The 72,089-nt window shown below is 38.5% G+C and overlaps 1 protein-coding gene and 1 pseudogene across 1 annotated transcript; one reads left to right on the top strand and one right to left on the bottom strand.

The window, feature by feature from the left end:
- Window positions 1-35,456: 35,456 nt before the first annotated feature.
- LOC103004499 (craniofacial development protein 1-like) lies at window positions 35,457-36,378 on the bottom strand (annotated as a pseudogene).
- A 20,753-nt stretch (window positions 36,379-57,131) lies between these two features.
- Window positions 57,132-71,141, top strand: CLDN1 (claudin 1). Its single transcript, XM_007195214.2, has 4 exons — window positions 57,132-57,563; window positions 66,388-66,552; window positions 68,776-68,860; window positions 70,572-71,141. The coding sequence occupies exons 1-4, from the start codon at window positions 57,341-57,343 to the stop codon at window positions 70,732-70,734; spliced, it is 636 nt and encodes a 211-aa protein (XP_007195276.1). The 5' UTR covers window positions 57,132-57,340; the 3' UTR covers window positions 70,735-71,141.
- Window positions 71,142-72,089: the final 948 nt, after the last annotated feature.

Raw genomic sequence — 72,089 nt, 5'->3', positions numbered from 1 at the left:
TCCCTTTCAGATTTTTCATCATTAGTGTATAGGAATGCAAGAGATTTCTGTGCATTAATTTTGTATCCTGCTACTTTACCAGATTCATTGATTAGCTCTATGAGTTTTCTAGTAGCATCTTTAGAATACTCTATGTATACTATCATGTCATCTGCAAACAGTAACAGTTTTACTTCTTCTTTACGAATTTGGATTCCTTTTACTTCTTTTTCTTCTCTGATTGCTGTGGCTAAAACTTCCAAAACTATGTTCAATAATAGTGGTGAGGGTGAGCAACCTTGTCTTGTTCCTGATCTTAGTGGAAATGGTTTCATTTTTCACCATTAAGAGCAATGTTGGCTGTGGGTTTGTCATATATGGCCTTTATTATGTTGAGGTAAGTTCCCTCTATGCCTACTTTCTGGAGGGTCTTTATCATAAATGGGTGTTGAATTTTGTCGAAAGCTTTTTCTGCATCTATTGAAATGATCATATGGTTTTTATCCTTCAATTTGTTAATATGGTTTATCACATTGATTGATTTGCATATATTGAGGAATCCTTGCATTCCTGGGATAAACCCCACTTGATCATGGTGTATGATCCTTTTAATATGCTGTTGGATTCTGTTTGCTAGGATTTTGTTGAGGATTTTTGCATGTATGTTCATCAGTGTACTGGCCTGTAGTTTTCTTTTTCTGTGACATCTTTGTATTGTTTTCGTATCAGGGTGATGGTGACCTCGTAGAATGATTTTGAGAGAGTTTCTCCCTCTGCTGTATTTTGGAAGAGTTTGAGAGGGATAGGTGTTAGCTCTTCTCTAAATGTTTGATAGAATTTGCCTGTGAAGCCATCTAGTCCTGGGCTTTTGTTTGTTGGAAGATTTTTAATCACAGTTTCAATTTCAGTGCATGTGATTGGTCTGTTTATATTTTCTATTTCTTCCTGGTTCAGTCTTTGAAGGTTGTGCTTTTCTAAGAATTTGTCTATTTTTTCCAGGTTGTCCATTTTATTGGCATATAGTTGCTTGTAGCAATCTCTCATGATCCTTTGTATTTCTGGAGTGTCAGCTGTTACTTTTCCTTTTTTATTTCTAATTCTGTTGATCTGAGTCTTCTCCCTTTTTTTCTTGATGAGTCTGGCTAAGTGTTTATCAGTTTTGTTTATCTTCTCAAAGAACCAGCTTTTAGTTTTATTGATGTTTGTTATCATTTCCTTCAGTTATTATTCACTTATTTCTGATCTGATCTTTATGATTTCTTTCCTTCTGCTAACTTTAGGGATTTTTTTGCTCTTCTTTCTCTAATAGCTTTAAGTGTAAGGTTAGGTTGTTTATTTGAGATTTTTCTTGTTTCTTGAGGTAAGATTGTATTGCTATAAACTTCCCTCTTAGAACTGCTTTTGCTGCATCTCATAGTTTTTGGGTCATTGTGTTTTCATTGTCATTTGTTTCTAGGTATTTTTTGATTTCCTCTATGATTTCTTCAGTGATCTCTTGGTTACTTAGCTGTGTATTGTTTAGCCTCCATGTGTTTGTATTTCTTACATTTTTTTCCTGTAATTTATATCTAATCACATAGCATTGTGGTCGGAAAAGATAATTGATACTATTTCAATTTTCTTAAATTTACCAAGGCTTGATTTGTGACCCAAGATATGATCTATCCTGGAGAATGTTCCATGAGCACTTGAGAACAAAGTGTATCCTGTTATTTTTGGATGGAATGTCCTATAAATGTCAGTTAAGTCCTTCTTGTTTAATGTATCATTTAAAGCTTGTGTTTCCTTATTTATTTTCATTTTGGATGATCTGTCCATTGGTGAAAGTGGGGCATTAAACTCCCCTACAATGACTGTGTTACTGTCTATTTCCCCTTTGTTTGCTGTTAGCATTTCCCTAATTGAGGCAATTAGGTGCTAATTGAGGTATTGAGGTGCTCCTATGTTGGGTGCATACATTTTTACAATTTTTATATCTTCTTCTAGGATTGATCCCTTGATCATTATGCAGTGCCCTTCTTTGTCTCTTGAAATAGTCTTTATTTTAAAGTTTATTTTGTGTGATATGAGAATTGCTACTCCAGCTTTCTTTTGATTCCCATTTGCATGGAATATGTTTTTTCCATCCCCTCACTTTCAGTCTGTATGTGTTCCTAGGTCTGAAGTGGGTCTCTTGTAGACAGCATATATATGGGTCTTGTTTTTGTAGCCATTCAGCCAGTTTAGGTCTTTTGGTTGGAGCATTTAATCCTTTTACATTTAAGGTAATTATCAACATGTATGTTCCTTTTCATATTTTCTTAATTGTTTTTTTTTTTGTTATTGTAGGTCTTTTCCTTCTCTTGTGTTTCCTGCCTAGAAAAGTTCCTTTAGGATTTGTTGTAAAGCTGGTTTGGTGGTGCTGAATTCTCTTAGCTTTTGCTTGTCTGTAAAGGTTTTCATTTCTCCATCAAATCTGAATGAGATCCTTGGTGGGTAGAGTAATCTTGGTTGTAGGTTTTTCCCTTTCATCACTTTAAATATGTCCTGCCACACCCTTCTGGCTTGCAGAGTTTCTGCTGAAAGATCAGCTAGTAACCTTATGGGGATTCACTTTTATGTTATTTGTTGTTTTTCCCTTGCTGCTTTTAATATTTTTTCTTTGTCTTTAATTTTTGTTAGTTTGATTAATGCATGCCTTGGCATGTTTCTCCTTGGATTTACCCTTTATGGGACTCTCTGCACTTCCTGGACTTGTTTGATTATTTCCTTTCCCATATTAGGGAAGTTTTCAACTATATTCTCTTCAAATATTTTCTTAGTTCCTTTCTTTTTCTCCTCTTCTGCTGGGACCCCTATAAGTCGAATGTTGGTGCATTTAATGTTGTCTCAGAGGTCTCTGAGTCTGTCCTCAATTCTTTTCATTCTTTTTTCTTTATTCTGCTCTGCAGTAGTTATTTACACTATTTTATCTTCCAGGTCACTTATCCGTTCTTCTGCCTCAGTTATTCTGATATTGATTTCTTCTAGAGAATTTTTTATTTCATTTATTGTGTTGTTCATCATTGTTTGTTTGTTCTTTAGTTCTTGTAAGTCCTTGTTAAACGTTTCTTGTATTTTCTCCATTCTATTTCCAAGATTTTGGATCATCTTTACTATCATTACTCTCAATTCTTTTTCAGGTAGACTGCCTATTTCCTCTTCATTTGTTTGGTCTGGTGGTTTTTTACTTTGTTCTTTCATCTGCTGCATATTTCTCTGTCTTCTCATTTTGCTTAACTTATTGTCTTGGGGTCTCCTTTTTGCAGGCTGCAGGTTCGTAGTTCCTGTTTTCCTGTTGTTTTTGGTGTCTGCCCCCAGTTGGTAAGGTTGGTTCAGTGGGTTGTGTAGGCTTCCTGGTGGAGGAGACTGGTGCCTGTGTTCTGGTGAATGAGGCTGGATCTTGTCTTTCTGATGTGTGGCAGGTGGTGTGTACTGGGCTGTTTGTGATTTTATTTTGATTTTAGGCAGCCTCTCTGCTAATGGATGGGGTTGTGTTCCTGTCTTGGTTGTTGTTTGGCATGGGGTGTCCAGCACTGGAGCTTCTTGGTCTCTAAGTGGAGCTGGGTCTTTTAGTGTTGAGACGGAGATCTCTGGGAGAGCTCTCACCAATTGATATTATGTGGGACTGGGATGTCTCTGGTGGTCCAATGTCCTGAACTCTGCTCTCCACCTCAGAGGCTCAGGCCTGACACCTGGCCAGAGCACCAAGACCCTGTCAGCCACATGGCTCAGAAGAAAAGCAAGAAAAAATAAAAGAAACAAAGAAAATAAATAAAATAAAATAAAATAATTAAAAAATTACTAAACTATATTATTAAAATAAAAAAATTAAAAATTAATTTAAAAATTAAAAGGAATAGACCAACCAAACCAATAAACAAATCCACCAATGATAACAAGTGCTAAAAACTATACTAAGATAAACATAAAAATCAGAAAGTAGTCTGTTGCATACAGCAAACCCCAAGTCTACCCTTGCTTCCAAAGTCCACCGCCTGAATTTTGAGATGATTCATTGTCTATTCAGGTATTCCACAGATGCACATCAAGTTGATTGTGGGGATTTCATCCGCTGCTCCTGAGGCTGCTGGGAGAAATTTCCCTTTCTCTTCTTTGTTCTCACAGCTCCCGGGGTTCAGCTTTGGAGTTGGCCCCGCCTCTGCATGTAGGTTGCCTGAGGGCGTCTGTTCTTTGCTCACACAGGATGGGGTTAAAGGAGCAGCTGCTTTGGGGGCTCTGGCTCACTCAGGCCGGGGGGAGGGAGGGGTACGGATGCGGGGCGAGCCTGTGGCGGCAGAGGCCAACATGACGTTGTACCTGCCTGAGGTGTACCCTGTGTTCTCCCTCGGAAGTTGTCCCCGGATCACGGGACCCTGACAGCGGCGGGCTGCACAGGCTCCCGGGAGGGGAGGTGTGGATAGTGACCTGTGCTCGCACACAGGCTTCTTGGCAGCAGCAGCCTTAGCATCTTATGCCTGTCTCTGGGGTCCACGCTGATAGCCGTGGCTCGCGCCCATCTCTGGAGCTCTTTTAGGTGGTGCTCTGAATCCCCTCTCCTCACGCACCCCAAAACAATGGTCTCTTGCCTCTTAGGCAGTTCCAGACCTTTTCCCAGACTCCCTCCCGGCTAGCGGTGGCACACTAGCCACCTCAGGCTGTGTTCACACCACCAACCCCAGGCTTCTCCCTGCGATCTGACAGCCGAAGCCCGAGCCTCAGCTCCCAGCCCCCGCCTGCCCCGGCGGGGGAACAGACAAGCCTCTCGGGCTGGTGAGTGCTGGTCAGTACCCTTCCTCTGTGTGGGAATCTCTCCATTTTGCCCTCTGCACCCCTGTTGCTGGGCTCTCCTCTGTGGCTCCAAAGCTTCCCCCCCACCTACCCCCCCATTTCTACCAGTGAAGTGGTTCCTTAGTGTGTGGAAATTTTTCCTCCTTCACAGCTCCCTCCCAGAGGTGCAGGTCCCATCCCTATTCTTTTGTCTCTGTTTTTTCTTTTTCTTTTGCCCTAGCCAGGTACGTGGGTAGTTTCTTGCCTTTTGGGAAGTCTGAGGTCTTCTGTCAGCGTTCAGTAGGTGTTCTGTAGGAGTTGTTCCACATGTAGATGTATTTTTGATGTATTTGTGAGGAGGAAGGTGATCTCCGTGTCTTACTCCTCCACCATCTTGAAGCTCTTCCAAAGATACAAGATTCTTAATAATAAATAAATCTGTAATAGATGGTTTTGGAAAAATTTATTCTGAAGGCCGTGTGGATTAGTTTGCAAATTGTGCCTCAACCAGCCAACACCAGTGTTCCTTCAGTTCCAAGCTTTGCCAAGCAGGACCTGTCAGTAAAACAGTAAGTGAGAATGGTTGTGATGCTTGACAAAGTGAAGGAGGTGGTTACCGGACTTACTGTTCCAGATGTGAAAATCTGAAATCAAGATACTGAGACAACAGAGACATAATTTTGGAACTAGGTAACTAATCAAGTATTTTTTAAATGAAAGAGCTAAGCTAAGGAAAGAGTGAAGAATGGACAAAGTTTAGAGAAGGAACATGACCAGGGGAAGGTAACATTTGAGTTGGAGAAGCTGAATCGTCTAAAAATAGAAAACCCATGAATCACTTACTTTGGATTAACTCACAAATATCTTGTTGGGTAGAGGGTAGACTCTTGAAGGGAATCAACTGCAAATGTTGAATAAACAGATAAATAATTAATGAATGAATGCATGAAAGAATATCTGGCTCAATTTATGTCCATAATTTCAAGTAGTACCATTACACTCTGTTCTTTGAAACTTCTGCCATCCTCTTTAAGCAGACATGTCTAAATCTCTCAACTGTAACTGGGTTACAACACAAAACAAACTGGTTTCTTCCTTAATGAGCCACATCCATGTCTGAAGCATTTTCTCTTACTCCCATCATGTGGTCTCCCTTCAGCTGAGGTCCTGCATGGCTAAAGGTTTTCTCCGGTCTGACCCAACTCAGACCTATAATGAGGCTATGCTCATAAGCCTGACATTCCAAAGAGCCCAGAAGTTGAAGCAAAATTACATGCTAAGTCTTCAAAACAAAATAAAATAGCCTAAATTCCCTTGGTCAGTTAACATTTGCAAAAATGCTGTCAGTAAGTTTTTAAGCAAACACCATTTATTTGATCTTCCAGAATTATATGTGAAAGGAAAAGGTAGGACTGCTTACCATTTATCCTAAAGTGTAATTCACTAAACTGGAGTTTGGACATTCCTTCTGAATATATAAAAATAAGAGGGGTAGGTGTAGGGAGGAGAAAAACAGAAATATAGTACTTCACAATAACACACAAGAGATCTTTGAAAGATTTGCAAACATATACCCCTTTTTATAAAGAAACATGGTTCAGATATAAATCCATAGACCTATAAATCTAATGCCATTTAAACTTATTTAACTGTTCCCTACTCTGCTACTTTGAATTTGAAGATGCCACATACAATGATAGATGTAATTACTCTTTGGTTATATTCTTATTAAATAGGCTTAAAATTAGAGCAAATATAGATTAAAACTCAGCATATAGTATGTATAAACTTTTTAGAATCTTCTTTTAGGTATTGTAGCCTTCAGAGTTTTTTTTAAACAACAAAAAAGACTCTTTTCTGTTTAATAACTGGTATTGTTGATTTTTTTTTAAATAGGTGTCAACTGAAAAATTAATTCTAACAAATGATGTGCCTGGATCTAGATAGATAAGTTGGTGTCTGGATGTGGGCGAGAACTCATGAATCTTACATGCTGAACTGCATATGCTGCATGTACTAGGTTCAACCACAAGAAGATTGTTTTCCAAACAGATGGCCAATTGTGAGTCCAGTCCTGCAGAGTGTTAGGGAATTGAGTGTTTCATGGTATTAGAAAGGGAAGGAGGAGAGGGAAGTAAACAGTCAGCTTGCCACTCCTTTCAATAGCATCCTTCAGAAACTGAACTTTTTCAGATCTAAAGCAGTTCATGGAACTTGTTGAAAACTTACATGTTTGACCCTGTACACATTAAGGACCTCTGACTGTCTCAGGGGAAACCACCACCACCACCACCACCACCACCCCCCCACACACACAGGCTATTTTCAATGTTGAGGGAAAATGGAGAAACTCTTATTGTTGCTTCCAGTGATGGATGGTCCTACCTCTCACATGGTAGATCAATATAGATTCTCGGTATCTGGAGTTTCTTGATCTGCATTTTGATCTCTATAGAACCTTTCTGTGTCTGAGTTCTATGCTTACATAAGATATAAACTAACAAGCTCAAATTCTGCTGCCTAAAATCCCTCCTTTTACTGTCATCAAGTATAAGAGATGAGAAGCACCCGAGATAACCCCTGGGAAGTTTCTCCTTACAAAAGTGGAAGAAAAGGGGAGTCAGGAGTTTCCTAACAAGCAAGAAGAGCTTTTTAATTGCAGGGTAACTATGTATAAGGATCTCTTGGATCTCTAACTATACTATAAAAACAGTACTATGACTGCCTTCTATTTATAAAAGTATGGGCACATTCTGAACTGTCATATATTTTCTATGTCATTGATTGGTTCTGAAGAACCAGTCATAGATTTTCTACATCATTGCCGGATTCTGAGAAATTTATTCATAAAAAAAAAAAACCGTTGCCTGAGCACTGTATTAGATATTGGATAATCAAAGATGACTAACAGAATGTTTTCTAGGAGCTCACAATCTACCTTGAGCATAATAGCATCACTTGGGATAATGTAAGTTAGTTAAATACCATGTGTTACAGCTATATTTGAGGCATATACACTCCTCGTACCAAAGAAGTTTCAAAAAAGAAGAGTCTCTTTTAAGACTTTTGTTAAAAAACAGAATGAATTCAAAGTTTCTCTACTCAAGCTTGCCAAGCAGACTAGGAACCAGGGAACATTTTTTTTTTTTTTCATAAATGAGTCACTCTTAAAAATACAACATGTTCTTTGCCTGTATGGTTTATGGAATCACTAATAAAATGTTTCTACTGTCATAGGTATGAAGTAAGAATTTGTTAGCTAATAGTCTCAGTGACAACCTTGAGTTGGAGGTAAGTTATGGATAAGGAACAAGGAGCAAGGAGAATGACTCAATGGACAAAGGCTCTGCAAGACCCAAGTTTCAGCTCTGACTCAGACATATATTCATTATTTTAAGAAAAATATTTCATTGCCTTTAGAGTCATCTTCAAAGCAAGGGGAGGAAGGGAAGGGAACTCTCAGCTCCGTAAAAGTCTTATTCTAATTTGAATTTCCTAAACCCTACATATGTCAAACACGGAACAGGGACAGAGTAGGGTTAGTTATGTCAGGGACTGGAGGCAGAAAAAACAAAAAGGGGCTGCATTTTGAGAACTGGGCAGATATCAGCATATACAATAAGGAATGAGAGGCAGCCAAAAATATCAGAGGTGAGCTGTCAAAGGCTAATGCCAATAGTCAGGAATAGGAGCCTGAGAAGCAGACCCTGGCAAGTAGATCAGATACACAGATCAGAAACAAGCCACCTGCATTACGAAGACCTTGATAACTAAGGTAGGTCTTTGCCAATTCCCAAGCCTTTGTGTTTCTGTTTAAAAAAAGGAATAGAGAGCTAATTTGCATGTAATTGTTAGGTGCCAAGGGCCATATTATGTATTTCCACAAATGCTAGCTCTTTAATTCCACTTGCTTTTGAGGAAACTGAGGTTCAGAGAGTGTTACTAACTGGCCCAAGGTTCAAGGGGGCTTGAAAGAGCTGGGTGTCAATTCTGAAAGGATCTGGTGATGAGCCCTTTGGCTAAAAGTGAACCCTGTTTCTTTTTGCAAAGCTTGTCAATTCTTTAGGTTGGGAAAAACAAAAAACAAAAAACAAAAAACCTTCAAATGCTGTCAAAATTAAAGATCTATCATTAACCAGACTTCAAGTACAGTAAGTCCTGCCAGGATGTGAGCTAAGTAGGAAATGAGGAAAGCTAGGAGGTAGGGCCTGGGACCCAGAGATGAGATATACTTCATGTTAGAGCAGGTACTCAGAGCCACACTAAGCCCACTGAGATATGAAGGTAAACAGCACAGGAGGTAGAAGACAGAAAAAAAGATCGTGGTAGCCATGGACAGGGAGCAGCCCAGCGAGGCAGATATTCAACCACCTGGGGCAGCAGGCATGTAGGCTCCAGTGTCAGAGAGTCTGGGGTCTGGCAACATATAGAACCAAGAAGAATGGCAGAAAGTGTGAGGGCAAATGTCTGGGTGCCTAACTTGGGACTAGGGTTCAGGAGTGGGCAAAATCTCAGCTGCCAGTTGAATTGGACAGAATAATCCAGTGTCCTATCCATTAATTAGCAAATCAATAATTTATTTTGTACCTACTGAGTTCAGTTTTTGTAAGAAAAAGGCTAGGATAATTTACTCCAAAATTTAAACAGTCAATAGTTCCCTTTTAGTATAATACCTTCTAGGTCCATCAATGTTAACACAAATGGCAAGATTTCATTCTGTTTTTTATGGCTGAGTAATATTCCTGTATATATACAGTTGTGCCTCCAGATGAGACTGCAGCCCTGACCAATTCTGAATCAGAAACACCCAACTAAGCTGACCCTGTGTTCCTGACCCATGGAAACAAATGTTTGTTATTCCAGTCTGCTAAATTTGGGGATAATTTGTAATACAACATTAGATACCTAACGTAATAATTTAAACTAATCCAATCAGTGCATTTCATTCTTCTTACCACAGTGATAGAATGGTGGGCATTTGATCTAAGTTGATGCATTTGGGGTGACTTTCAAGATTCTTAGTGGGGATTCCAGTACATGGAGAGCCTTCTGTCTCTGAGATGGTAAAATGTGCATATGTAAATGTTGGATCCATTCTGCCAGGATGAGGAAAGCCACCTGGAGGACAAAGCTGTCATTCTGAAGAGGGTAGAACATAAAGAATTGTGGAGACATACCCAGAACTGTGATTTTTAAAAAATGCTTGTGTTTCCATCATTCCTCTATATCTTTTCACTTATACAAGCCAACCAAACACTTTCGTTGTTTAAACTAATTTGATTTGGGTTTTCTGTCAACTTGCTACCAAAATAAATATCTCAGTGTATACACAGGCAAAGACTATGCCTTTAAACCTTAACAAGCATCTTAGCTTATAATGTATTATTAGAGCATAAAGACTAGTCTTATAAAATATCCTGATTCTCTGGATCTCAAACACCTGGTCATAGAGCTTAACAACCTGATTAGCTCTCCTTTCCCTTTCTCTGGATTATGCTGTCTTGAGTCTTGTTTCTTAACAGATGAATTCCCTTCGACATAACTCTGTTGTTCACCCCATTTGTCTACTGAGTAGCAAATCCTGCTTCCATATGCCACTCTCTAATTCAGACACCATATCCAGATATTAACTGCCTTTGAGAGACCAGGCTAAAGGCAGGTCTATTCTACAGGTCCATTCTACCTGGCCATACCTTTTTTTTTCTATCTGTCGATTACCACTAAGGTCCCAGGTCCAGTATATCTTTTAACTGACTCACTCACGAAGCCATTATGAGATTCAAATGAAATTGTGTGTAGGTCTGATTTTATAATAGTTGCTCAGTAAATGTATATAGGATACATAAGAGATCTTTTAGACTTGAGAAATAAATGTTCATAAAGGAACATGAAGTGAAAGATTGGTGAAATTTGATTATTCTATCATTTTTATTATTCAGGGAATGTTCATTGTAGAAAAAGTAGAAAATCTAGATAAGTAAACCACTCTCTCAATTAAAATAATCTAAAATATATCCATCAGATATATATATATATATATATATATATATACTTACATTTCTTCCAGTTTTATTGAGATATAATTGACTTATAGCACTAAGTTTCAGGTGTACAGCATAATGATTTGACTTACATACATCATGAAACGGTTATCACAATAAGTTTAGAACTCTGCTTCCACTCCACTATTGTTGGCAGGCCCTAGGTCCTCACTGATTATTGGCTGATTACTTCAGATCTTCATGATATGGGTGTATCCATTGGCTGCCTAGTGTGTTCAAGACATGACAGCTGACTTCCCACAGACTAGTGGTCAGGAAGAGAAAAAGAGAGAGTGTGCTCCCAGGAAGGAAGCTGCAGTCATTTTTATGACCTAATCTCAAAAATACCATCAATTCTGCCAAATTTTACCAGTCAGACTTGTAAAATGTGGGAGGGGACTACACAGGGTGTGAATACCAGGATGAGGGAGCTATTTTGGAGGCTGGCTATTTTGTAGGCCCATCCATGTACCACTATTTTAGTGGTACCCCATCCATGTACCACTCTGCAACCAGGAGCAGTATCCACTTCCCTAACACCTCGTGGGAACACCTCATTGTGTTCCCATGGAGCACTAATTCTAATGGATTATAAGGAGTTTCACAAAAAAGTGGAGTCTGTGACCAGAAGAGTTCAGGCAACAACACAAAACTAACGTGTTTCTTTTTGGATAATAAAACTTTTTTAAAACAAAATATTCTGTGGGCCCTGTTTTCTATGGAATTCTCTTTGGCAAAAATTAATTGGACACTTGGAGAAAATTTTCACCTTGATCCCCCTCTAATCCTAATATGTTATATACTCCTTGATTAGTCAACAAGTGTGTAGTGAAAGTCCCCACTGGAGAAATTCACACTAGAATAGTAGTTCTGAGTCTCTAGTTCACGGGCCAAATTCACCAGTTGATAGGTTTCAGCTGGAGTGTGAGTAAATTCTTGAGGGAAGATAATTTATGCCTATAGTTTCAAGTCCTAGGCATCACCAATTTTCCAGAAGCTCACAGGATAGAAGGATTGTTTCATGGAAGTAATAATGATATATATTATCCTGCTTTCTATCCCACTCTACAGTTTCACGCTGCACTTTTTATATCCATTGTCAAATGCAAATGTTTGTAGTTATCAGGACAGAATATATTACCCCGTCATAAAACAAAGAAGAAAAAAAACTTTTCTTTCAGAATAAAAAATTAATCTCCCTACTCAAAAAGAAGCAGAATATGAAAGATAGTCTTCACTTACAATAAAAAGGATTTAGAAATAACCCATGGTTTCAAATCTTGGGTTGAAATGAACATTTTGAATGTTTTCATTTATCTTGTTCCTTGAACACTCCCACTTCCTGCCCCGGAGCAATTTTAAGGTTTTTGTAATCTTCAGACATTCTTATTTTTGGAGGCCCCAGCTCATGCCATATCAAATATAGTGGAAGCTGTGGTATGTTGCCCAAACCTCCCTAAAAAATAAAGCACTCACTCCATTAAGATTCTGGGAGTGTTGGATACTGCTGAATCCTAGCTAACTAAGCCCCTCTTCCAGTATTGCTCTCAGTTATAGGGAACTTCTCACCCAAGCACATACTCCCTCCTCAAAAACAGCTTACGTCTTGGAATGTAGGGAAACAAATTCATGGCCCCTTTCCCCAATTTGGGACAACTCTTGTCATCCCAAGTCAAGATTTCCCTATGGGATTAGCCAAGTCCTTGCTGCAACTGCATCACAATTCAACTTCTCCCTCTGTCCAATCTTCTCCCCTCGCCACTCACAGGTATGTTCCAATGAGTATGTCTCAGTAAATCTGATTCCTAGTCTCCATCTCTGAATCCTCATTCCCAGGGAATTTGACTTAAGACCACTAGTATTCAGAGTGGGACTAAAAAACAGATTTTAAAATGGGATTTTAGAAGCCAGATTACCTGCTGGTGGAGTACTTATAGTTACTGTCATACTATATTAGTGAAATTGTTAAAACTTTCACTGGTGATTAACTTGGATGGCATAATGTTGGAATGGAATACCCTGATGGTACAATATGCCATACATGTGAAGAAAAACAACAAAAAGTCAAAGGTGATAAATTACCTATTTAAATTACCAACTTAAAGTACAATTCAGAGGCAATATATACAAAGACTCTCACCTCTCATAGCTGAAAGGAGCAAAGCAGGACTCAAGAGCTCCAAAGAGTATTGAACTGTTGCCTGGAAAGTCTGCTATGCTAAGATCAGAGCTCTGATTGGGATGGAGTAGGATCCTTAGATTTGGAATGGGAATAACTGAGTTTATGAACTGGAAGAACTCAACCTGAATGTTCTGGGCCTGTAAGAGTGGCCCACTCCTCCAAGTTGTAGACTAGTTTCCCCCTACTTGAGAATTATGTAGAGGCTTCTGCCTTGCAAGGCAATACATACCCCCCCCACCCACCTTTGAATATACCAACACTTCTCCTCTAGACCAGTAATTAGGGTTAAGTAACAACATAACATGGCTGCGAAGAACTGGGCCACATAAGGGAGGAATGAGACACAATGCTGAAGAAATTACTGGATTTAGCCAAAATACAGTGACAGGAGGTGGGAGAGTATGTAGAGGATGAGGTCCTAAGAGTGCAAAGTGAAAGAGGGGGGCAGAACTCAAAGCTCTGTAAGGAAGATTGATTGATATGGGAATCACTCTTCCATGATGCAAGATTTAATGCTCGATCAAGGACTCTAGAAGACAGTACTAACAGGCTTCTAGGATGGCTCTAGGAAGCTTGAGGAGAGAAATGGCTCATATTAAGTGAAGTAAAAATACTAGAACTCTCATTCAGGATGGTGGCAGGAGATATCAAGTGGCTTAAAGACATGAGTATGGGGCTTCCCTGGTGGCGCAGTGGTTGGGAGTCTGCCTGCCAATGCAGGGGACACAGGTTCATGCCCTGGTCTGGGAAGATCTCACATGCCACGGAGCAACTAAGCCCGTGAGCCACAAGTACTGAGCCTGCGCGTCTGGAGCCTGTGCTCCGCAACGGGAGAGGCCGCGACAGTGAGAGGCCCGCGCACGGCGATGAAGAGTGGCCCCCGCTCGCCACAACTGGAGAAAGCCCTCGCACAGAAACGAAGTCCCAACACAGCCAAAAATAAATAAATAAATAAATTTTAAAAAGAGTGGCCCCCACTTGCCGCAACTAGAGAAAGCCCTCGCACAGAAACGAAGACCCAACACAGCCATAAATAATTAATTAATTAATTAATTAATTAAAAAAAAAAAAAAAAAAGACATGAGTATGCCAGAACAGTTATACTACCTAAGGCTGGAAGCCCACCACCCAATTATTTTCTATGGAAAAGCCCAAAAGATGTTCCATTTACCAATATAATAAAGAATGAGTGGGGCATCAGCATGGTTGAAAAGATCAGTCATGGCTATCATCAGTAGATCAAAACTGATGACAGGAGAGGCAGTTACAGAATTATGAGGATTCCAGAAGAAGATAGGCCAGTGGTGGCAACTCACCATCCGAATCAAAGACATGTAATTATCGTGAAGGTCAAAGTGGCAGCCAGGGGAGGTGAGAGATGTGCACACCTACAAAGATGGTTAATAGACCATGGTGTTCTCAGGCACAAGAGAATTGGATAGCCAAAACTGTGTTGCTTAATTTATACAACCAAATGAATCAAGGTGGATAAATAGGAGGCTGGGAGCAACTGTCCTAATAAAAGTCCTAGTTTCCAGATCTGAGCCAGTTCTCAAGAACAGTACCCGTTGGCTAAAGGAGAGAAATGAGAGACAAGGTCCCAATGAGAACATCTAAAAATATCCAGGGGCCTGCCACACCAGTGAAGTTTTGAGGGACTCTCTAGTGCAAGACATGCTAAGGCTTCTCTCACAGAAACAAACAAACAAACAAAAAACACTGAGCAGCCCGCTTTGAAGACAATATATTCTGCCTCATTTACCAAATGATATGCAAGTCTGCCAGCTTTGAGAGGGCCCAGATCATAAAGGGTTCTGTTACTAATTTAGACTCTAGTGAAGGCAGCCTTATCACTTGAGCCATATGAACAAGCAAACCTTTATGTTACTAGAAGTATGGCAAGTTCCGATAGGAGAATAACATATAAATCCCTAGATTTATGGAGCAAGTTCTGGTAAAAGGCCATGCAAGTAAACACCATTTGGAAAATAGTCCCTGATGTGTTACTGGGGCCTGGTAGAGATAGAGTATCCGTGGGACAACAAAAAGACATTTGGCGAGAGCTACCCATCATGAACTATATCCTATCAGAACCACAAAGTCATAAGATCAGGCATGTATGTCCACAGCAATTTATTGTTAGACTGAAGAGGTACATCCAGGATGGCATGAACAGGGCCAGAGCTACATGAACAGGTGGTCTGGACTCCCAACCCATATATCACTGTAATACTGGTACCTGTCTCTGAGCCAAAAGTATGTTCACATAGGGCTTCCTTATATCTGGCTGGATGAAGGAAGAGGGAAAAAGGACAAGTTTCATTCACAGATAGTTTGACTCAACATGTGCTGAGAACCAAAAGTGGATCATTTCACATTTCAGCCTTATTCAGGACAGCACTAAAAACAGCAGGGAGGAGAAATCCTCCTAGTAGGCAGAACTTCAGGTAGTACAAGTAATCATTCACCATGTGTGATAAGATAAATATTTCTTTGTAAGATTATACATAACCTCAAGGACAATGGCAAATGGTTGTCCAGGAGACTGGAAGAAAGATTAGATTTGGAAAAAGGAGGTCTAGGGATAGATCTATGGGGCTGGGCACGAAGTGTGATCCTTGGATCACATGTTAATGCCCACCAGAGGATATCTATTATGAAAGAGGCAATAAACAATCAAATAGGCAGTTGACATCAGCCAGTAAGTATAACTTGTTTGCATAGCTGCATAAATTAGCCTCAACTCAACACTTGGAGAAATCTAACTGACCAGCACATTACCCTAATTGCCAGACAGAGGAAAGAAACAAAACAAAGCAAAATGATACTTTGGTCTTCACTGTCTTTTTATTCTCAACATCTGAACTATAAATAAAAATATAATTAAAAAGTATAAAGCAGGCAATGAAGCAGAAACTTGTGACCAATAATCAAGAGAAAACACAGTTGATAGATACAGTCTCACAAATGATCCAGACCTATTTATTGGAATTAGCAAAGACTTTAAAAGTATAAATGTGATAAAACTTTTACAGGTAAAGATAGATACAATGAGAGAGAAAGAAATGGAAACTAAAAAGAACCAAAAGGAAAGTTTATAACTGAAAAATTCAATATCTGAAATTATAATATTAACTGAGTGGGCTCAATAGCATACTGGAAAGTGAAAGAAAAACAAATTAGTGAACTTGAAGATAAGCCAATAAAAATAACCTAAACTAAACTGAAACAGAGAGAAAAAAGGTGGGGATTGGGGGGATTAGTAACTTGTGAATAAATAGCAAGTGTGTAACAGGGTCGTAATTGGAGTCTCAGAAAGAAAGGAAAGATAAAATTGGAAGGGAAAAATATACTTTAAAAGTTATTGCTCAATTTTTTTTTAATTTGATGAAAAAATATCAATGTACAAATCCAAAAAGTTCAGTAAACCTAAACAGGAAAAATACAAAGAGAAGCATACCTAGACACGTTTTTTTTTTTTTAATATAAATTTATTTATTTTATTTTATTTATTTTTGTCTGAATTGGGTCTTTGTTGCTGCATGTGGGTTTTCTCTAGTTGCCGTGAGTGGGAGCTACTCTTTGTTGCAGTGGGCAGGCTTCTCATTGCGGTGGTTTATCTTGTTGCGGAGCACAGGCTCTAGGTGCATAGGCTCCAGCAGTTGTGGCTCGCGGGCTCTAGAGTGCAGGCTCAGCAGCTGGGGTGCACAGGCTTAGTTGCTCTGCAGCATGTGGGATCTTCCCAGACCAGGGCTCAAACCCATGTCCCTTGCATTGGCAGGCAGATTCTTAACCACTGTGTCACCAGGGAAGCCCCTAGACATGTTTTTGAGGAAAACCAAAAATAAAGGGAAAATCTTGAAAGAAGCCAGAGGCAAAGAAAAAAAAAAAAAAAAACATATAATGTATAGGGAAACAGAAATACAGGAATGACTGTTTTCTCATTAGAAACAATGCAAGTTAAAAAACAATAGAAGGGCACTTTAAAGGGTAGAAACAAAGCAAATCAAAACAAAAAGTCAATCTATAAATTTAATCCAATAAAAATATCCTTCAAATATGAAGTTAAAATAAGGACTAAATGAGATAATGCATGCTCAAATGTCCAATCAATAATGAACATTTCATAAATAGTATAATGACTAAGCTCTCGCTGACTATTAGGTAACTCTCATGTAGTGGGTACTCAATAAATATTGGCTGAATGAAAGAATGAAATAATCTCATTACATTTGTCTGTGTGATTATAATAAATGTTTGCTCTTTATCAGAAAAAATAACAATAAGGTGAAGAAAAAGACATTTTCTGATAAATAAAAATTTAAGGAATTATTTCCTCCCAGAAAACTCACACTAAACATAATGCCTTAATTTCCTTAAACTAATTTATTTAAAAATCATTTGATGGTTTAAAGCAAGAACAGTAACAAAGAATTATGGGTTTTATCACATTTGAAAATAGCACAGAGAAGAGAAGGGGCAAATATATGTATATTTCGTAAGGGTCTTACTTTTCTAAGTGTTATAATATTACCCCTAGATAGACTGTGATAATTTAAGAATGCATATTTTAATCCCTAGAGTAAACATTGGGGGAAAAAAAAAGGACATAGTCAAAATGGCAATAGAGAAAATTATGTGAAATTCTAAGAAGATATCAAAGTTTATCTAAAGAAAACAGCAAAGGAGGAACAAAGACATATAAAAACAATGGGAAAAATAAAAACAAATAACATGATGGTAGGATTAATTTCAACCAAATCAATAATTGCATTAAATGTAAATGGCCTGAAAACTCTAGCTACACATTGTTCTTACCTCACTCGTCCTCCCCATTTTTTCTCTTATTATACCAGTTCAGTTTCTTATCATCTCCATTTTAATGACTGAGAAGGCTTCCTAAAATGGTCTTCCTGACTCAGCTTCCTCACATGCCACACCAATACCAGATAAATCTTTCTGAAACCCAAACTTTGTCACAGAACAGCTCACACAATCCTGCTTATTGCCTGACCAGTTACTTTTCCACCTAGATATGCGGTTACAGGTCTCTTATCTACAAAAGAGGGTCTGGACCTGTATGTTGGAATCTGGGGAAATGTCCCTATTGCCCTTCCTGGAAATAGCCTCTACTGTTTTAGAGAATTTTGCAGACCTTTTATCTTGGACTAGATTTCTGACTCTCTGTTCTAGTTCTTCGGGCATCTATACTTGGTTTGCAAGGTTTCTTTGTTTCCTGTTTACTTTGTCCGAAATACTGTAGTCAGTCTCTTCTTTGCTCCACAATTAGGGGCAAAAGGTCAACCAAGCCTCAATCCCGACTGAGCCCAACCCAACAACATAGGTAGCTAAACCCAGTTAAGAATCCCAGTCTTTGTCAGAATATTACCAGCTTGGCCAGCAGGAACATTCAAATACTTTGCATTGTCAAAGCTCGACCACACAGTTTCCTTCATGTCACGCCCCACAACTCCTTCTTAAACCATAGCTTACAGCTACAAAATTTCAGAAATTCCCTGGACATGCCTTTCCATGTCATTCGTTTGCATTTTTATGCTCCCTCTTCCTTCTGAAATACCCTAACCATCTTCTCTGCTCTGGGGACTCTTACTCATCCTCTAAGACGTGGCTGAAATCTCACACCTACTATAATAATCAGAGTTAGTCTGCCTCCTCTTCCTCAGTGTCCCAAGCTACTTTGAACCAGGACAGATCACATTAAATTGTTAAGTACTGTCTGCCTTCTCCAACCATTAACCTGTGAGGAAAAAGATTTTATCATTGTATCCTCTTTGCTCTTATTACTAATTAAAATATTTAAAAGATTTTCACTAAGTGACAGTTGAGGAAACATAGTTTGTCACAACCTAGAACATGAAACCTATGAAAAAAGAATGGAGAGTTATACTCATTAACTGGTTAGAAACAAGTGTAGAGTTGCAATAAAATCGCACTGAATTCACTCATTTAACTCAACCAGAATTCACTAAGAACTTACATAGAGTTAGAATTCAAGAGTCTAGGGAAGGAACTTATGGTTAATAATACAGAATAGGTAGAGAGAGGTCAAATTTAGAAGTCTCTCATATAAGGTGTGTAAAGTCTGAACTTAATTTAAATGTTACGTTTGTTCAGGAGCAAAATTGATAATAATCTTTATTCGGCAACATTTTTACAGAGATAGGGCAAACTATAGTACAAACAAGATTGAGGAAAGTGCTAAAAACACTTTGATAACCAAATTCTAGCACTTTTTAAGTATCCAATTAATACAGAAAATTGATACTCTGATTACAAATCAAACTTACTGTGCTATAAGAAATGTTCAAAAGGCTTCAACAACAGTTTATTAATTAATTTGAATAAATGTATGTATCAAAACAACAGAATATTAGGAAGTTATTCCATAATGAGACCACCTGCAATTTGTAAGATTGTATTCTAAAAATAATAATAATAAATTAGGTTTCAGTAATGTCCTGGATCTTGAATATTTTCCAAAGGAAGGGCCATAATATCTCTTATTCAGGTAAATTTACCAACTAAATTGAAATATAAATTTCAAGAACTACTGAAGCCCTTCCAAGAATGACAACTGGGAGAAAGAAATATGATCTGCAGTAGGATTTGATTTAATTAAAATATCACATTCATTGTATGTCAATTTAGATGGGCCCATACAATTGTTCAGGACACCATCTGTTTTCTAATATAATCTTGGCTTGTTAAAGTCTCGGGCAATGAACTTAAGTTTGAATTTTCCAGGAAAAAATTCACTGCAGAGACTAATTATGATACACTGGGAATAAGTATCTAGCTCTCATCTCAAAATCCCACACAACTTACAATCCTCTTGCAAGTGGTGCTGTCTCTGGGGATGCTCTTACTTTCTAATCTACCTTTTGTGTGTGCTGGAGAATTTATAGAGTGAGTTTCTCTATCTGACTGATCCATTTTTTGTACCCAGGAGGGATTTGCCAGGTTTTTATTCTACTTTACATATTCAGGCCTATGCAGCAATTCTACTTTGAAAATTGCTGAACTGGAGAAATGAGTGCATTAATGGTTAGATATTCTTCTTACATTGTGAGAGAAAACTTGCTCTATAAAATATACTTATTTCTGATTTATCTTTATAGCATCTCTCAGTGGCCCTTATTATGGTATAAAATTCACAGAGTCACACTCTGGGCTTACAAAACACGAATTTGAGACAGGAAGAAAATAATTTTCCCCATATCACAAAGAAAAATTATATTTAATCTCATTTGTGAAAGAAATGTAAAGATCAGAGAACCCAAGGAACAGAAATCAAAATCTCAGATCCCTACTATTTTGTACTTCTTGTTCCTCAACATTTATAAATCTCACATTTAGAATCCCAATCTGCAACTATGTATTGAACATTTACTACTAACATGCCTCTGTGCTACTCCCTATGACCTGGAGAAGATGCAAACGTAAAAAGTAAAATAAACAATCCCTCCCTCAAGGAATTTAAAGGTTGTGGCAGAGAGATAAACTAATGCTAATATGAATTAAAGTGTAAAAAGGGCCATGAGACTAGTATAAAGTGTCATGGGATAAATTAGAAGGAAATGTAAGTGACAGGGAGATTCCAAGATGGCTTTAGACAGGTTGAGATGTTTAAACTGGATTTTAAAGGAAGAGAAGATTTATGAATGGCAAGAAAGAAGAATACCTGCAATCTAGGCTGACAGAAAACCATGAGTAAAGCACCAAAGTGGGAAAATGTAAATTGTAGTCTATGTAAAAGAGTGCAGGGTGTGGTGTAGGAATCAGAAAGGTAAGTTCAGATCAGGTTTATGAAGAACTTTGAGTATAGTGCTAAGAAATTGGACTTTAGTTTTTGGGAAATCAGAGGCCCTTAAAGATCATGTTTGAAGTGTAGAAAGATTCCTCTAGAACAGAATAAAATGTGAAAGAATAACTGAAATGAGGAGAGAAAAATAAAAAAAAATAAAAACAAGGAAAATAGTTCGGGCTTACTGTTTTAGTCCAGGCAAAGATAAAGAGCATTTGCATAGTAATGGAAATTCTAGCCAGAGAAATTAGGCAAGAAAAAGAAATACCAAATTGGAAGGGAAGAAGTAAAAGCATCTGTTTGCAAATGATATGATCTTACATGTAGAAAACCCTAATGATTTCACACACACATACATACACAAAACCTGTTAGAACTAAAATGATCTCAGCAAAATAGTGGGAAACAAAGTCAACACACAAAAATCAATTGCATTTCTATACACCAACAGTGAACAATCTAAAAATAAAATTACAAAATCAATTCCATTTACAATAGCATCAAAAGGAATAAAATACTTAGAGATTAACTTAAACAAGGAAGTGAAAGACTTGTACAAAGAAAACCACAAAACATTGCTGAAATAAATTAAGAAGACATAATATTAAGACATAATGTTAATATTAAAAAGACATAAATAAATGGAAACACATCCCATGTTCATGGATTGGAAGATTTAATATTGCTGAAATGTCAATACTACCCAAAGCAATCAATAAATTCAATACAATCCTTATCAATATTCCAATGATGTTTTTTGCAAAAATAGAAAAACACATCTTAAAATTCATATAGAATTTCAAGGGACCCTGAATAGCCAAAACAATTATAAAAAAGAAGAACAAAACTGGAGGACTCACAGTTCTGATTTCAAAACATACTATAAATCTACAGTAATCAAAACAGTGTGGTTTTGACAAGAAGACAGACATATAGACCAATGGAATAGAATAGAGAGCCCAGAAATAAACCCTCCTGTATACATACAAATCATTTTAACAACTGTGCCTAGACCATTCAATGGGGAAAGGACAGTCATTTTGACAAATGGTGCTGAGAAAACTGGATATCCACAAGCAAAAGAATGAAGTTGGACTCTTACCTAGCACCATATTAAAAAAGTAACTCAAAATGGATCAAAGTCCTAAATATAATACCTAAAACAATAAAACTCTTAGAAGAAAACAGAAGACAAAATCTTCACGTTGGATTTGACATTGATGTTTTGGATATGACCAAAGGCATAGGTAACAAAAGAAAAAATAGACAAATTGGACTTCATGAATATTTAAAAGTGTATGCGTCAAAAGACAAATTGATAGAATAAAAAAGGAATGCACAGAATGGGAGAAAATATTTGCAAATCATATATCTGATAAGGGAATAACAGAATATATAGGTAACTCCTAAAACTCAACAAAAAAGCACAAATAATCCAACTCAAAAATGGGCAAAGGACTTGAATAGACATTTCTCCAAAAAAGATATACAAATAGTCAATAAACACATGAAAATATGATCAATGTCACTATTAAGAAAATGCAAATCAATACTACAATGAGATACTACCTCATACTCATTAGAATGGCTACTGTCAGAAAGAAAGAAAGAAAGAAAGAAAGAAAGAAAGAAAGAAAGAAAGAAAGAAAGAAAGAAAGAAAGAAAAGGAAGGAAGGAAGGAAGGAAGGAAGGAAGGAAGGAAGGAAGAAAAAGAAAGAAAGAAAGAAAGAAAGAAGGAAAGAAAGAAAGAAAGAAAGAAGGAAGGAAGGAAGGAAGGAAGGAAGGAAGGAAAGAAAGAAAGAAAGAAAACAAGTGTTGGCAAGTATGTAGAGAAATTGGAACCCTAGTGCACTATTGTCGGGAATGTAAAATGATACAGTCACTATGGAAAAGAGTATGGCAGTTCCTCAAAAAATTAAAAATAAAATTACCATATAATACAGTAATTCCGCTTCTAGTATACAGGCAAAAACAAACAAACTGAAAGCAAAGTCTTGAAGAATATTTGTTCATAGCAGCATTATTCACAACAACTAAAACATGGAAACAATCCAAATGCCCATCAAAGGATAAATGGATAAGCAAAATGCAGTATATACATACAATGGAGTATTATTCAGCCTTAAAAAGGAGTAAATTTTGACATATGCTACAACATGTATGAATCTTAAGAACATTATACTAAGTGAAACAAGCCAGTCAAAAAAGACAAATACTGTATTTGAGATAAGAGGGGGAAAAAACTCCCTCTCTCTCTCTCTCTCTCTCTCTCTCTCTCTCTCTCTCTATATATATATATATATATATATATATATATATGATATATACACACACATTCATACACATATGCCTCTGGGCCTGGTGCCTGGCACAGGGCTCCTAAAACCCATGTAATTTTCTAAGTGACAAGAGCACCAGGAACATTTCTTGTTCTAATATTTGTCTTTGAGCCCATCCCTGACACAGGGCTCCTTAAGCCCTTGTAAATTTCTAAGTGATAAAAGCACTAGGACAACCTTTTGTTCTAATGAGGTGACTCTAGGTAGTCTCCTGGATGACTCCTGGATAGAGGCTGTCACCAGAAAAATCAAGCCAGCATTAGAAACTTGGAATTTTCAGTTCCACCCACACTCATCCTCATCCTCCAGAGAGGAGAGAGAGGCTGGAATGGCATAAATATTTGATCATACCTATATGAGGAAGCCTCTATAAAACCCTAATAGTACAGGGTTCAGAGAGCTTCCAGGTGGGCAAACACATCCACATCGGGAGGGTGAGACACTCTCACTCCACAGGGATAGAAGTTCCTGCACTTAGGACTGTCCCAGAACTTGCCCTAGGGTATCTTTTCATCTGACTGTTCATCTGTATCCTTTATCACATCCTGTAATAAACTGGTAAACTACGTGTTTCCCTGGGTTTTGTGAGCCGCTCTAGCAAACTAATTGAACCCAAATACAGGGTAGTTGAAACCTCTGCTCTATAGCTGGTTGATCAGAAGCACAGGTGATTACCTGGGCTTGCACCAGGCTTCTGATGTGTGTGGCAGGGGAGGGGCATCTTGTGGGACTGAGCCCGTGGGATCTGACACCATCTCCAGGTAGATAGTGTCAGAATTGAGTTACATTGTAGTATACCCAGCTAGGGCCACAGAGAATTGCTTGGTGGATATTTAGGTGACCTCCACCCCCAACATTGTAATAGGATCTTAGAACCTTTACATGTACGTACGACTCCACTTATATGAGGTATTTAGAGTAGTCAAAATCACAGACACAGAAAGTAGAATGGTAGTTACCAGGGGCTGGAGGGAGAAGAAAATGGAGAGTTATTGTTTAATGGGTACAAAGTTTCAGTTTTACACGATGGAAAGAGTTATGGAGATGGATGGTGGTGATGGTTACATGACATTATGAATGTACTTAATACCATTGTCTTGTATACTTAAAAATGGTTAGGGTGGCAAATTTTATTACATGTATTTTACCACATAATTTTTTTTTAAAGTGAAGAGCATCTGAACCAAAGTGTTGGCTGTGAGGATAAAGAGGAGGCGATGAATATGAGAATTTTTTTTAATTTAATTTTGTGGTGCTATTTATTTATTTATTTATTAAAATTTATTTATTTATTTATCTTTGGCTGTGTTGCGTCTTCGTTTCTGTGCGAGGGCTTCCTCCAGTTGCGGCAAGTGGGGACCACTCTTCATCGCGGTGTGCGGGCCTCTCACTATCGCGGCCTCTCTTGTTGCAGAGCACAGGCTCCAGACGCGCAGGCTCAGTAGTTGTGGCTCACGGGCCCAGTTGCTCCGCGGCATGTGGGATCTTCCCAGACCAGGGCTCGAACCCGTGTCCCCTGCATTAGCAGGCAGACTCTCAACCACTGCACCACCAGGGAAGCCCTATGAGAAATTTTTCAGAGACAAATTCAAAGTTCTCAGGGAAGAGTATAGCTTAATGATTAAGTATAGCCAAGGTTTTCTTGGTTCTAATCCTAGCTCTGATGTTTACTAGTTACATAGTCTTGGAGAAGTTTCATGTTTTATAAGCACATCTCCAGAATTCTGCCAAAATTTAGCTAATATGACACACTCCATAGGATACTCATGCCATATGAACATCCTCTGTAAAAATGGAGGCAATTTCTTAAGTTAAAAAACAAAAAATGAGGATTATGATTAAGTTGAATTCCTTTAAAGTGGGTATATTTAAAAGGATTTTGCATAATCAGATAACAATCAGAAGGTATTTCCATAATATGAAGTATTAATTTTTATCTTTTGAGAATATAAAATGCAGGACTGTGTATAATCTAGTATAAAGAATCATATACCTACTATACTAATGTCCTTATTTACTAATTCACACAAGTTCCAAATTTGAATACAATATTGCATAACATGCTTAATCGTTGAATAATAAGGTATTTTAAACCTAAATGATTAATGTTATCTGTAATCATTAAAATTCAAAATGATATAAATGATTTATAGTCATAATGATAATCCTTGCTTTCTTTTGTAACACTGAATATTTATTTGAGCAAGACTTTATGGTGTAAGGAAAAGATGTAACTTTATTTTCTTCAAAATAGAGAGCTATTTCAATACCACCTATTGAATATCATAACCCTACGGTTTTAAATGCCAGCTTTGTTACGAACTACTTTATATGTTTCAATATGAATAACACTGTGTTTTAGATGAGACTAGGGAAGGGTTATATAATCATTTTGGTTAAACATGCCTTTGGTTTACCACAGATAGGTAATTTACTACAGTATTATTTGTGCCTGGCAGTTCAAAAACTTTCCATTAGTCAGAAAATCTACAGATTTGTCCAGACACGATGTATCTATGCTCCATGTATACAAACATTGTGTTACAAAAAAGAATCATCTAAATCTGAAAGTTATTGCAGCTCCCTGATCATATTATGCTTACTATAACAGTATTTTACCAGTAATTAAAGCAGAACACTCTGAAAAAAGACATATTCAAGCTTGTTTGTCAATCTCATAAAATACAGTTATAAAAATAAACTAAAGATGTAATTATTAATTATTGTTTGCACTTGTTTGATGTATGAGCCTGAAAAGAAAAAAGGTGTCACATTCACAGTCCACCAAGATGATGGTTTTTACTATTTTCTGCAAAAATCATATTGGTTTTCCTCTTAATTTCTTTTAGGCTCAGTTCAACTTTTAATGACTGAAGATCTTCATGTGACAGACCGTAAAAGGTAAAAGTTGAGGACTTCAGATGTCTGTCAAATAGAAAAGTAAAAAAATAAAATAAAATAGATTTAAAAATCCACAAATTAAAAATCTAGTTATGGACCTGGGTACTGCTCCATTCTTTTTTGTTTGCATACCTAAGCTCCAGTAATCATTAATTATATTGCAGTTTTCCTTCTATATGGGTCATCTCCTGGCATTGACTATGAGCATGCCACTGGGATGTTTGTGAATGGGAACACTCCATTTTAAAATGTCCTATATTCGTTCTCACAGGATTGTGAGGAAATTTTTCTCTTAAGAAAGTATAACAACCTAAGTTTTTACTATTAGAATTATTGAGAATGATATTTAAAGCCTATAAATTACACCTTTTGTAATAACGTGAGACCTGAGATTTTCTAAATTCTTATTATAAATCATCATCCTAGAGAAAAAGTAAAGCTGTCTACAAAATTATTTCTCAAATAGTTTTTCTTAGAAAGTTTTCAAAAAGTAATGAATAAACAGAAGTGCATAGTACATTGCCCTTGTATTCCCAAATCAAAAATTGAAAGAGAAAGGATTAGGACTTGGGGGTTTTCCACAAGTCAGTAATTGTTTAAGTATTTGGCTGAAGTGGGGTAAAGAAAGATCACAGAAATCAATGTGTTAGTAGAAATGAAAATATGAAAACAACAAAGTTAAAGGTGTTAACAAGTCAAAAGTAAATGAGTCTAAGTCTAGCCATGGTAATCCCTACTCATCATAGACATTTAATTACCTCTGAAAGTGTGTAATGATGGTATAAGAAACAGAGGCCAGATTACTAGGAGGATTTGTTGTATGCAAGAGTAAGGCCAACACAATGGAGTTCTAACAATAACTTTTTAATGTTTCATGTATGTTTGAGATTCTTTTAATCTCTTTTCTTCAGGTAAATATAATAGTGCCCCCCCACACACACCAAAAAATTAAAAATCTTTAGAATAATGTTTATTTATTGAACAACTACTGTGTGCATAGTCTGTGAGCCAGTCTACTTGTTAGGTACTCTAGAAGTATTAAGCAGAACTCTGTAAAGTATATAGAAACCCACTTGCCCTGAGCAAAAAAAGAAGACTTTATGAGCTAGTATAAAAAGGTAGGGATATCTGAAAAGGCAGGGCTAGATCTAGTCTCAGGAACATCCCCATTCAGGGTCCTTTAGGATTTCCCATCTCTTCTCTTTACTTCTCCTACCTATTGGCTTCATCCTTTAATGAAAGAAACTCCACAAGACCCAGCTTATGGTTTCAGGTGGTTCTAGTCTTCCATTCTCCACAATCTTACAAAGAGAAGAGAACTCTTCCCTATTGGAATCATTTTTACAAAGTAGAAAGGGCTTGTAATGGCCCAGTTTATGTCTTGTGCCATCCCAGTCTTTGGCTCAGACATCAAGTTATGATGATTGGTCCACCTGTCTTGCCAACATGGGGCAAGAAAACCATGATGGTCAACACAAAACACATGGAGAAAGAAGTGCTTCCCGAGGAAAAGGATGTTCTATTATCAGAAGGGAGATGCCCACCACCATAGGGAAATGAGACATTGACAAAATGCAGTTCTTGGCCTCAAGACATTCACAATTTAGCAATAAATGCAATAAAAATGAACTATAATACTGTAATATGAGTGTTATACTCAAGATATATGCAAAGGCCTAATGGACAATGACAAATTTTAGCTCTACCAAATATGGTATTTGGTGGAAAAGGATTCCTAAAGAGGTTGTACTTGAGCTGGAACTTGAATAATGAAAGAGAGTTTAGCAAGTGAAGAGAAACAGGGCATTCATAGTGAAGCTGTTGAAATACAGTTTTAAAAAACGTGGAAAACAGAACTGTGCATTTGGAGAGCAGTGAGTGTTCCAGCATCATTTAACAAATGGACCAAGAGGATGAGAGGTGGACTGAGGGAGAGGAATCAAAACATAGTTGACACCACACTGCAGAGGTCTTTAAATGTCATGGTGATAATTTCAGATACTGTTAGACCAGCCAGATACTCAACTTGTCAACCAGTTATATGTCAAATATATGTTAAACAAAGTATCCTACGGTGAATAAATTGGGAGGCCCACATGGCTGAGAGATTGACAATGGCACTTCCTCTCCTTTATTCTCATTGAGAGTACAGTCACATGTGGCAGTTTACATGGGTTCCTATCAGTGGACAATTTTGTCTAGGTTTAGCTAATCTCATTCTCAGAAAAGGCTAAGTGGCCTTGTACTGCTATTCTATTACTATTTTCTGTTTCTGACTAACAATGTACCACAAATTAAGTGGCTTAAAAGAACACCCATTTATTATCTCAGTTTTCATTGGTCAGGAATCTGGCATGGGTCAGCTGGATTCTTTGCTCAGGTCTCATATGTTTGCAATCAAAGTGGTGACTGGAGCTTCCATCCTACCTGAGACTTTCCATCCTCTTCCAAGCTCATTCAAGTTGTTGGCAGAATTTACTTCCTTTTGGCTGTAGAACTCACAATGGCTTCCACCTTTTCCAACACCAGGAAGAGAAAAATCTCTCTCATGTTTCAAATTTCTTCCTTTTTAAGGGCTTCTGCCTGATTAAGTTGGAGCCACCCAGATAGTCCTCCTTTTGATTAACTCAAAATAAACTGATTTGAGACCTGAATCGCATCTTCAAAATCCATTTTGCCATATATAACATAACATAATGATAGGAATGAAATCCATCCTATCACAGCACCACCCACACTAAAGGGGAGGCACTCATACAAGACATACACACCAGGGAGTGGGAATTTTGAGAGTCATTGCAGAATTCTGCCTACCCAGGTTTATTAAACATTTCTGCAGAGAAACTGTGGTAGATCGAATAATGCTCCCTTACCCAAGATATCTGTGTCCCAATCCCTGAAACCTGTGAATGTTATCTTATATTACAAAAAGGGACTTTGCAGCTGTGATTAAGTTAAGGATCTTGAGATGGGTAGATTATCCAGGCCCTAAATGCAATACATGCATCCTAATAAAAGAGAGATAGAGGGAAACTTGATAGAGATAGAAGAGAAGGCAATGTAATTATGAAGGCAGAAATTGGAGTGATGTGGTCGCAGACCAAGTAATCCCTGCAGCCACCAGAAGCTAGAAGAGGCAACGGAAGGATTGTCCTCTGGAGGATGCCTGCAGAGAGAATGCAGCCCTGCCAACACCTTGTTTTCAGCCCAGTGAAACTAATTTCAAACATCTAGCCTCCATAGTTGTAAGAAAATACATTCTTGTTCTTTTAAGCCACCGAGTTTGTGGTAATTTTTTACAGTAACCATAGGAAATGAACACAGAAACCATGAATTAAAGGTAAGACTAATCCTGTACAAAGAGGCCAACTCCATGAGAAGGGCAGGGTTGTCACTTTTAATACTAGAACCAGCTCTCTGTCAGCAACTTTATGAATAAAACTGTAATTTCAAGCAAGTCTAGCAAGGTCAGAAAAAAAAAAAAAAAAAAATATATATATATATATATATATATATATATATATATATATATATATATATGTATCAAGAGGACAACCTGATATCTCAATTACTAATATGGACTTTATCCTAAGTGTATATGGGGGCTTGAATATTAAAATAGAGCCACTATGATCAGCAAAACCTTTTAATCATGATCACAGTTTTTTTAAGGTTTATTTTTAGGTTTTATAATGTAAGTAGTATGACAACTTAGTGGTCCATGGCTATAATAAATAAATAATTAAATATACATATTTCGGGGGTATGAGCTTTAGTTTTCTGTTGTTTTTGGTTTTCTTACTGTTAGGAGTTTGAAGGCCATTTCCATTTAGAAAAATGGGAGCTATTAGAGGCTCCAGGTCATGGACTTGTCATAATAAAATTTATATTAAAAAAAAAAACTTTTGGTATTATTGTGGAAAGTAAGGGTTAAAGAGAAGAGACAGAAAACAGGGAGAGGTTAAGAGGTTATTGGAGTAGATTATTCACACTAGATCATTCAAACTGAATTGTGAATGAAGGTAGCACAGTCCTATCATTAATATAGTTAATAATATAACAATTAGCAACATACAGGATTGACAAGTGTGTGGCAGTCTCAGTGACTTTGTATTAATACTCATAATAATTATTTGGGGTAAATATGCTGTTGATTCCATTTCACAAAATCATTTATTCAACAAATATTATTGAGTATTTACTATGGGCTTAGTAGTTTATTAGGAATTGGGGAGGAAATTAAGATTAAGTTGGGGTCAAGGTCCTTTCCCAAGGACACACAACTTCTACTTACTGAGATGCTGTCACATTCAGGTCTGTGTGACACCTATTTCTGAAGGGCAGAATGAAGGACAGAAAAAAGAGGAAAGTAAAATATGAAATAATTTAGCACTATTGTAACTGCTTAAAACTAATGATCTACTCATTACCTGCAGAAGTTAATATGAGGAAAGCAACAGAACCCTGATAAACTCTAAGAGATGCTCACTGGGGGTCCCAAACTCTTCTGAGGCAACAACAAAATTTCAAGGTCTTTTTGATGTCCCAGAATTGTAGCTTTGACTTATACTAATAAGCCCCCAAAAAAGAAAAAAAAAAAAAATACAGAAATTTTTTTGTCCAACTTTTCCCAGCTATATCTAATTTGATTTCTAATTACATGATTAGAAGTTAACCTGATTAGCTCTGTCTGAAATAAGTAATTCAAACAGCACTTTACTAGAAAGTGGAATTTACAGTTGGATTAAACATTCCAAAATAGTGTTATAAATATTCTTAAAGCTGGAAATGATCTTGAATGATCATCTCGTTCATCCTTCTACTTAGGTATATAGGGCAGACCTACATAAACATGATTCCAATGCTGTATCCTGTTTCTGAAATATTCCAGTACAATTAAATACAGCATACTTATTGAAAATTTATGTGCTAGGCACAGTGTTTTGAAAAAGAAAACTAATTCCCTCAGTAATCCTTCCTTATTCTTTACAAATGTTTAATTATGTTTGACATTAGAAAGAAGCAATCCTGAACTCCCTTCCCCTTTTAAGTTTTATTAAGTTATTTTCCTTAAAAACAAACAAACAAAAAAACCACCTTCAGTTGCCCTCCAGTTTCAGTCAAATAATGTTGAGTAAAGCATGATCCAAATTGTAATCACTATCTAATTAAGACCATTAATTACCTGTGTGCCCTCAACCTAAGCAAAATGTAGAATGTCTATAATTACTGGGATAATTCAAGCTAGGAAAAAAACATTTTGCTGCACTTACTAGACCTCTCTCTGACATTCTGATTTCCTTGGGAAATGATGGCCTGGTTTAACCTAAATGCTCTTGAATTTTTCCATCATCAAAAGAAAAATCAATTCCCAGTGTCTCTATAACACCAAGGCCAGGTTACTTCACCCTGGGATCAAATATCACCTTTCACTTTAGATGGCTAACAGGTGAAATAATCTTACATCTTTGTGATTTATTTGACTACTCATATTTGCATTAATTGTGTATACAGTGTGTTTCTTGATTATTATTTCATTTCCATTTATTTTATACCTATTTCTCCCTAGCAACAGATAGTCCTCAGCCCAGACCTGCTAATGCACGTTTTTCACTTAAAAAAAAAAACAAGAAGTAGTATTAATAACAACAACAATAATAAAAGGTTCCATTAATTAATCTAACCTCTATAAATGCCAGTCATTTGCTCCTATGTTTCCTCACATCTCAACCTGGGTTAACCTCTTAATGTTATCGTGGTAGGTTTGTGTCCCCCCAAAATGATGTTTACCCATAACCTCAGAACATAATCATTTGGAAATAGAGTCTTTGCAGATGTAGTCAAGTTAAAATGGAGTCATACTGCACTAGGATGGGCCCTGATCCAATGACTGGTATCCTTATAAGAAGAGGGAAATTTGGACACAGAGACAGAGACAGAGGGAAGAAAATGTGAGACATAGGGAAGAATGCCATGTAAAGATGAAGGCAGAGATTGCAATGATAAATCTCTAAGTCAAGGAATGCCAAGGATTGCTGGCAACCACTAGAAGATAGGAAGAAACAAGGAAGTATTCTACCCCAGAGCCTTCAGAGAGAGCATGACCTAGGAGACATCTTGATTTCAGACTTCTGGACTCCAGAACTGTGAAAAAATTCTATTACTCTAAGTCACTCAGTTTGCTGCAATTTGTTACAGCAGCCCTAGGAAACTAATACAGTTACTGTGAGGATTAAGTAGGACAATTTCTGTAAAGAATTTATAGCCGTGCCTACAGTAAGCATGCAATAAAAATTAGTTATTATTTTATTTTCATTATCATTATGAATCCAGATTGAAACACAAAATGTAAATATGATAAGGGCACATTCCTACTTTAAACTTTTCAGAGGCTTTCTATCGCCCACAGGATAGAATCTAAAACCTTAAGACAGCTCAAAATGCCCTGAACAAAACCTGACCACACGACCGCTTCTGTATACTTCTCTCTCCTTCATTCATTCTTCTCCAACTATACTGACCTTCTTTGAAACCCTTGTGCTCTCCCATCTCCAAGCATTCTAACATGCTATTCCTTCTGTCTGGAGCATTCTTCCCTTTCCTTTCTCCTCCTCTAGGACTCTGCATAAAGTCCTTTAAGGGAGGCTTTCCTGATTAGGAGAGATCTCTCTTGAATCCCTTAATATTCTGTACTTTTATCTTCTGCTACTTTCATCAAGTCATATATCATCATATCACATTCCTAGCTACCCTGTAAACTCTAAAAGGACTGACCACAACTGTTCTCTTCTTTGTGCTCGCCAGTATCTGGCATATAGTCAGCAGTAATTCAATAAATATATATTACATAAATAAATGAATACGATTATTTAATTACAATGCCATAAATACAATAATAAAGACACAATCGTAGCCCACAAAGGGAGAACAGATGGGTAGGCTCTCAGGCCACCTAGGACAAACTGCGAGTCATAGAATTTTGTGAATAGGAAGTCTCCGAAGCACATTTATTTTAGCGCCTTCCTGTATTTTATGATCCAGAACTGAATGAGGTAAAGCATTTGCCTAAAGCTGAATAGCCATCAATGGCAAAACTAGAACCAGTGTTCCTTTTCCTCTTCAAAGAGTTCTTCCACAGCATTATGCTGCTTATACTAAGAGAGATGGATCTGGGACCTTTAAAAAATAAATGGGGCTTCCCTGGTGGCGCAGTGGTTGGGAGTCTGCCTGCCAGTGCAGGGGACACGGGTTCGAGCCCTGGTCCGGGAGGATCCCACATGTCGCGGAGCAACTGGGCCCGTGAGCCACAATTACTGAGCCTGCGCGTCTGGAGCCTGTGCTCCGCAACAAGAGAGGCCGCGATAGTGAGAGGCCCGTGCACTGTGATGAAGAGTGGCCCCCGCTTGCCACAACTGGAGAAAGCCTTTGCGCAGAAGCGAAGACCCAAAGCAGCCATAAATAAATAAAAATTAAAAAAAAAAATTAAAAATAAGTAAAATCTTTCATTGATTTAAAAAAAATCAGTAAAGCTTAATATCTTTCTTAATTTAAGAAAAAAATAAAAATAAAATAAATGAATAAGAGATAATGCAACTGAAGGAATGAACCTGGGGAAAACACTAGACTTGTTTACAGAGGATAGAAATAATAGTGATGAGATGAGAATATGTTCAAATGACTCCAAGATTGCCAAATAGGGTGATTCAAAACTGATAGGAAGGAACTCAAATTCCTTAAGTGCAGTCAGAGGATGTGTAACTAAGGGAGGATAAATTAAATTCCTGAAGTGCAACAAGTGTATGATCCGGGAAGGAAGAGAAGAGAAATTCCCTAAATTGAGATACACCGCAGAAGGAACAGAGAATTTATGAAACACCTGTTATCTAATAGTATCCATCCAAGCCCAAATCCTGCCTGCCTACCTGCCCCTAATAGCTCTCGCCAACTGTCTATCTCCCTGGATGTCATCAGATTGATAAGACAACAAGAACTAGGAACTAACAGTGCAGTTTAACACAGATAACAGAGCAGCACTGTGTGTATCAGGGCGGGGAGGAAGTGTCTTTAGTCAGATTCCTTTACACCCTAAATCCACAAATTCCAGTGTTAACTCTTCCTCTATCCTAGAATTCTGCCTATTTTTCCTATACTTTTCTCTGAGTAAAAGCCCAGTCTTCCTATTCACTCTACTTATACTTCTGGGTAGATAGACTTATATCTACTCAATCAACCAATCTGGAAAACTCGTAGTTACCTGACCCTCCTCTGCCAATGTCCAATCAGTTATTAAATCCCAACCAAATTCCTAACACGGACAAGAAGACTTTTTATAGCTTGGTCTCAGCCTACTTTTACAACCCTTTCTCCAAATATTTATCCTCATATACCCTATACTCTGGCCACACTGTCCTCTGAAATCTTTACATACAGTAAGTTCCCTACATACAAACCTTCAAGTTGCAAAATTTGAAAGATGTGAACATGCGTTCTCATGTCCAATCACATAAGTTAGTTCACGTGTCTGGCATGCATTGTCACATGCGTGCATCCTCTACAAGTGGTTGTGCTTTTGTGTACTTTACTGTACAGTACTGTAGAGAGTACAGTATCTTTATTTCAAGCCCAGGATGTCCGGAAGCAAGCGTAAAAGCAGCAGTGATGTAGGTGGTACTGCTAAGAAGCGCCAAGTGATAACGATGGAAACAAAAGTGAAAATAATTGAGATAGTGGAGCGAGGTGAAAAAGCAGTAAACGTCACACACTCTTATAACATGAATCATTCAACCATCAGTACAATTCTAAAGAACAAGGACAAGATCATGGAATATGTGAAGTCTGCTGTGCCGATGATGTCAATGATAATAGCGAAGAAGCGTGGAAAAGTGATGGAGGAGATAGAGAAGCTTCTCAGTGTGTGGGTGCAGAATCAGCATCAGCACTGAGTCCCTCTCAGCTTAATGCTGATTCAAGAGAAAGCCAAAAGCCTTTATGAAGCTTGAAGAAGAAACATGGCCAAGAATCAGAGGGCACATCTTTTAATGCCAGCCATGGCTGGTTTCATCAGTTCAAGGCTAGAGCCAACTTTCAAAATGTAAAAGTAAGCGGTGAGGCAGCAAGTGCAGATACAGTAGCTGCCCGAGAATTTCCTGAAATGCTCTGAGAATTTTCCCCCCCCCCCCACAGGACCAACCTGTACTTTTTTATTTTTATTTTTTAAAAGACAAATTATTAAAAGTAAAATGAATGAAATCACATGAGATCAAGATACAAAGACAGAAATTCAATGTAGAAAAAAAGACCTTGCTGGGAAACAGTCAATGGGAAACATGGGAGACATTTCACAGATGCACAAAAAGCTCACGTTGTAAACAGGATTAAGCTGCTGTTGGTTCCTCATCACATCAGGGTTTCATTTTGCTCAGCCTGAGATCTCACTCGATTTCAAACTGCCTGTGATCCACTCGGTCTAGAAAAGCTTTCCGTTCAATGTACCCCTCCTTCCCTCGATTGTGGATGGCTAGTGCTTCGCCAATGCCCTCTTCCTCCTTGAAGCCCTCCCAGTCCAGCTCGGACTTCTCTAGGGTGCTCATCTTCTGCTTCTTGGCTCCTATTTTCCCCAAAAGGCTGCTCGTGCCCCTTGATCTTTTTTTAACCCTGACCCGGCAGGAAGTGACGGCAGAGCTGAAGGGACATTAGCCTGGGTTTGTTTTTTTTTTTTGTTTTTTGTTTTTTTTTCTCATTTTGCTTGAAGAAGGATTTGGCTTCTTTAAATGTAGCATCCACTTCCTTAGCCACCCTGACTTCTTCACCAGCAAAATCAAACACCTTGGTGGTTTTAACTTTTTCTGTGTCCTTAGGTTTCTCTAGCTCTTCTGCTTTGACCAACAATTTACTTGAACTTGTCTCTTCAGCCTCCTCTCCTCTTTTAACTTGTGTACACGGAGGTGCTTTTGATTTTAGTCCTACGTCATTGAGGAAACTGGCCTATAGTTCATCTTCCTTCTTTTTCCTTGCATCCTCTGACTCAATGCCTTTTTCTTGCTCTGCAGCTGCATCTTCCCCCTCACTACTACTTCCTCCAGATTCCTCGTTGGCGTCCCCCTCGTCCTCTTCTAATGAGAGGCCACCTTGTTTTCTCTTCCTGGCCGGAATGCTCTGAGCCTTTCTTTTTCTCCCTTTGGTTTTCTGTGTCTGCTCTTCACCATCCACTTCATCTTCCTTCACTAATTCAGTTACATCATCTTCACTATACTCTCCACCCGATGGCACACAGTCTTCGTCCTCCTCCGAGGTGGAGAAGTCTTCAGAGTCGAATTCCTCCATGTCGCTGCCACGCGGGGCGGGCGGAGCCGCAGCAGCTACCCCCGAAGGCAAAGCTCTAGGGAGAAACCATAGACAGAGATGCGGCAGGGTCGGCGGCAGCTGGGGCGGCCCCCGCAGCGTGCTCTCAGAAATTATTGATGAAGGCGCGTATTTACCCGAGCAGATTTTTAATGTAGATGAGGCAGGACTGTACTGGAAGAGGATGCCAGACCAAAGTTATATCAGGAAGGAGGAAAAGTTGATGCCAGGCTATAAAGCAGCAAAGGATAGGCTAACTGTTGTTTGGTGGCAATGTTTACAGTGATACGAAGCTGAAGCCCCTCTTAGTTTATCATTCAGAGAACCCAAGAGCCCTTCAAAACATAGCGAAGGGCTCTCTCCCAGTTGTGTGGAAGAGTAACCCCAAAGTCTGGGTTACACAGGCCGTTTTCCAGGACTGGTTTTTCCACCACTTTATCCAGGAGGTGGAGAAATATTGCTTGGAGAAGGACATCCCATTCAACATTCTTTTGCTGCTCGACAATGCTCCAGGCCACCCCACATTCATGGACGACTTTCATCCCAACATCAAAGTAGTGCATCTGCCACCAAATACTACGTTGCTTATCCAACTTATGGACCAGGGAGTTATAGCGACTTTCAAGAAATATTATTTACATCACATTTCTTGTCAGGCAGCAAAGGTGAGTGATGAATTGGGAACAACCTTGTGACAATTTTGGAAGGACTATAACATCTACAAAGCCATAAAAAACATTGACTTCACTTGGCATGAGGTTACAGCCGTCACCATGAACAGGGTTTAGAAGAAGCTTTGCCTGCAGTTTATTCACGGTTTTCGTGTATTTGAGAAGGTGGATGAGGAGTCCAAAGAAGTCTTCAGCAACTTAGTGACCCTCAGCAGGAAGCTGGAGATAGATCTGCAAGAGGACGATTTCATTGAACTCCTTGCTGTGCAACACGAGGAGCTTACTAATGAAGGCCTGATGGAATTGGAAGCCCAGAAAAAGGACGAAGAGAGACAAGAGGAAGAAGAAGTAACTGAAGAACCGAAGAGATTCACGATGCAGGAAATGGCAAGGGGATTGTTTTCATCTGAGGAGGCACTGTTAGTTTTTGAGGCACAGGACCCGAACATAAAATGGTACACGAAGGTTGCAGCAGCCATTCAGAATGCAATCCAGTGCTACTGTGTCATCTATGATGAGAAAAAAATAGCTACTACCCAGACATCACTGGATCCTTTTTTCAAGAGGGTAGACCGAATTGAATCCAGCAAGGGACCAGAACCTGTGCCATCAACATCAGGCATGAGTGAAATTGCATCTTGCCCTCTGTCTCCTACTGCTGATAATCCTTCACCTCTACCATCTCCCACCTCCTCTCCCTCCTCCAGTCAGTAACTCTTCTTGCCTGTTTACTCAATGCCAGCCCTTGTATGCCAGCTGTTGTACTGTACTACTGTACTTTTCAAGGTAATGTACTGTAATATTAAAAATGTCTTCATTATTTTGGTTTTTTTATGTATTATTTGTGTGAAAAGTATTATAAATCTATTATAGTACAGTAATATATAGCCAATTGTTTTAGTTGGGTACCTAGGCTAAATTTGTTGGGCCTACTAACAAATTGGACTTATGAATGCCCTCTTGGAATGGAACTTGTTCATATGTAGGAGACTTACTGTATTTTTTACATTTTCACATTTTTGTTTGTGTCTGGAGGAGAAAGGGGTAATTTAGTTATTCAATTCTGAATGTTTTGCCAAAATAAAAATTTGGGCTAAAATTATATAATCATACACAATTTTAATATATTATATTATTTTAATACATTTTCACATATATATTATATATAATAAGGAATAAAGTATCCAGCATGTTTAATTATGAAGTCTATATACATATTATAGACATCAGTCACTACTCCACTATACTTATATGAAAATTTAGAGTTAGCAATTTATATGCACATAAAACTCATCAAATGCTAACGACAGTTTAAATAATATTTAATAGGCATTTCTTTGTAATTCTTTTAATAGTAGCAGTGAATATGATTAAGGTAGTTAAATATTCCCCCTGGGAAATGAATGCCTAAAAATCCACGTATGTCCTTTTGAAGACTTTAAGAAATTAATCAGAGATGTTTGGGTAATGTAGAAATTTCTTTGAAGACATATATTTAGTTAAAGAAATTAGGCAATTCTGTACTTCATAACTTTAGAGTGATGGCTATTCCTTATTATGTGCCTTCAAAGTCTTTTGCTTATAACTCTAGTATAACATTTACTTTGTTTTGCCTTTTATAATAACTACCAAATTAGGAATGAGTCTCCATTCAGACCACAAGTCTTACAGGGTAAGAGTAAGTGTATTTGAAGTAGTAACACAATCATTGTTTAATGAATTCATAAGACATCATACGTAATTTTATTTCTCTCAGGATGTTAGGATATTTTAATCCTTAAATTTTACTGCTTACTTATCTCTCAAACTTACCCCCAATATGCTATCTCCATGGATACTGACATTTAAACATTTTCAATTATTTTCTGGATTATTACAATTACCCACTAAATAATTTCTCTGCAGCTAGACTTGCCTTTCTTATACTCTCTTCTACACTGCTGCCAAATTGATCTTTCTAAATGTTAATCTGATCAGATCAGTCCCTGCTTGTCCCTACTTTATTAGTCAGGACTGTGATGGGAAATCAGTGTCACACACAAATGGGTCAATGGAGAAGATTTAAATGAAGGGACTGTTTTCAAAGATATGAGCAAGGTCAAAGTAATGGTAAAGACCTCAGGACTCTCAACAAGAGCAAGACACTACCACAAGGCATTCTAAAAGGGAAAAGGGAGAGGGCCTTTACCAAAACCAGGCAAGAGATCTGTAGCTACAGGAAAGGACCTCCAGATAAGATTGTGGCCCTAGGTTGAGGAAAGCAGTTACTGCCACACCCAATTGATTTGGATCAGGTAACCTAGAAGGAGAGCATAAGACAGGTAGTCTTGTGCAAGTGATCTTTGAGGAAGTTCTGAGGTGAAATCTGTAAGGGAGGAAGGAGAGTGAGAAAAGGCAAAAGATGAAATTAAGCAAAAATGTGATTTCAGGAGAGGTTTAGGTTCAATCTAATCCCATAGCACACTTCAGAACATAGATTGTAGAACTTGGGTTGGTCTAAATTTCTGGAAAAACTTGTAAAAGAAGCATCAGTAGGGTGAATTGCAGCCTTCTTTACTTCAATTGATTTTAAATTTGTAAATGATACTTATCATCTCCTTCTCCTTCTCCTTCTAAATTCCTCTTATTCTCACCTAGAACTTCAGATGGCCTCAGTAGCTTGTTTGGTGAGATGATTCAGACTCTCATCGTTGAGAGGCTTGATACCATCATTACCATACCTTTACCAGGCAATGATTGCTGTACTTGTTCATTTATAATTAGGTTAGGCATGGAAGTACCACGAAATATCCTGTAGTTAACCTAAGTACTAAACATATTCCTCCATGCTCTTGTTAAGTAACAACAACCATATCTCCTTAGGGTCATCAGGTTAAAATACTCAAGTGTATACAATTGTGCCAGTATGGTAACTCCTTTCTTTGTTTGCTGGTCAATTTGAAAAACTCTAAGTGATCAGCTGTCAGCCATGGCTTAAGTTTAGTGAGACTTTTGCAGTGTCTTTGAGTGAAAGCATCCCTCTTCTGGGAAATAGGACCTCCAGGTCCACAGGGTCTTAAGTTGAGCAAATGGAAAACACAAATTCTCTCAGTCGGGCCCTGGAGTGACTGTGAAGTGAAGTCACGCCTTCCTCCATCTCTTCGTTTCTGAACTCATTGAATAATACGGGACATAGCACCATATATGGCCATTGGTTTAGGATAAAGGTACTGCTTTCTGAAGGATAGTGTCCCCATTAAGGGGTATCATCTCCAAACTGATATTGCAGATGTGCCTTAAATGGGCATTTCCATGCTCTGTCAGGTCAGCAGCCTCCAAATGATTCAATATATGGTAACATCAGAGGATTTATTTGCCATGTTCCCATCATCATGCTTCTTTTGCCATTAAAAGGGTCTCTTGGTCTGAGGAGACAATATGTGGGATCCCATTCTATACATCACTCTGTGAGCCCTTGCATATTATGCTGACTGCGATACTGCTGTTAAAGAAAAAAGGTAAACACGTATTTGGAATATGTGTCACTCTGCTCAAGACAAATTATTGCCCTTGTCAGGATAAGAGGGGCACAGTGTTATCAAATTACCATCAAGTGTCTGTTTGGTTTCATCAAAGTATGGTATCATATCAGGGATTCAGCATTAGAATCTGTTTCTGGATAGGATGGACATTTAGCTGGGGCATTAGCTAGATCAACTTCAGTGAGAAGGGAACCCATGCTATTCGGTCCAGAGGTAGTCTCCATCTCTGTCATCATGGCTACTCCATTCATGAGTCTATTTAGCAAGCATAGAAGTTGGTTTATAATCTATTGGACCAGTCATCCTCCATACCTGGTTAACATATGGTAAATTCCTCTTATTTTGTGTCCATTCCCATATGTCCACTCACATTCTACTTCCTTAGACATCCTTGACCCTAAACTGCCAATTTTGTTCCTTACATGCCTCCAGCCAATTAACCAAGTCATTCACCACTGCCTATGCATTCCTGTATATCTTTGTTTTGAGTCACATGTCTCTCAACAAAATTGGGTGATGAATAATACTGACCAAAGCCCTCTCTACTGTTTGAATTTTCTCATCACTACTGTCTTTCAAGGCTTCCTCTGAGTGGGCTGTACTGTAACAGCAGCCCATTTGGGGCCCAAACTAAAACACCAGACTGAACTATCCATGGACCAAGTCTGGGTTATTTTCTTCTTCTCCTAAGCTGGTCATAAAGAATCACCCCATGAGACCACAGTTGTGAGCTGTGTGAGTGGTATGTTTTGAGACGGTGCTGGGTGACATGGAAGTCTGAGACACTTATTTTTCCAGCTCACTTATGCCCTTTGGAACTGCTTAAGGCTGATCTAAGATGTAACCCTTCCATTTTTATAAATAATTGCTGCTTGGGCTGCTAAAGTTTATGACTTGGTGGGTTTGACAGCCACCAGCAGTGAGCAGTTTTGGTGTCACAGCTACTTGATGTTCCTTGGCCAGATATTTATTCTGCCTGTGATCCTGACTATCAAGGAGAAGTTGGGCTACTACTCCACAATGGAGGTAAGGAAAAGTATGTCTGAAATACAGGAGATCCGTTAGGGCATCTCTTAGTATTAACATGCCCTGTGATTAAGGTCAATGGAAAAGCACAACAACATAATCCAGGAAGAACTACCAGATCCTTTGGAAATGAAGGTTTGGGTCACACTGCCACATAAAGAACCATAACCAGCTGAGGTATTTGCTGAAGGCAAAGAAAATACAGAATGGGTAGTAGAAGAAGTTATTTATAAATACCAGTTGTGACCATGTGACTAGCATCAGAAATAATGACTATAACTATCATGAGTATTTCCTCCTAATTTGTTATGAATAAGTTTTGTGTGTATTTATATATATATTAAGCAAATAGCCTTGTTTTCTTTCCTCTCATATTTCCTTACCATATAATATAAGATTTATTGATTTTCTATCAGCATTTAAGTATTGTTAATTTTATATCATAGTATTTAAGTTATGGGATAGCAGAAGAGTAAACATCACTCAAGGATTTTACTTCCTCCTCTGGAGAAAAGATTAGTGCATTTTCAGTTGTATGCAGGATAGCTGTATCATGTAAGGTGATATTATGACTTTGTTATTATCTTTTTTGGAGATTAAGTATGGTTTAAGAAGATATGTATAGGGGAGGAGACCAAGATGGCGGCATAAGAGGATGCAGAGTTAACCTCCTCCAACGAACACATCAAAAATATATCTACATGTGGAGCAATTCTCACTGAAACAAACTGGAGACTATGAGAAAGACTTTTACACATCCAAGGCTGTAAGAAAGATCCACACGGAATCAGGTAGGAAGGGAAGAAAAGTGATCATGTCAGGACCTTTGCCCCTAGTAGGGGACACAGAAGAGAGGGAGGATGACACAGGCTCAGAGATCCTGCCTGGAGAATGAGCAGTTTGAACCACATAGGTCAGAGACCCGGAGCCTGAGTCCCCTTATCTGGTTTGAAAACCAGTGGACTGACATGTGGACTGTAAGAAGTCTGGACTCCACTCATGAGGAGTGCACACACACTTGATTACTCCAGAAACAGGCTGGGGGGAGCAGATTAAAATTGCCCAGGACTCTAGCTGGTTTCCTGCAACCATCCCAGCGTGCACCCCAGCCCAGGACTAGAGCCCTCTCCAACCCCTCTTGCTCCTCAGTGCAGCTCCACACTAGGGTAAAGGCTGCCACAGCTGAGGAGAGAATGCAGTTGAGGGGGACAAAGCCGGTTTGGACTCAGCACAGCATCTGAGTGGGGCAAGGGCAACCATTACTGGTGCTCATGAAGGCAGCAGATCAGGATTGGTCTAGAACTCTAACTGGTGTGCTGGGACCACTGCAATGCACACCCTGGCCCACACTAGGTGTCCACTCCAGCCCCTCTTGCTCCAGCACTGCTCACCTCTGGGGTGAGGGTGCTGGTGCTGGGAGCTGAAAGAGAACACACTTAGTGGGAACAGAAACAGCTCAGACCGGATCCTCAGGGCTTCTACTCCAGCAACTTGGGACCCAATCCCACCCCCAATAAGGTAGTGTTGACACTAAGCAGAAGAGAAGTCCTAGCTCCTACCTGGTTCTGGCTCTAGACTCTCCAGTCCCACCTTCCACCAAGGTCATAGCTGGTAGCACACCTTGAGGGAAGAAAGAAGGAAATAATAAAGATTAGAGAGAAAATAAATGAAATACAGACCCCCAAAAAAGCAATAAAAAAAATCAGTGAAACCAAGATCTAGTTTTTTGAAAAGATAAACAAAACTGGTAAGCTTTTAGCCAGGCTCATCAAGAAATAAAGAGAGCGGATGCAAATAAATAGAATAAGAAATGAAAAAGTAGAAATAACAGCCAATATTAAAGAGATGCATAAAATCATAAGAGACTATGAAAAGTTATATACCAATAAATTGGACAACCTAGAAGAAATGGATAAATTTATAGAAACATACAATCTTCCAAGACTGAACCAGGAAGAAATAGACAATCAGAACAGACTGATCAGTAGTAGTGAAACTGAATTTAGAATAAAAAAAAAATGTCCCAGCAAACCAAAGGTCAGAACCTGATGGCTTCACAGGTGAATTCTACCAAACATATAAGGAAAAGCTAACATGTCAAACTATTCCAAAAAATTGAAGAGGACAGAATGCTTGCAAATTCATTCTACAAATCTACCATTACCCTGATACCAAAACCAGACAAAGACACCACAAAAAAAAGCAAATTACAGACCAATATCTCCAATGAATATAGATGTAAAAATCCTCAGAAAAATTAGTAAATAGAATTCAAAAATATATTAAAAAGATCATATACCATGATCAAGTGGGATTTATTAGGGATGCAAGGATGGTTCAAGATCCACAGATCGATCAGTCATACACCATGTTATCAAAAGGAAGGATAAAAATTATATGACCATTTCAATAGTTGCAAAAAGAAATCATTTGATAAAATTCTACATCCATTCATGACAAAAACTCTAGTCAAAATGGGTATAGAGAGAACATATCTCAACATAATAAGGGGCATTTATGACAAATCCACCACTAACATCATACAGTTAGTGAAAAGCTGAGAGCTTTTCCTCTAAAATCAAGAACAAGACAAGGATGCCCATTCTTGCCACTTCCATTAACATAGTACTGAAAGTCCTAGCCACAGCAGTTAAACAAGAAAAAGAAATAAAATGCATCCAAAATGGAAGGGAAGAAGCAATGCTGTCACTATTTGCAGATAACATAATACTCTGTATAGAAAACCCTGAAGTCTCCACAAAAAAAATATTAGAACTAATAAATGAATTCAGTAAAATTGTAGGATACAAAATTAATACATGTAAATCTGCTGCTTTTCTATACACTAATAATGAACTACCAGAAAAAGAAGAAATAAAACAATCCTGTTTAAAATTGCATCAAATAAAATAACTAGAAAGAAACTTAACCAAGGAAGTGAAAGACCTATACTCTGAAAACTATAAAACAGTGATAAAGGAAATTGAAGATGATACAAATGGAAAGATATCCTGTGCTCTTGCATTAGAAGAATTAATACTGATAAAATGTCCATACTACTCAAAGCAAACTACATATTTAATGCAATCCCTATCAAAATATCCATGACACTTCACAGAACTAGAACAAATAATCCTAAAATTTATATGGAACCACAAAAGACCCCAAATCGCCAAAGCCATCTTAAGAAAAAAAGAACAAAGCTGAATGTATCATATGCCCTGATTTCAGACTATACTGCAAAGCTACAGTAATCAAAACAGTATGGTACTAGCACAAAAACAGACACATAGATCAATGGAACAGAATAGAGAGCCCAGAAATAAACACATGCACTTATGGTCAATTAATCTATGGCAAAGGAGGTAAGAATATACAATGGGAAAAGACAGTGTCTTCAATAAGAAGTGCTGAGAAATCTGGACAGCCACAGGTAGAAGAATACAATTAGAATATTTTCTCACACCACATACAAAAGTAAAATCAAAATGGATTAAAGATCTAAATGTAAGACTATAAATCATAAAACTCCTAGAAGAAAACATAGGCAGAACACTCTTTGACATAAATCATAGCAATGTTTTTTTTTTATCTGTTCCTAAGGCAAAAGAAAAAAAGGAAATATAAACAAATGGGACCTAATTAAACTTAAAAGTTTTTGCACAGCAAGGAAAATCATCAGCAAAATGAAAAGAAAACCTACAAAATGGAGAAAATATTTGCAAATGTTATAACTGATAAAGGGTTAGTATCCAAGATATATAAACAGCTCATACAACTCTATGAAAAAAACAAACAACTCAATTTAAAAATGGGGAAAAATACCTGAATAGACATTTTTTTCCAAAGAAGACATACAAATGGTCAACATGAACAAGAAAAAATGCTCAACATTGCTAATCATCAGAGAAATGCAAATCAAAACCACAGTGAGACATCACATCACACCTTTCAGAATGGTTCTCATCAGAAAGACTACAAATTACAAATGTTGGTGAGGATATGAAGAAAAGGAAACCCTTGTACACTGTTGATGGGAATGTATATTGGTGCAGCCATTATGGAAAACAGAATGGAGGTTCCTCAAAAAACTAAAAATAAAACTAGCATATAACCCGGCAATTCCACTTCTGGGTATGTACCCCAAGAAAACAGAAACACTAATTCAAAGCACCTCAATGTTCATAACAGCACTATTTGCAATAGCCAAGATATAGAAACAACCTAAGGTCCATCAACAGATGAATGGATAAAGAAGTTGTGGTATATACACATATATCACAATGGAATATATATATATACAAATGGAATATTACCCACACAAAAAAAAGAAATTTTGCCAATTTCAACAACATGGATGGACCTGGAGGGTATTATGCTTAGTGAAATAAGTCAGATAGAGAAAGATAAATACTGTATCATTTATATGTAAGATCTAAAAAAAAATAAAGCATATGAATGAATATAACAAAACAGAAACAGACTCACAGATATAGAGAACAATGTAGTGGTTACCAGTGGGGAGAGGGAAAGAGGGAGGGGCAAATTAGGGGCAGGGGATTAGGAGGTACAAACTACCATGTGTAAAATAAATAAGCTATAAAGTATATTGTGCAGAACAGAGAATATAACCAGTATTTTATAATAACTTTAAATGGAGTATAATCTAAAAAAACATTGGATCACCATGTTGTACACCAGAAATTAATATAATATTTAAGTAAACTATACTTCGATAAAAATATAAAATAAAATTAAAATTAAACATATGTTTAGATGCCAAGTTGACAAAAGGCAGACTTGTGATGGTTAATTTTATGTGTCAACTTGACTGGGCTAAGAGATGCCCAGATATCTGTAAAACATTATTTATGTGTGTGTCTGTGAGGGTGTCTCTGAAGAAATTAGCATTTGAATCAGTAAATTGGGTAAAGAAGATCTCCCTTACCAATGCAGGTTGGCATCATCCAAAACACTTAGGGCCTAAATAGCACAGAAAGGCAAAAGAAGGGTTAATTTGCTTTCTGCTTGAGCTAAGATATCCATCTTCTTCTGTCCTCAGACATTGGTGCTCCTAGTTTTCTGGTCTTTGGCATTGGACTGAATTATACTACCAGGTTTTTTGGGTCTCCAGCTTGCAGATGGCAGATTGGAGGACTTCTTAGCTTCCATAATCAAGGCCAAGTCCTATCATAAATACACATATATATAATTTTATCTATACTTATAAGATATATTTTGTGTATTATTGGTCTGTTTCTCCAAAGAACCTGAACTAATACACCATGCCGAACAGCATTCCAGCAGCTGCATTTTGAATGATGTTCTCTGCAGCAGATGGCATGCTTTTGCTCCAAAATCTCAGTTGCCTGTTTGAAACTCTTCTGTTGGGGCTTGCCAGAGACTCCATGAATATCTTCATCTCCTACAAATAACTCATGCACCATTATAGGATCTTCTGGGTTACATGATCCAAGTGGTAGGACTACTTGTACTATGGCCTCTATGTGTCCTTTCTTGCCCAGGGTCCCTACTGAAGCCTGGAAGCTTTCCACATCACTTGCTAAATCATTCAGTGCAGTGTGATGTTTGCTCCACATTGCTTCTTATTTAATGGTAGAATGCACAAGGTAAAATAATTTCCCCTTTGCCTTGGACCAGGGCCCCAGACCATTGACTCCTTAAAAGGATCACAGATGTGGCAAGCCACTGGATCTCTGTATGGCTTATCTTTCCTACTCTCTGAAGCTTGTGTGTCTTATCATGGCATCCAGAGTCACCTAGGCTGTGAATTCAGCTTTCTCTGAAGTTCTGCTATTCTCAATATCAAGTCCTTTGCCTATTCAGCAGCTCAGTATGCCTTTCAGTTGCAGGTGATAAGGATCTCTTTAAAGACTGCCAAGGAAGACCTCTGACTTTCACACTTACCTTTAATAGATGATTAGTTATTTTCTCTCCAGAATGCACCAGCAGGCACTCACCAGTAGTCACCCAATTCCATATTCCTTAATTTTATTATTTTCCCTCTATCTCTCAAATGTCAGAGACCCTGTAAAAGCTAGTGCACTTCCATCATCTTAGCAATTGTACTACTATGACATCCAAGGAACTATCAACACACTGCTTGTCATTAGGGACAGGGTCTTCATTGCCATTCAGGTGGTATATGATCCAACTCCAGAATTACATATTTAGAGTTTGCTCTATAGGACCATTTCTGGTACGAACTGTCTTAAATCGGGTTCCCTAGAAACAGAATCTGAGGCAGAGAATCTAAAACAAGTGATTTATTCAGGGAATGCTCTCAGGATAAACCTTTAAAGAGGGGAGGAAAAGAGGACAGGGCAAAGAAGAAGCTAGACAAAGATATGGTTCCAAGAGAAATTCATCCTCAACCTGAACCCATGAAGAGCTCTGAAGTCTCAATTGTTTATAGAGGTTGCACTACTTATATCCAAGGATGCTGGGTTGTTATATCCTTGTATTAGTCGACCACTGATAACTGACCACTGGTAAAGTGGAGGATTGCATAACTTTCTAGGCATCTCCTGGTAAGGCAGTGCCCACTAGCTAAAGGCTCTCCCCATTACTGCTAAAATATAAGTTGTCAGTAGCCAAGACCTGCAGCATCTGGGGAATGAGTGTAACATTCTGGCACACCAGTCGCCCTCCCCTCCAGCTTTCTGATTTCCTAAAGGTGCTTCTCTTTGATCAAAGTCAGAGGGCAAGAGAGACCACAGATGCAACTATAAAGATACAATTCTTAGGACACAGAACAGGGTAGAGATGGTTGCATAACAGATGCAGAGGAGCACACAGAAAAGGTCCTGTGCTTCTGCATAAAGTCACTTGGGGCTCCCACATAACCTAAAAGATTAAGCCACAGTCCTCAGCATGGCAGGCTCTTCACAGTCTCTCTTCCTTGCCTCCCTTGAAGCTTTATACTTCATGGCTATTTACCTGATATAACATATGCCCTGGCCAACATTTCTCAGACTTTTATTTCTGAAATACTTTTCTTCTTGCCTGATATTCCCCTTCCCAATCTCATTACATCTTCCTGCCCCCCTACCACAACTTCCCCCTACTGGACCACACACACACACACACACACACACACACACACACACACACACAGAGTTTAGCCTAACAACAATCACTCTACTCTAGTTCTTATGAGTCGGTTTCTCAAATAGATCTTAAATTACTTGAGAAGAGAGATGGCTTTGCTTTTCAATTGCTCTGCCACAGAATAGCAATGAGTGAATGAATGGAAGAAATAATGAATGATTCATTCATATCCTTCAAGGGTCAGTTTTAAGTAACATCTTTTTTAATGTCATCTCTGGCCTCTCATTCCTGTCTCAAATTTTAGATGCCCCTCCACTCTGTTTTTATAACCCTTGACTTACATTTTTCATAGGACTCACCATAGGGTGTTATAATGATTTGGTCAGGTGCCTGTCACCTGCACTGTAATATGAGCCTTTCATCATTATATTTCCAGTGCCTAGCAAATAATAGGTCCTTGAAGAATATGAAAGATGGATAAATGATTGAATGAGTGAACGGGTGTAAGAGACAGTGACAAACCATAAAATTTCCGGGAAAGGGAGCAGATTTTTCTTTTTAGAATCAAATGAAGAATTGAAAATTACAATAAAATGGAATTTTAATAAGTGTGGCATGTTCAATGGGTTGCACAATATTTGACAGAATATCACAGATAGACAGATAATAGATAGCTTATATAGAAAGAGATAAGGAGATAGAGATAGAGATAGACTTAGGGTGGTTTTATCTGATTAGCTTTCAATTTGGATCAGAGAACATTTCCAATTTCTAGTATATGTAATATTATCTATAGTTCTTGAGTAAGGATACATTTAAGTTAATGTGTTTAAGGTACTCAACACTGCTAATTTGTTAATATATGAGTATCATTGGCACAAAAATTTCTAAGAATCTGATTAATCTCTAGACGAACAGCCTTTAGACAAAATAGTTTTAAAACACCTTGATCTGAAAATTATGGCTCTTCAGGGTTCTCAAACACAAAATTTATTTAATTCAAAAAGCTTCTCTTGGGCTTCCCTGGTGGTGCAGTGGTTAAGAATCCGCCTGCCAATGCAGGGCACACGGGTTCAAGCCCTGGTCCGGGAAGATCCCACATGCCGCAGAGCAACTAAGCCTGTGTGCCACAACTACTGAGCCTGCGCTCTAGATCCCTCGAGCCACAACTACTGAGCCCGTGTGCCACAACTACTGAGGCCCGTGCACCTAGAGCCTGTGCTCTGCAACGAGAAGCCACGGTAGTGAGGAGCTCGTGCATGGCAATGAAGAGTAGCCCCCGCTCACTGCAACTAGAGAAAGCCCGCGTGCAGCAACGAAGACCCAACGCAGCCAAATAAATAAATAAATAAATAAATAAATAAATAAATAAATTTATTTAAAAAAAAAAGCTTCTCTTGAAGAATTGTATGGAGAAAAAGCTTTTATCTTATTCTTTGGGGTGATCTTTCAGTGAGCTGTTGCATGCCACACATGTTAATGCTTCAGCACAGGGAGTCTTGGTTGTTTATGAACTTTGTTGAGTGCAAAGGTTTATTTGCGTCATCTGATAGCTTTTGACAGGAGTTTAGCTCTTCTAATGGCAATAATAGTCATCTGTTTTTCTAAGCACTCTGATTAAAATAAAGCAAGGAAATGAAAATGTGTTTAAACATGTTTCAGACAAATAATGTCAGTCTAAACCAACTGGAAATACAAGTGCTGTCTTGGTGATCTTCCTTCTAATCTTGATCCTTAGTAAAGCAAAGTCAATGCAACCACAGTTCCCAAGCTCAGTGTGGCTATTTTTACTCAATTTCTTTACCTCTTCAATCATAGTATATCTTATCAGTAACAAAAATAAAAACATGCTATATTATCTATGATTAAATCATCTCTGTTTAGTTTTCCTGTACCTACTATTTTATTTTGAAGTAAAATGGGGCAACTCTGCATTGCTCAATATTATCTTTTTTTTTCAATCTTATTTCTTCTAACTTAATACAAAAAGGAAAATTTGAAGAGTTGGAAAGGACCGTAGAGATAGTTTTATCTGGTCTTCTACTTTTATCTTTGTGAACAACTTGAATCCAGAGAAATTGCACAAGTGAATAGGTGACTATGCTAGGAAGAGAACCCCATTTTCCTGATTAATAGTCTCTGTCTCCATTTATCCCACACTACTATTAAGGTGCTATTAATGTCTCTATTCACTCATTCATTCATGAGTTCATAAATGTAAAGCTCTTAGAATCTTAGAACTTAGTGTCTGGTGCATATAATATTTATTAATATCTTATTTTTCTTATAATTAACTATCATTTAATTAAATTATTTCATTATATGTAATTAGAGTTTTTGTTAAATCAGAAACATATGAATAATTGTCTATAATATATTTACATTGCCTCTCCTTTCCAGGAGAATCACTGTACTTTATAAAACATTTACTCATTAATGTAGGTAGAATAATAGCCCCTCCCAAAGATGTCTGAACCTTAATTCCCCAGACCTGGAATATGTCATATTTCATGGCAATGGTAGAAGAATTAAAGCTGTAGATGGAATTAAGGTTGCTAATCAACTGACCTTGAGTTGTGGAGATTATTTTGGATTATCCCAATGCCACCAAAGTTATCATAAAGGTCTTTATAAGTGCAAGAGAGAGGCAAAAAAGAGAGAAGAGAGTTGGCAGTGAGAAAAGGACTTAGGCCAAAGTTGCCAACTCTGAAGATGGAAGAAGAGAGCCAGAAGTCAAGGAATGCAGGTGGCATCCCGAATCTACAAAAAAAAGGAACAGAGCCTACAGAAAGGTAAGGAAGCTCTGCAGACATCTTAATTTTAGCCCAGTGAGACCCACTGCAGTCTTCTGAACTACAGAACTGTAGGATAATAAATGTGTAATTTTAAGCCACTACGTTAGTGGTAATTTGTTACAGTATCCACAGGAAATGAATATACTCATTTTTAAAGGAATATAAAAAGAACATTTTTAGATGTAGAACCTGTGCATTTGGTCAAAGCGATTGTAGAAGTGTGACCAGAACACTCTAGTACAGTGCTAAACAGTAGAAGAATTTGAGATAATGGAATATCCCACATCTGTATTGTCCAGTGTATAGCCCTTCACTACACTGAGCTCTTGAAATGTGGCAAGTATGCCAGAGAAACTGAATTTTTTGATTTAATTTTAATTAAAATTTAAATAGCCACATGTGAACAGGGGCTAATAAACTGGACAGCACAGTTAGTGTTTGGTTTATAATTAAATGTTTCTCCCCTATCCTGCCAAGATAATGTAGCAAGTCAGAAAACAAGTCTCTGCCTGCTAAAGTACTTGAACCCTGTTTAGTAGATTATGTACTTGGTAAATATTTAATGAAGTCTGTGGGAATGTGGTGGCAGTCACCATTAATACCAAGGAGGTAGAGGAAGACAGTTACTGGGGGGAAGATAACAACTTTTTGCAGCCAAATTCCAGCAGGTTTGGCCTCTGCCGGCAATAAGGTCAAGGGTATCCAACCAGCAAACTGCACACATCCAGTGGCATTGATCCCACATGTGTCTGATATTACAGGGCAGAGTAACAGAAAATCAGTTCAAATTCACTCCCAACTGTGGGGCTCTTGCAGTGTCGTGTTCTTTGTCCTCTTTGTATTTCTCCTGTTTACTCACTGATTTTGGTTCCACCTGCTTTAACCTCTACCTTGTGCAACTTTCATAGAATAAGTAATCTTTTCTAATGCTTTCACAGGTGGGACAAAAAATGGGATGCAGGGGAGGGCTGAAACAGCGGCAGACTTTTTTGAGAGTTTAGTTTTTAATTAGAAGGTAAAAGCACATACACATCTTTGGAAAATTAATTTCAGCTAGTTGTGGTTATTTTTCAGTGGGTTATGGGATTTTAATTATGTACTTATACTTCATTTTATAGCACAATAAGGCAGTTTCTCCCATTGCAAAATTTCTCACTTCTCCCCACTCTCCATTCTCACTGTTAAGTACTGGTTCAGATCCTCATTGTCTTCCTCCCACACCAACCATTATAAGAGATAAGACTTACTAAGCAATCAATATGTGCCAGCTGAGCGGCTAAGCATAAATATTTTAAATCACATACAGGCATACAAGAGTCATCTCCACTCATCTGTTCACACATTCACTTAATTACCCAACACTTCCTGAGCACCTACTATTCACTCTGATATGACTCTGGTCTGAGGACTTGTTGAGGGCTCAGTCTATGGATGTCCCTGTACGGGTGGTTTGGAGACTCGTGAAGAGGGTAAGATAAGCATGTGCTTCAGGTTAGCACAGGCCACCGCATAAGCTCTCTGCCTCAGAAGCCAGATCCACTGAGTTTGGATGCCAACTCTGCCCTTTATCAGCTGTGTAACTTGGGGCAAACTACTTTGCTTATCTGGGCCTCAGTTTCCTCATCTGCTGTGATCAATACCTAACTCACTGGCTGTTTTAAGTACTAAGTGAATTCGTACAGATAAAGCTCTTAGAATCTAAATGATCGGTAAGCATTAATTAGTGTATTGATTAATTTTATGTCTCCACATGGCTAGGCTACAGTGGTCAGTTGTTTGGTCAAATACCAGTCTAGATGTTGCTGTTAAGGTATTTTTTTAGATGTGATTAACATTTAAATCACTAGACTTTGAGTAAATCAGATTACTCTCCATAATGTGGGTGGGCCTCGTCTATCAGTTGAAAGCCTTAAGAATAAAGACTGAAGTTTCTGAAAAAAAAAAAGAATTCTCAAGCCTGCAAGATTTTAAACTCAAACTTGCAACATCAACTCTTACTGAGTCTCCAGCCTGCTGGCCTACTCTACACATTTCAGACTTGGCAGCTCTCACAATTTCATGAGCCAACTCTTTAAAAGAAAGAATAGTTAGAATAAATAAAGAATTATTTAAAATAAATCTCTCCTTCTCTATGTATATACATATAATATGTAACATATTATTATATATTATATGCATATAACTTGTCTAACATCATGTTTAATACAGGAATCTATCTATCTATCTATCTATCTATCTATCTATCTATCTATCTAATCTCCTACTGGTTCTGTTTCTCTGGAGAACCTTGCCTCATACAGTTAGTGTTACGTTAAGGAGATTAAAAGTAAAATATCATAATTTGACCTTGATTTTTGATGGTCAAATTAGTGGGGTGTCTCTAACATCTCTGACATTTAAAAGGAAACCTTCCCCCAAACAGAACATAAGCAAAGGGATAAAGTGAACAGTCCCTCACCAGCTTGCTTCAAAGTAAATTATTATGATTCAAAGAGTAGATTTTATGGCAAAATTCCATCTTTTTTTCTCTCTCTTTTCTGAAGAGATAGATCTGCTAGGCTGGGAGCTGATGGGAGGGACTAAGGGGGAAATTTATGTCCACATGATAACTAGACAGAGACTTAATACAAATCATAAACTAAGGATTTTCCCACCTAACTTTCTGAAGAGACATGCTGATCTGCAGTCATGCGGTACCGTATCTCCATCCTTCCTCTGCTCTTGGCTCATCCCTTCTCGGAAACGACACTACACAGGACTTGGAGGGGAACACTGTCGAGGGCCAGGAGAAAGGGCCCAGAAATCTCATCTAAAGCCCCCCATCCCTCGCATTACTGCCTTTTCGATTTCTGAATATAAAATATCTGCCTGCTAGAAACAGTTCCTATCCTGTCACCATGATTTAACGATGACATTAAGTGGGATTCTAACATAATCAAGGCAAGAAAGAGTCTTTCTGAAAAAATGTGAGGATCATTTGTAAATGGCAGGGTTAGTAAATTAAATATATCTGTTCTGCTTGATATAATAACCACCATTTCATGTGCTTACTATGTACTAACTACTGTTTTAAGTAATGCACACATATTAACTTGCTTAACCATCACAGCACGATGAAGTAGAGTTTTACTGACTCATTTGAAAGAGGAAAAATCTAAGGCTCAAGTATGTTGCATAAATTTTCCAAAGTTACTCTACTAGTAAGTGATAGAACCAGGATTCAAAAGTTTGTGCTTTAAACCACTTAACACCTCGTTACTTTCTCAAAAACTCCAAGGGGACTCAAAGGACTGTTTTAAATAGTAGTTATGACAGGCAAGCACTAATGGTTTTTAGTATTAGTAACCTTCATGTTCTAATACTAGAATTTATGTTAAACTTTCACATTTGTACTGATTCCTCTCTCAAGCCCTAAATAATTATACAGCCAATTGTTTACTTAGAAATGTGTTCATCCATTCTGCTTTTACGACCTGAGAAAGCCTGAAAAGTCAACAGTAACATGCATTGTCACTAAGTGAAACATTTGTCTCCCAATGGCTTTCCTATGCTCATCATTCCCCGTTTCTGAGAATCTGCCATGCTTCCTCTTGGGATCGTTTCTTTGTCTCTACTCTCTTCTATCATTCTTAGTCTCATAGTTTTAATTCTGAACTGACTGGAACAAAAAGACAGGACTATTTGATTCACATGGTGGTGGTCTCGTCCTATAGCATACTATGAGAACCTCCTCTGAGCTTAATAGTCCTGGGGAACAAATAAATCAGATGTGATTGACACCTCTTCATCTACAACCACAGGACCCCACAGAACATTCATCTGGACATAGAAGGAACTGCTAACTGTGGGCCCAGACTCTGAGGACTCAACCTGGATGTGGTCCTGCCCTACAGAGCTGCCTGAGAGCCTTCCTGGGGTCTGAGGTGGCTTTCAGAGAAGGGACATCACCCACTCGTTTTAATCTTGCTTACTCCAAATTAAATCTCTTCATCCAGCTCATGTATTACCCTATTCATTGCTAGCCCCCAAATCTCTGTGCAGACTTATCCTTTGGATTTAAACCTTCAGAAGATATCTGGATACAGCCAGGTGGAAGTGAGGGTGGTAGGGTTTTGGGTGTTCTGCTTTTTTGCTTTTTTATAGACTTTTTTTTTTAGTGCAGTTTTAGGTTCACAGCAAAATTGAGCAAAAGGTGCAGAGATTCCCATGTTCCCTCTTGCCCCACATGTGTATAGCCTCCCCCGTTACCAAAATCCCCCAAGGGGTAGAGTTGTTTTCACTCCTCTCATTCACACTATTAACATTTTTCTTTTTAAATTGTTCCCTCCTTGTTACAAACTGGCAGCTGCCATAGCAAATATCGGAGCATATCTTGTTTTCTCCTTAGCATGTTTACCTCTGCCTCCCAGGCGTTTCCGTTCTTACTAAAACCATAGAAGCTTCTCCTTCCAACACTCTGGCACCACACACACAAAGCAGCCGGGAAAACATTTTAATTATTCCAGACCACAACACCTGAGGTACACTTCTGAGTAACTATTAAGAAGGAAGCTTTACAGACCCCTACAGGGAAACCAAAGGCTGAACTAGACTAAAACCTGAGGTGTTGGCCATAGCCAGTCACTGCAAAAACGGAGTCAGAACCTGAACTTCCTAATCCCACCCAGTCCGGGCCTCTTTCTGCTGGGGGTGGGGACTTTTGGGACGCTGTCACCTGTGAGGAATAGCACCTGATAATTCATTAAGGAAACACACTTTGGAGGAGTAGAGGCCGATTGGCCGGGTCCCTCTGAGACTGAATCACTGCTCTAAGACAAACTGCTGTGGGGAAGAGGCTGGGGGGTGTATGTGTGTGTGTGTGTGTGTGTGTGTGTGTGTACACGTGTAGGGGTGGGACAGGGTAGGCTGCATTTTCATAAGGATGATAATAGATCAAAGGACATACATTTGGGTCAAGCTGAGAAGCAGTTAGAAAGCAGAGTGGGCTGAGAACCAAGTACTGCGTATGCTACTAACTTGCTGTGTGATCTTATGGAAATCACGTTTCTTCTCTGGGTCTCAGTTTCCCAATCAATAAAGTATAAAGATTGCTTACAACCCTTGCAAAAACATGATTCTAGGAGAGATCTTGACGGGAAGAAGGGGGCAGAGGGAGGAAAGGAGGAGGAGGAGGCCGAACCGAAGGGAGGTAAGTGTGTGTTGAGGGAGGAAAGAGGGGTGGAGAGAGATAGGAAATGTCTTTTAATCAGATAGTGGAAAAAAGTTGAAAATGAAACTGCGCCACTTAGGGTATCTATTTTTCATCTTCATGCATTTTTAGTGTTTAGACATACGGAGTCATTTTTGGATACACGTAGATTGAATGAATGGAAAGCCTGGGAAGGCTAACAGAGGAAAAGAGCTAGGGGAGAAAAGAGAGGACGTGAGTTCGGAAACACTCGGCGTACCTGCTCCTCCTCGGCCTGTCCCCACTTAGGGGGCGGGGCCTTCCGGCCACGGCCGCGTGGGCCATCGCGAGCTCCCACGCTCCCTCTCGCTTCCCCGTAAGCCGCCCCGAAACCGCCAGGGGGCGCTGCGCGGCGGTCGGGCAGGCCGGGGGCGGGGCTGCTTTAAATCGCGGCGCCCAGCGGCTCGGCGTCTCAGTCCCGGCCCCGAAGTAGCCGCGGCTTCTCGCCTACCAACTCCAGCGCCAACCCGGACCCGGACCCAGAGCTTCTCCAGCGGTGACGCAGGGAGCAGGGCTCCCCGCAGTAACTTCCTCCGCGCAGCTCCGCCACCCCCCGGGAGTCCCGGGGCGCACCTGCAAACTCCCGCTTGTGCAACGGCCGCCCCCGAGCCGGTGCGGGAGCCCGAGCGAGCCATGGCCAACGCGGGGCTGCAGCTGCTGGGCTTCATCCTGGCTTTCCTGGGCTGGATTGGCTCCATCGTCAGCACGGCGCTGCCCCAGTGGAGGATTTGCTCCTACGCTGGCGACAACATCGTGACGGCCCAGGCCATCTACGAGGGGCTGTGGATGTCCTGCGTGTCGCAGAGCACCGGGCAGATCCAGTGCAAAGTCTTCGACTCCTTGCTGAATCTGAACAGTGAGTGCACTCCCTACTCCCGCAGCTGTGACCCAGGCACCCAACCCCCCAGTGGCTCCGTTTTGGAGTAGTAGCTACCGAACGACCCTGTTGTGTGATTACATGTCTATCAACCTTCAGTGGATCAAGGCTTCTGATCACGTGCTCTGCCGTGAGGAAGTGAGAGACCTGTGGCTTGGGGAAGGGGAGGCCCAGGCCTAAGCTCTTGTTTTTCCTCTGACACCCTGGGTGACACTTTTCTGTAGGTGTGGTTTCACCTTACATGCCCACGACTGGGGTGGTGATGGAGCGAGTGAAGGCCAGACTCGAACTTGAGCTCTTAGGCCTCTCCTGGACATTCTCAGATTCTGTGAAAATTGAAGAACTGCAGGGTTGGGTCCAGAAAATGATATGCCTTGAAAAGTTTGGAGCCTGGTAGCTTCTCCAGTTTGTAAAATTAAATAGATAATCCCAAAGTTATTAGATAGGATTTTTTTTTTCTCAATCTATCTTTACTGTGGGTTTTCATAGGAAAAATCACATTCCTACATGGAATGTCTCAACCTAGTGTCTTCTACTCACTTGAGTTTGAATCTTTTGATTCTTTTGACTTTTAAGATCCAGTAAGTGTGAGGAAGCCCCTATGCATCCCCTTCCGTGACTCCTTTGTTTTTCAAATAAAGGAGCAACTTTAACTTTTTTTTTTTGGCTGCTCCAGGTCTTAGTCTCGGCACGAGGGGTCTTCGTTGCGACCTGCCGGCTCCTAGTTGTGGCATGAGGACTTATTAGTTGTGGCATGCATGTGGCGTCTAGTTCCCTGACCAGGGATCGAACCCTGGCCCCCTGCGTTGGGACCGCAGAGTCTTACCCACTGGACAACCAGGGAAGTCCCTTGAAGAAGCCTCTTAAGATTCTCCAGAGGATTTAGCTTTCAGGCCAAGAGTGTTCAGAGGAGGCAGATTGTATAATGTTATTTTGGAAAGTGAAGGTGGGTGGCAGGTGGAAAAAGGATGACAACAAAAAGAAGTTCTAAATAACCTCCCTTCATAATATGAAGGGAAGAATGGAGCCCCTGAAGACAAATGCCACAAAGGAGACACAGCTGATGAGTGCAGCATTCAGGAGAGTGAGGGCGGGTCTTCTCTTGAGTTTCTGCCTTCCACAAAGGAATTTCTGTGTAATGGATATTGGCTTCTTATTTCTGTCGGGTTAGAAAGGATTATGTAGAGAGAAATAGTCCTAAAGATGGTGGAAAGATGACAGGAATTTTTTTCCTTTCATTTTTTTTTTTTAAATAAAAGCTTTTGAGTGCCTTGTCAGAAATTCATTAAATTCCCACTTACTTAGGTAATAACAATTCATGGCTAGAGTATCTTCCTTGAGATATTACATTAGTTGTCCCGAACCTTGTGTCTGTCATGCTCTTGGACTGAATTGAAGAAAAGCTTCCTTAGTCTTTGCCTAGACAGACAAGCCTGCCCACAAGTCCCCTTTGTGTGCTGATGGTAAGCAGTGCTGTCGTCGCTCAACTTTACTTCAGTTGTTTTGTCCACCTCCTGCATGTGGTTTTGTCAAAAGCTATATACTTTAGAGTTGTTAAATCTGTGCCAAATCTGTTTAAACCGCTTGAGTACCTCTGGAATTTGGTGAGTCAGTGTACATACGGTAGTTTTTAGTGTTGTCATTTCAGCTTTTCAAAGTTACCGTATTAGGATTCTTTTATGCCAAGCATAAGGAGTATATTAGGTACACACCTTTATATAATCGTTGAATCTACCCATGGATGGATAAATACATGTAAGGAATTGTATCAGGCATGTCATGTTGAGGAATTGGCAGATGGAGACTGTTCTAAGGGCGATTCCAGAGAGGTCTCTGATTCCTCTGATCAAAATAGTTCATTTTCTACACGTTTAAATAGGTTTCCTGTTAACTGCCTTAAAGGACCAAATGAAATCAGATTGATCCATGTTGTCAATACTCAAACAGGTCATCCCTACTCATGATAATGTGCTAAAATGTTTTATTTTCATTTATTCCTAATTAATATAGCTGTTAACAGTTTTTAAAGCTGTGGCAGAGGATCTAAACAATACCTTCCCTCTACCCCCATACACAGTTTGGAGATTTCTTCCTGATGAATTTTTTTTAACTCCAGATCAGATCTCTCTTTTCATTTTCGTTAAAGGCAGAGTTTATCGAAGGTGGGGCTGAGGCCTTTCTCTCAAAACTGATTCCCAGAAGAAGGAAACTTGACTCACTTGTACCCTCTCCAACCTGCCAGTAACTAACTAGCTGTCTTTGGATGGAGGCCAGAGAACCTACCTGTCTCCGTTTCCCTACCTGGACAGTTGTGCACACACCCACCTGATGTAGAGAGCTGGGGAGGTGATTCATTGGCTGGTTTTGGTATAGTTCTGTGACATCTAGAGGTGAACAGGATTATCTGTACATATAAGCAGTGTTCCTTGTAACAAGTTGTGTTCCACAAAGTGCTTTTAGGTAAAAAGCTTAGCTAGAAGTTTCTTGAAATTGTACCTTGTTCTTTTTGCCAGTGGAGCCCATTTGGCAACTTAGGGCCGAGATTCCGGGATTTATCAAGGTTGTAGCACTAGATTATGTTAAAATCCCTTGTTCCCTTTCTCTAATTAGTTTCAGCTGTAAAAAGCACATGACAGTGTCTATAGGGGTACGGTGTGCATAAGCCAATATAGGAAAGGAGATACAACCAGGCTTCTTTAGGTGGTTCTTGCAAAGCAGTTTATGAAAATGTAACTGGGGAACTTCCTGGGGAAACAAATCTTACACCGTGGATTGCGGTTTTACTATGGTTGAGACAGTTTCACTTCCATCCAACTATGGATGTTTATTGACATTGATGACTGATAGCTGGAATACACAAAAAAGAGTGTCAGATAGAGTTGCGGTCGACTTTTCTTGATTAAACTGTGCATCTTGCCTTGTTTTGATCCAATTCTCAAACTTTTGGCAAGCTAGTGCCTATTTCATGTGCTTAGTTAATTGCTTCTTCTGGCTTGACTTTAATAGCTAGAGCTGTCCAAAGAGTGGGTTGCCCCAGGAGGTTTCATGGTGGGAGGTGTGAAAACAGGAATAAGTAGGCATTTTGAAGGAATGTTGTAGGGAAAAATCCAAGTCCCAGACAAATGGGAGGTTAGGCTAGACTTTCTCTAAGTCTCATCTAGCCTTGGGATTCTGTAATTTGTTTACAAGTTCCTCTAGGCTGTTCAACTTGCTTTGCATGAATCCACATGTGTGTTGGTGCGCTTTAATAAGTATTGGTTGTCGGTGAAGTTTCCCAGCACTCTCACCATGATGTTAGGCTCAATCAAAGAACAAAATCACTGACTTGGACAGTCTTTGAAGCACAGGCAGAGAGGAGGGCACCTGCTTACACTTCCCTAGACTGTGTTATGCCTGCTGAACCAAGGGTGTTTAAGGGGCCATTTGTGTTCAGATCCGTTTCAAGAATTAGTTCTGACTTTTGGAATGATGAAAGTCAAAACCCAAAGCCAGGCTTGAGTACTCAATTCTTACCCTGGTCTTGCACTAACTAGCCATGTTTATAATGGTGACCCACTCAATCTCTCTGGGCTGTAGTTTCCCCGCTTATGAAATAGGGCAGAGTGGGAGGAATGCGGAGCTGAATCCATGACTCATTCATCCATTCGACAAGCATGAGCCAGGCCCTATCCTTGTTCCTAGAAATGCAGCTAAGAAGATTGGTAAGATGCAAGTGTTGATTCCTCCCAGTGCCAACATTCTTTGTTAATAACTGCAGTGATGGAGCAGAAACAGGAAAGGGGCATAGTTTAGGTTTCCTTGATTGGAGTGATGAGTAAGAGGCACAGAGGTAACATAGAAGCGTACATTTAATCATGGGGCAATTTCTCTAAGAAACAAACAAGGTAGCAAAACTGCTTGGCATGTCCTGAAAAGGGGTGGGCCCTGCCTCATCCCAGACCACAGTTACTGACTGTGCTGGAGTCCTAAGGTCACACCCAACGGCCACCAGTGCATATGTCAATCGAATGGAAATGCTAACAATGAGGACTCTTGAGAAACTTTGAACTTGAGCAAAAGTGAACAATTTAATAAGGGAAGAAGTCATGGGAGTATAGTTCTGTGACACTCTGTGATGAGTTCATTTAATTGCAGAGGAGAGAAGAGGATTTTTGTTCTAGTCAGCCAGTGGTCAGTTTATTTATTTGCCTAATACTTATTAAGGAACTACTGATGCAAAGAGAGACTGTGTGAGGATAGAGATGTAATTAAAATCTACTTTGTTTATGATATATAATCATAGGGTAAAAATATAGTAATATGGCTAGTAAACAGCGTGAGCAATGTCACGTAGTTAAAGGAGATTCTGCTGCTTGTATAGTAAAACTTTAGAAAAGCTTTAGAAAAAAAAATTCCACTGACTTGTCTATGCTTGTCTTTCTACTCTTATGTTGATTAACTTCACTGTAGTAGATCAGTAACTTCTAACTCATTTCTTCTCATAAGTAGAGATCTTTGTAAGTATGTTTTCAAATTATACTTTCAGGTTGCAAGTGGTAAGAACTCCTTAAGAAGTCTTTAATCTCAAGATTATCAGTCTAGCTAAGCATAATATAATTAAAAGACTGCTTTCTCCGTGTACTGCTGATAATGATGAGGAGCAATAGTGTAACTTTTTGAATGTTTGCTAACCATTTTCTCCAAAGACAATTTTAGTTGGTGATAATAATATTGTAGAGGTATCTGCAAATTTAATGAGCCAGAAAGGAACATATTTGCTTCTAGATCTGAGCCAATCAGGTCAACTCAGAGATAATAGTTCAAGACTGTATCTCTCTAGTCTAAAATATTTTGCAGCTTTCAAATATTTCTCAACTTCTCTGCCCTACTGATCATTGTTCCACCAGAAGAAAAACTTCATCTTGGAAGCTAATTAGATGCATAATTTAGAAATTTAGAAAATTTTTAAAAATTATATTGGGTTAAACAAAAAGTATGAATTTTTTCTCCCTAGATGAGTTTCTAGCTTTTAATGATCTAAACTAGATCTGGCTTTATGTAGCAAGATTTTAGTATGCTGAGGCTTTCTAGGAAGGCATTTCTCAGTATTATTTCGAAGATTAAGCTTAACACAAAAGAGTAGTTTTACCTATCATAGTAGAATTTTTAAAGGATAAAGACGTGTTCAAATTTAAGTTCACTGAACACAGATTGAATAATCTGTGAAGCTTGCCGGGTACTGTTCTTAGTGCTTTGGATGGAAATATGAACAAATATTTGGCCAAGTCATCAAGGAGCTCACAATTACATATTTTAGATCTCTGACTTAAAAGGCTTCCATAAGACCTTAATTTGAAGGATTCATCTGGTTCCAGCTTAAGACTGTGCAGTTCAGATTCTATCTGCACATAAAACCCTCATAACTTGTAATACAACACTTGCTTACTTTGATTTGTAATTCACCATTACATATGCCCAACTAGTGAGTTTTCATGCTGTTATGATTCTCAGCCTTTTTTTTTGTATTTTTACATTTCCCCCCCACATATTACTATAGTTAAGAATTCATCCAGACGTCTCCAGTGATGCAAGATGAGATTTTGTGACATTTCCTAAGTCAGTGGATACCAGGATGTAAATGAAAAAAAAAAATTGCTTCACAAAATAACACTATTGCTTTGTCAGATTTTTCAAAACAAAACATGATTCCCTTGCTCTATATGGTTTACATGATTCCTGAGTATCATGGAAAAAACCCCCCCGGGTTTTTTTCCCCCATTTTCTCCATAATTTTTTGTGCGTTATGAAAATGATACATTGTTCTATAAAGAAATAAAACATACTAGGGTTTGTAGCACACAGAACAAAACATCTGTCCCTTCCCCCTTAGAAATTCTGTAAAAGTAGTGGAAAGAGTAAAATGGGGCATGAATTAAATGTGCTTTCTTTGAGAACTGAAAGGGGAACAAACTTAGAGATGAAGACAGTGAAAATGAGATAATTCCAGGCGAGTGCAGGTGGAGCCTTGGAGTGGTTGATCCATGCACGCTCCCTGCCTGGGTGGTTTTATACAAGCCTGACTCAGGAGATTGAGGCCCAGCAGACTCCTCGTGAAGAGTACCTTGTGATCCAAGTGCTTAGACCTGCTGGGCTGGTGGCCTGCTGTTTTCACATGAAGCACAGATCAGAATGATTATAGAAGCTGGGTCTGGTTTGGGGCCCTACAACTCAAACAAAGTAGAAAACTTAGAGATCAGAGAAAGCAACCACAGTGGTGAGTAAAGGGTTGGAAAACTGAGCTTAATGGACAAACAAAGCAAAAGGTGGTTGAGAGATGTAAGAGGCTATACCTACTTGAAGGGCTATCATATGAAGACAGAGGGTAAAAATCTTGTCACCTCTTCTTTAAGACCCTCCAGTGACCTCTGATCACACTTAGAATAAACTTCAAACCCCTTCCCCTAGCTTGCAAAGTCTTACATGATAAATGCCTTCTGCCTACCTTGCTAACCCACCTCATTTTACTTTTACATCCTGCCATCCTCCAGTAGTGACTAGCTTTGCCAGTTTGTCCAGGATTGAAGACCTTCGCAGGAGTCAGGACTTGTAGTTTTAAAACTGAGAGAGTCCTCGGCAAACGGACAGGTGGTCGCCCTGTCCTCCACATGGATCATTGTGACTTTCAGTGTCTCCTCTTCCAGTGTTCCTTTGCCTGAAATGCTTTCCTTCTAAGTGAAACTTAGGACCAAATCTGAAATCTGTGTGATGTATAAGAGCTTAGTTATTTTACTTTTAATTTTCCTTCTAAGTAATGACTGTCTTTGCAAAAACTGTTGGTAAACCAAAAGGAAGGACACACCATAACTGTGGAGTCCTTAGTACTTTCCTCTTCATGCCACAGTATGGTTTGTGATTCCAAGGAAGAAGTTTCACAAACCCATGGTCCATGAAACCTGTGTTTTGATTCAGGAGTTCTTGTACCATCCTGGAATCTTACAATAAGTGTGTGGGTACGGTGCACACTTGCCCACACACATTTATGGGGAAGTAGATCTATGAGGGAAGCATGGAATTGCCTATGATTTGATTTTAATTGAATCAAGTAAAAATGTATCTTGGCTTCCAAAATATCTCTCAAATGCAGTTTAAAAAATGCCTTTGATACTTTCAAAAAGTGGTTACTATGATTTTATCATAGATTGCCTGGCTATGGCAAGGATGGAAAAATTAACAATTTAAAATTGAATGATGTTTTAGAAATCTTTAGTCTTAATTATGATTTGTAGCCTAGGTTCTCAACCCTGAAAATACTGACCCTGAGCCTAGGTCTAAATTAGAGAGAGATATAAAACCTTTCCGTGATGTCAGCCACTTTTAAAGACCATCAAGAAGTCAATTGTTCCAACTTCTCTGTTAGAGATAACCATCATTCACACTTTACATAATAAAAAGATGGTCCCAAAGAATAAGTAGCTCACCCAAGATAGCATGCTCAGTTACAATGTAAATATTTATATATGCAAAAAGACTTGTCATCTGTTAACACTGTTAAAGAGATAATGATCTTTATTTGAAGGAGAAAATATAGAATTAATCAAAGTCATCTAACCAGCTTAGTTTCAGCTCTTTTTTCTTTGAAAGTCTGTGTGTCTTTATGCCACAGTGATGGTATCACCTTTTTACTCTTTTTTTTTTTTTTTTTTTAATTTTTGTTTATTTATTTATTTATTTATCTATTTATGGCTGTGTTGGGTCCTCGTTTCTGTGCGAGGTCTTTCTCTAGTTGCGGCAAGTGGGGGCCACTCTTCATCGCGGTGCGCGGGCCTCTCACTATCGTGGCCTCTCTTGTCGCGGAGCACAGGCTCCAGACGCGCAGGCTCAGCAACTGTGGCTCACGGGCCCAGCTGCTCCGCGGCATGTGGGATCTTCCCAGACCAGGGCTCGAACCCGTGTCCCCTGCATTGGCAGGCAGACTCTCAACCACTGCGCCACCAGGGAAGCCCCACCTTTTTACTCTTTAAGATATTTACTGGCATAATCTCAAACTTGGCCCTATTGATTTGACTGTGATTTAGTATACCAATGACAATAACAGGAAATTAGAAAATTAGTGGAATCCTGAGAAATACTACATTGAATTATCTGCTATTTTACAATATAGCAGTTTAAATAGTTTTAAAAACTGGTGTTATCTCCGAATATAAACCAACTATGTTCCAAAATAACATCTCAAAGGCTATTATGTTTTGTTCTAAGAAAATGGTATTCGTATCTCCTACCCCACCCCCATCACTGGAGATACACGTGTTGCTCAGGCCATGATAATCTATGAGAAATTCACTTGTTGTCTTCCAAGTTCACCCACCCAGATTTTCTGCAGCTTGATGAGTGGAGTATAAAGCTATTGACTATTACCAAGATATATTGTAAACCATTTTAATTATAAATGTTTTAACATTAAGGATAACACATATGCTTGTTATTTCAGAATTAAAAACTCCATTAGTAAGGATTAAAAATGTATTAGTTCAGCTAAACCTATTCAACCAAATCAATTATTTTTTCAGAGGATTTTGAATTTAATGTTGAAAACATAAACTGTTAGAGCTGGAGGAATTCTTATTCATCATTCAGCCAGGTATTTGTTTTTCTGGAGAAGAAACTATGTTGGTTACCTGCAGAAACATCCCTAGAACCAGGGTCTCCTGACTCCTGGTTAGATTTTCTCTCTTCCATACAACATTGAAATATACTTGGTCTTCTACCACTCTTCTCTTGTTGGTTTAGGCATGATTTTTACATGTTCTAAAATGTTTTCTGCCAGGCACTCTGCAAGCAACCCGCGCCTTGATGGTGATTGGCATCCTGCTGGGACTAGTAGCCATCTTTGTGGCCACTGTCGGCATGAAGTGTATGAAGTGCCTGGAAGACAACGAGGTACAGAAGATGCGGATGGCTGTCATTGGGGGCGTGATCTTTCTTATTTCAGGTAAGAGAGACCCTGCCCCCCTTAGACCTTATTAAACTCTCTCTGACATGGGTTAAGGTATAGTTTTTGGTTTCCTTAGATTATGGTGGATTTGTTGCACTTGAATCGATTGAATTCAGTTCCTTTAAAATCTGAAGATGTAGGAACCTTAAGTCCATTTGAGTTTCACATTCTCAAACAGGAAACAGGAAATGAAAATCTGTATTCACAGTGGACAGGTCTATTCCTTGAGGTTTCAGGTGCCAACCAGTTGTTAGAACCATTCTCCCCAGGTGAAGAGAGATTTTTCTATCTAGCAAACACTGAGAGACAATTCTATATAATTCAGAAAATTTCTGTAGTGTCTCTTCCGATACTACGTGGGAAAGATGGGGAATGGTGAGAGAGAACATAAAGAACGTGTCAATCATACAGGTGTGTGAGGAATGAATGAGACTGGGATTATTGGAGGAAAATGAGGACATCATTCCACGTGGGCAGATCTGACTCCAGAATAAACAGGTTTACCCATAGATCAGTGAAGAGAAAGGTCAGTTGGAATGGAGGCAAAATGTTGGAATGGTGGGGAATAAGAGTAAATGAGTTAAGAAAGAAAACAATAGAGAAAGGCCTTGGAAAAAAACCTTGACAAAAGAGTGAGATTACATTTTCCATAGAAAATAAATGTGTATGTATTGCTTTATTCAAGTGTTGATATGTGACCTTTGAGAAAATGAAAGCCAGAAGAAGACATGGACAGGTCACTTGTAAAGCCTTATAATAAGGTTTATATTAAATAAGATTGTGTTTATATATAAAACAATAGACTATTATATATAGTAGTTGTCTATTGTTTTGAAATGGACTATTATATATAGTATATATGTGTGTGTGTGTGTGTGTGTATATATATATATATATATATATATATATATATATATATATATAGTAGTATGTAGTAGTCTATTGTTTTTGAAAACAACACCAGTGATTTAATCTACCACTAGGAAACACTAGAATTGGACTTTTTTCTCATTTTCTCTTTAACAAAAGAGATTTCATCAATGTGGATTTCATCAATAATGAAGAAAGAGTGCCTGTGGCTTTGCTAAAGGTTTGGTTAAAGTTTATTCAAATTACTCCTGGATAGCATTTTATTCCCAACAGTTTGATTTTACATCAAAGGCTGTGAATGCACTTACTGTGGAGGACCCTTCCTCCACTTGCCTTCTTGTAACTCCCGTCCATCACTTCCCCAGTCTCAGGGACTTCCTAGGGAGTGAGGCTTGCAAGTTCCACAGCATTTGCATGGTCTGCTTGAGCAGCCAAAGCAATGGTGTTTTCTCTCAAGTATTAGAGGCAATTAGGTTGGACCACTTTTTTTGTAGGAGGAAGGGAGCAGAGGGGGTAGCATAGAAATATTTAATCTGTCTAAATTGATGGATTTTTAGAATGGCTATAAAAAGAAGTTATTTAATTTCTTTGGATAAGAAAAATCAAGGTGTTGTATACTTCTTACAAATGATAGAGTGGGTTATTTTGACTAAGTGGTTTCTCTGGCCTTACTGAAATGTGAAAGGCATGAGAAATTGAGTGTTCAGCACATATTGATCTGATGTGGCACTTCAGCGAATCTCATGGCAAGACCTGACACATCTGGCCAGTGAGGCTGTAGGAATTTAGGTGATCTAGTGCACTCTGAGACAGGTCCTACTCGTTCCTGCAAACTAGCTATTTACTTTCATTTTGATCCTTCAGAAATGTGAATTTTGAGTTTTGGTCAAGAAGAATGTAGAAGGGTTTTCATCTTCCCTTTTGTATTGTAAGTGACTAGCTTTACTAATAAGGACTTCGGTTTTACCAAAAGTAGTCTAACACACTGATGTATAACAGTATATTTGAAAGAGATCTTAAATGACATGAACCTGCTGAATATTTCCAACAGAATGTTGTTTGTGCCAGTGACCTTCAACTCTAAGTGAATAAAATGACATGAACATTATAAACTATGCCTAACTCCAACCTAATATTTTCGTCTGTCTTAAGAGAATACTTAGAATAAATCATGTCTGAACCTCTAATCTCCCTAAATTAAAGTCGTCTGAATTAAAATGGATTAAATTAAAAATGTCAGCACTATTGATGAGATTTAATTCTTATAAAATATTTGTAAATTTAATGAGCCGTATATTTATGCTCAGTGTTCCATAGTGATTAACAGTCTTTTGTTTTGAATTTCTGTAGGTCTGGCTATTTTAGTTGCCACAGCATGGTATGGCAATAGAATTGTTCAAGAATTCTATGACCCCATGACCCCGGTCAATGCCAGGTAATGCTGTTCACTCCTAAAATAGTTTGTTCTCTGAGAAAATACCCTTTTAATGTTCTGCAAAGTCCAACTAGTGCCGTAGCTTCCCAGATTTGCTATCCAGAATTTTATGGAACTTCTGTCAAACTTGGAAATAATTTGAATGGCCTGTGACTCATGTTAAAAATAGTCTGATAATTGCTTTAACAGCCTGTATTGATAACAAAATGAACTTCAAAGTAGAAAAGTTCTAAGCTATATACTTTCCAAGTGTGTGCTGGCCATTTTTTCATATTTAAAAACTGTTTTTAATGTTAATAAAGATACCAACATATTTGAACTTTTATTTTTGAAGTGTATTCTGAAACTTTTAACACTTGTGATTATTTGTAACTAAACACAGTTTATGATTGATTGAAAAAATAGTACTCTTGTAGAGGTTAACAAATAGTACGTCATTTCTAATGGTTTAATCCAGTTTATGAAAAAACAATTTATTTATGAAAAAGACAAGTTAGCACTTTGAAATGTTGTGTTTCATCACAACCATAAAAATAACTTTAGAAAGGTCATCCTTCTTAATATTGCAGGTTGTGGAAGTTAAAGAGCTGACTCTTGGCTCTCACGTAATGACACGCTTTGATCAGAGACACGCTCTTTGTCTCACTGTGTTCACATCTTTAAAGCCGAATAACTATATTCTGAGTCAGAATGTTAAAATGTAATTATTGTTTGTTGAGTGCTAAGATGAATGGATGAAAAATCCCAGTGGTGGAGAGATAAGGTGTGCTTCTTTGTGTGAAATCACCCACATAGAGGAGAAGACATACTGCAGTGATTGTGTTGGAACCCATCCCATAAGATCTACACTGTAAAGACAGAATCTGCTGGAGCTCAGTCGGCTAAAATTTTACCAGTAATGGATATGAAAGCACTTTATAAATTGCTAGGCACTGTACGCTTATTTACATTGTCTCACATGATCCTGAAAGCAGTCCAGTGAGGCAGATGGAGTCATCCTGCTTTAAGAGAAGCAGCAGCTGAGGTTGAGAAGAGGAGTTACTGGCCCACAATTTAGCAGTTGAGAGTTTGCATCAGAATTCAAACTCAGGCCTTATAACTCTAGATCCAGCCCTTCTCTCTCCTTATTGTCCACCATCAGTCACAAATCTTCTCCCCAGAAGTATGGCTTCATACATCCACCTGGATCAACTTAACCTAGAATGATCTATGAGCTGCTTAGAAGTCTTTTTCGCAAAACCATAAATTTCGGATTTCAGTGTTTATCAGTGATCGACTATTGAAAACTCTAATAGTCTCCAACACCCTCCAGCAGTTTCTTTGTAGAATTTGGTTGCTACATGGTGATAGCATGACTTGTTAAGTTTTAGCCTAAGAACCATGGTCCAAACCTGACTTCCAAAGTATATAAACATGCTTTACAAGTCTCCTACGCATGGAAAAGTCTCTGGAACTATTTGTATAATTAACCTGGTGTTGCATGCCACATTGCCTAATCTACTATTGCAAATTGTCAACAACTGCAATGTGAACATTCTCGTGTGTGTGTCCACAAACCTTAAAGTACTTCACAAAACTTAAAGGGATCATGGGGGATTTTTTTTCAGTGGAAAAAATATGATGAGTATGATATTGATTTCATTCTTTAATTATATTAGAGAAGTTTCCAGTGATTCACTGATTAAGCAAATACATTCTCCCTTCTTTTTAGGTATGAATTTGGTCAGGCTCTCTTCACTGGCTGGGCTGCTGCTTCCCTCTGCCTTCTGGGAGGTGCCCTACTTTGCTGCTCCTGTCCCCGGAAAACAACATCTTACCCAACACCAAGGCCCTATCCAAAACCTGCACCTTCCAGTGGGAAAGACTACGTGTGACACAGAAGCAAAAGGAGACAACCCTGTTGGAACAATCAGAAAATGAACATTGAAATACTGTCATTGGCATTAAGATGTTAGGTTTTGACTATTGTAGTCTGAACTGTGGTATTACCAAAAAAACATGTTTTGTTAAATACCCATTGCTAAAAATGACTTAGTCTTATTTTATCTCCTTTCCTCAATATAAGAGGGAAGCCTTTTCTATTTGTATTACTGCTTCCCACTGAGTCATAATCTCAAATGTGGGGAGAGGGCATTCCTTAAATATATATAGATATGTACATGTACATGTTTTTCTATAAAAAAGGTAGTAAAACCTTATTATGTTGGTACCAGCATTCTTAAAATATATCTAAAAGAAGAAAAATATATTTATATTAATTAAATAAGTAGTTTATTTGGTATTCTTCTCTTCTTTCTTTATGTATACATATATAATATGTCAAATATCATTTACCCTCCTTCATCAGCTTTTAATGTCTTTCACAGAAGACCTGACCTACTTTTCCAAGTATGAATTATTTCAGTTCTTCACATGTGCCCTTTTCATATGTTTGTATCATATTTTTTTTACCATGATCTTATAGCACTTGCTCTGTCACCATTCAGTCATTCTTCATGACTTTGTTTTTTGTGAGATTGGGCTTAACTCTAGATTCTGATAACACATTTATATGCCTACAGTTTAATTCCGAAAGTCAATAAGAATCTCTTACAGACCAGAGTTTTGGGAGCAGATCTTTCTGTGTGACCAGATGGTATATTCCTGTTGACCTTCGTATATGCTCCCTGTACTCTGACCTGTAACACACTTGTTTACTTTGAAAATATTTGTCCCCTTGAGGAGCTGTGTGCTGCTTTCCCAAGTGTTGTGACACAATTCTATTGATTGAATATTTTGACCTACTTATTCACAGTTGTATATCCTCCCAAACTACCTTTTTCTTGTCCCCTTCCTCAAACTGTATTGTTTTCTTATATAGTTTACCTCGTCCCAGAGAGGGATGGCCTTTTTGTCTGAATGAAGTGCTAGACCTTCTATAGTGACAACCTGATGACAAATATTCTCTCTGTAGCTGTAAGCAAGTCACTTAATTTTTCTCCTCTTTTCCCATCTGTCAAATTGAGATAATGATACTTAACCAGCTGCTAGAGTGGTGTAAGTATTAATTAGTTGATATTATGCTCATTCTTTGAACATGAAGTATGCCTAAGTAGTGTCTCTGTTTGCTAAATTGTCTGTTAAGAAGTCATTGAACCAAACCTAGACACAGGCATCCCATTGCTCGGCACCTTCCTTTCTCCACAGACCTGTTTCCTTCCTTTCAGCGGTGGCCACCATGCTGTTGGTG

The sequence above is a fragment of the Balaenoptera acutorostrata genome, chromosome 4, assembly GCF_949987535.1.
Source record: "Balaenoptera acutorostrata chromosome 4, mBalAcu1.1, whole genome shotgun sequence".
NCBI classification, from domain to species: domain Eukaryota; kingdom Metazoa; phylum Chordata; class Mammalia; order Artiodactyla; family Balaenopteridae; genus Balaenoptera; species Balaenoptera acutorostrata.
This window is presented reverse-complemented; position numbering and strand designations above follow the sequence as displayed.

Coding starts and splice junctions, on each gene's coding strand:
- CLDN1 (XM_007195214.2), top strand. CDS start 57,341: ATGGCCAACGCGGGGCTGCAGCTGCTGGGCTTCATCCTGGCTTTCCTG. Junction 66,553..68,775: donor CGTGATCTTTCTTATTTCAG/GTAAGAGAGACC, acceptor GAATTTCTGTAG/GTCTGGCTATTTTAGTTGCC. Junction 68,861..70,571: donor ATGACCCCGGTCAATGCCAG/GTAATGCTGTTC, acceptor CCTTCTTTTTAG/GTATGAATTTGGTCAGGCTC.